General features: G+C 49.1%; 2 protein-coding genes and 1 pseudogene across 5 annotated transcripts; all 3 read left to right on the top strand.

Annotated features, from left to right (window-relative positions):
• Positions 1-2,931: 2,931 nt before the first annotated feature.
• Positions 2,932-19,065, top strand: ZNF212 (zinc finger protein 212). Of its 3 annotated transcripts, none has more exons than XM_032245112.1 (5): positions 2,932-3,088; positions 13,035-13,424; positions 13,558-13,684; positions 16,207-16,296; positions 17,046-19,065. In XM_032245112.1, the coding sequence occupies exons 1-5, from the start codon at positions 3,065-3,067 to the stop codon at positions 17,891-17,893; spliced, it is 1,479 nt and encodes a 492-aa protein (XP_032101003.1). In that variant the 5' UTR covers positions 2,932-3,064; the 3' UTR covers positions 17,894-19,065. The 3 variants fall into 3 exon arrangements, with proteins under 3 accessions (XP_032101003.1, XP_032101002.1, XP_032101001.1); XM_032245111.1 differs by lacking the exon at positions 2,932-3,088 and adding an exon at positions 3,147-3,624 and having other exon boundaries at positions 17,049-19,065; XM_032245110.1 differs by lacking the exon at positions 2,932-3,088 and adding an exon at positions 3,152-3,624.
• Positions 19,066-25,010: 5,945 nt separating this feature from the next.
• ZNF783 (zinc finger family member 783) lies at positions 25,011-44,460 on the top strand. 2 transcript variants are annotated; one of them, XM_032245109.1, is made up of 6 exons: positions 25,011-25,238; positions 29,113-29,511; positions 29,645-29,726; positions 29,876-30,001; positions 41,370-41,498; positions 43,030-44,460. In XM_032245109.1, the coding sequence occupies exons 1-6, from the start codon at positions 25,077-25,079 to the stop codon at positions 43,836-43,838; spliced, it is 1,707 nt and encodes a 568-aa protein (XP_032101000.1). In that variant the 5' UTR covers positions 25,011-25,076; the 3' UTR covers positions 43,839-44,460. The 2 variants fall into 2 exon arrangements, with proteins under 2 accessions (XP_032101000.1, XP_032100999.1); XM_032245108.1 differs by having other exon boundaries at positions 29,600-29,726.
• A 2,030-nt stretch (positions 44,461-46,490) lies between these two features.
• Positions 46,491-55,317, top strand: LOC116528022 (annotated as a pseudogene).
• Positions 55,318-63,591: the final 8,274 nt, after the last annotated feature.

Raw genomic sequence — 63,591 nt, 5'->3', positions numbered from 1 at the left:
GAATCATGTTCATTTTCAAGAGACTGAGGTATAAGCCAGAGTATGGACCTATGCATCAGCCTCACCTGCCTATTGCCTCCCAGAAGCTACCTGGGAACATGCAGCGTCAGAAGGTTGCCTCGTGAGTACAGAAGCAGAATAGAGGGAATGAGTCCTGTGACTGAACTGTTCAATGACCTCAGCATCCTGTGTTCTGACATTGTGCCTGTGAAAAATAATTTTTATTATTATTATTTTTTGAGATGGAATCTTGCTCTGTCACCAGGCTAGAGTATAGTGGCACGATCTTGGCTCACTGAAACCTCTACCTCCCGGGTTCAAGCGATTCTCCTGCCTCAGTCTCCCGATTAACTGGGACTACAGGCACGCGCCACCATGCTTAGCTAACTTTTGTATTTTAAGTAGAGACGGAGTTTCACCATGTTGGCTAGGATGGTCTCCATCTCTTGACCTTGTGATCCGCTCACCTCAGCCTCCCAAAGTGCTGGGATTACAGGCATGAGCCACCACGCTGCCCACATTTTTATTTTATTTTATTTTTGAGATGGAGTTTGGCTCTTGTTGCCCAGGCTGGAGTGCAATGGTGTGATCTCGGCTCACTGCAACCTCCGCCTCCTGGGATCAAGCTATTGTCCTGCCTTAGCCTCCCGAGTAGCTAGGATTACAGGCATGTGCCACCATGCCTGACTAATTTTTTGTATTTTTAGTAGAGACAGGGTTTCTCCATGTTAGTCAGGCTGGTCTCAAACTCCTGACCTCATGATCCGCCCACCTCGGCCTCCCAAAGTGCTGGGATTACAGGCATGAGCCACCGCACCTGGCCTTTATTTTTTATTTTTTAGACTGAGTTTCACCATTGTTGCCCAGGCTGGAGCGCAATGGCATGATCTCGGCTGATCACAACCTCTGACTCCCAGGTTCAAGTGATTCTTCTGCCTCAGCCTCTGGAGTAGCTGGGATTACAGGCATGCGCCACCTCGCCTGGCTAATTTTGTATTTTTTTAAGTAGAGATGGGGTTTCTCCATGTTGGTCAGGCTGGGCTTGTACTCCCAACCTCAGGTGATCTGCCCACCTCGGCCTCCCGAAGTGCTGGGATTACAGGTGTGAACCACTGCACCCAGCACATTTTTATTTTATTTTTAAATACAGGGTCTTAGTCTATTGCCTAGGCCGGAGTGCAATGGTGCAATCATGTCTCACTGCAGCTTCGAATTACTGGGTTCAAATGATCCTTCCACCTCAACCTCTTGAGTAGCTGAGACTACAGGTGTGCACCACTACTCCTGGCTCATTTTATTTTTAATTTTAATTTTGTAGAGACAGGGTCTGGTTATGTTGCTCAGGTTAGTCTCAAACTCCAGTGATCCTCCTGCCTCGCCCTCCCAAAGTGCTAGGATTACAGGCATGAGCCACCTCACCCACGACACATTTTTTTTTTCTGTATCTGACACCAAGTGTTTGTTGTTCTACAGAGTAGGTCAGACCCTCTGGATAGGATCTCCCTGACTGAGTGGTTTCTTCAGGCTGGCCCATTCTGTCTCTAGATTTATTAATGATTCAGTGAAGTGTCTGTTGATCTAGTTGCCCTGGAAATCATGCCTTGTGTTTGAGACGACATTTCATATCCCTACTGTCTGATTCACCATTCAGTCATTTACAAATATGAACACTTCTGTGTCCAATAAATGGAGGATACAGTAGAGAGACGTTTCAGTGGAAGAGATACAGATATTAACATGTAAACGAGTGAAAAAATGAGATTACTTCAAATGGTGATAAATGCTATGAAGTTTCCGGCAGGGTAACGAGACTGAGTATGAGATGGAGGATGGTGTGGGGCTGTTGGAAGGGTGGGCTGGGGATGTCCCTCTGAGGATGGAGAATCTGAACCGATCCCTACATGTGAGGAACGAGCCAGTGATGGTCTTAGGAGGTTTTTTTTTTTGAGACGGAGTTTCGCTCTTGTTACCCAGGCTGGAGTGCAATGGCGCGATCTCGGCTCACCGCAACCTCCGCCTCCTGGGTTCAGGCAATTCTCCTGCCTCAGCCTCCTGAGCAGCTGGGATTACAGGCACGCGCCACCATGCCCAGCTAATTTTTTGTAGTTTTAGTAGAGACGGGGTTTCACCATGTTGACCAGGATGGTCTCGATCTCTTGACCTCGTGATCCACCCGCCTCGGCCTCCCAAAGTGCTGGGATTACAGGCTTGAGCCACCGCGCCCGGCGGTCTTAAGAGTTTGTTCTCAGAGGAAGGAACTCTTCCACTCACACACCTTGTGAAGTGGAAGTTCATTGCTTGTCTCCAGACAGACAATGGTATCAATTAGGCAGGAATGGTTGCTGTGGCGTTGCGGGTATTGGGGCTTAAGTACATGACGATTAAATGGTAATGCGGCTGTGTTTCCAACAAAAATTCCCAACACATCGTCTTACAGGTAGCGTGAGGACTGGAAATATTTGAAATCAGGGTTATCTTGCACTTTCCAAGGCACGTGATTACCATAATTAACAGGCTACAGAGGGCTGGCTTGACCCCACATTGTTGGTGTGGAAACTGCTCCCAGTTTCTAAAAAGCCAAGTAACAGGTGAATTTCTGGAATAAAATCACTTGCCTTTTGGAACCATATTTATTTTCCCCAACAACATTACATGTTCTTTCCTCAGCAAAAAGTCTGGGTTTTACACATTTTTGAATTCCTCAAAGCATTTAGCAGAATCTTGAGCATACAGAAGACAGCAGGGTCCCGTGGCTCTGCCTGAAACGCGGAGCCCGGTCTTGACTTTGGAGTGACTGAGCCCTCTTGGGGTCGCACTCTGGCCGGGCGTGCCAAGCGGCGGTTCTCCTCCCTCCCGCCGCACGGGGGCGCAATGGGAAGCCCGCGCAGTGAGGAAGAGAGGCTGGAGCCGGTCTTGCGCCGGGGGGAGCGCTGCTCCCAGAATGCACCTGGCATCAACACGGCGGCGGCGGTGGCTTCCAGCAGGCTCCGGGGGCACCGAGCGGACTGGCACGCAGCCCGGGGACTCTGAGGCGGGGTGCAGGTGTTGAGGGGCGACTGGAGCCATGGCGGAGTCGGCGCCTGCTCGGGTAAGAGGCTCCGACGCGCGGGCTCGAGGGCGCGTTGGGGAAGGCGGAGTCCCCTGCCCGGGGCGGAGCTTCGCGGTTTGGACGCAGCCGGGGTTTTGGTTTCCCCGGGCTGCCGCTGGTGCGGGTGAACTGGGACCCTTCTCCCCGCGACCCCAGTGTTCTGCCCTTTTTTTTCTCCTCCGCTTCCTTCCTCGGGGGTGTCGGAGCCTCAGCCCCTTGCGCCTTTGCCCAGAAACTTCTTCGAAGCTTGTTCTATGTTGTCGGATTTGTTACCCTGTCCACACATTTTCTCTTTCGTGCTGAAAGAGAGCCCTTTCCCGGGTTGGAGCGGTGACGCAGGTTGGAAACGGTCTCCGTCGCCACGAGTGAGCTCTCCAGCTGCTCCAGAGACCGCTGGACTTGCCTGTCCGCGACCACTCCTCGTTGGTCCGATGTATTGCCCGTTTCTTCCGTGCCGCGGATTGCTCTCCTGGAGTTGCAGCCACAGGTTGAAGTCAGCCTGGGCTTCCTCTCTTTGGGGACGCGCGTTACCTACAGTGTAGTTGCTGCATTTTGTTTATAGACCTGTCCAAACTCTCTCCTTCACTCCCCCTTCTCCCGACCTTCCCCATTCTGGAAATGTCAAGATACGGAGCTTGTCGTGGGGAGAATCCTAGCTGTTAAGTCACGAAGCGAGTTCAGCCGTAATTCAGCTCTCAGCTATCCACTTGGGTGATTTTAGGCAACTGTGTTTGCCTCTCTGGGTCTCTGTTTTGTTTTCCTAACTGTGAATCGGGAGTGTTGCAGTAGTTGCTAGATCTCTAAGGTTCCTTCCAGCTCCGATATTCTCATACTATTCCAAAGTAGTGGTTAATTTAATCACACCAGAGGGTTTGCAACGGAAAGGGCAGCTGGAACTGAATTGATTTTTAGTGAAGTGTTCCTTGGTCCAGAAACACTTTGAGAATCATGTTAGATCTTTGTGTGAATGGAGGGCTAAGGAGAGTCTGTGGTGAAAACTTCACCATGACCAGGATGCACTGTATTTGATTTTTGTAGCAAGTGGGTGAAGAACTAAAAAGGGAGGGATTGGAAGACTTAGAGAACACAGTGTTTGCTTTCAAGGAAGTTAACAGTTGAATTGGGAAGACAAGACACAAATGTTTACAATATTTACTTCATCTGCCTCCTGTAAGCTAGGCCGAGTGAGTCAAAGACCTGGCTTTTCCACAAGGCCTAGTTCGTGTTAGAGTCGGGCAAGAGGACTCTGCCACAGTTCTTCCTGCCAGGTCACTCCACAGTTACCTACAGGTCATCAGTAGACCTTGTTAGGAAGAAGCCTTAAAGGTCCATCACAATCCCCAACTATGCCTTAAATAATGTGAATTTGTCATTGTAGAACTTACTCAAATTGTTCTTGAGCCTGTTTCTATTCTCTGACGTCTCTTCAGGTGAGGATTCTGTGCCTCTTGTTTGGCAGGCCAAGTAGGTGCTCTGAAAAAACAAGTAAAAATGCTGGAAACCCCCCCACATAAATGCATTTGAAATGTATTTTAGTAAAGAATACTTGGAGCCCCAAAACTAAGTGAAAGAGGGAACTCGAAAGTGATAGAGTTCTCAAGCCAACTTTGAGGGCAAAGTTGCTGAACATTCATCTTTGGTGTTTATGACTCAAGGGACCTACAAAATAGAACACAACTCTTAGAGCCTAAGAATTAGAATTAGAAAATTAGAGCCTAAGACGGAAAGTCTAAGAAGCTCCCTAACCCAATCCCGTGAAGCAGAGACTTCAAAGGGCAACATTCTGTGTAAGTGAACTGAAAGTTAAGGTCTGACCTTCAGATGATTGCAAAGAAAACTGTTAAACCTTGGCAGTGAGAGATGGACATGAGGTGCCCCTTGAGAATTCACAGTTACCCTTATGTGTGTTTGTTACTGAATTCATACTGCTTGGATGTTCAAGGAACCTGAAGCCAAGAATTTAGTTTAAAGTAAAGCCCTCAGCTCTCTATCCAAAATAAACACGAGTCTTTTCTGGAGGAATCTACATGTAACTCAGGCTTCTCATAGATAATGTGAGTTCCTGATAAAAAATTACTGGCCGGGCACAGTGGCTCATGCCTGTAATTCCAGCACATAGGGAGGCCTAGGCAGGTGGATCACTTGAGGTCAGGAGACGAGCCTGGTCAGTATGGTGAAACCCCATCTCTACTAAAAATAGAAAAATTAGCTGGATGTGGTAGCGCAAACCTGTAATCCCAGCTCCTCAGGAGGCTGAGGCAGGAGAATCTCATGAACCCAGGAAGCAAATGTTGCAGTGAGCCAAGATTGTGCCACTGTGCTCCAGCCTGGGCGACAGAGCAAGACTCTTGTCTCAGTAAAAATAAAATAAATAATGGACAACTCAACTTTTCAGATATTAGAGTTATTGAACACAATATAAAATAACCATGTTTAGTATATTTAAAGATTAAAAAAAGGAGGGAAAATATGAATAAAGGCCAAGAGACTATAAAGATGACCAAACAGATTTGAAAAAGAATCAAATAGAATATCCAAGAATGGAAAACATAATTAACATTGAGAAGTCAGTAGTAAGCTTTACTTAGCATGTTAGACATGCAAAGAGAGAAATAGGCAACTGGGTGGTGGAGGTAAATAAATTATCCAGAAAGCAGCACAGAGTTTAAAAAATGGAAAAGAAGGTAAGAGATAGGGAAGATGGAATGAGAAAGTCTAATAGTCATCTAATTAAAATTCCAGAGGGAAAACACACAGTCTGGAGTCTGTATTTCTTGAGTAGCTGATGGTTGATGATATTGTAGGGCTGATACAAATACCAATACATAGAAACTCAGTGGACTCCAATCAGGACAAACAAAAAGAAATCTTTACCTAGACACATAGTGGCAAAAATACGGAGTACAAGGCAGAGGGATTTTTTTTTTTTTTTTTTTTTTTTTTGAGGCGGAGTCCTGCCATGTTGCCCAGGCTGGAGTGCAATGGCGCAATCTCGGCTCACTGCAACCCCCGCCCCCCGGGTTGAGGTGATTCTCCTGTTTCAGTCTCTCGAGTAGCTGGGATTACAGATGCGCACCACCACGCCTGGCTAATTTTTTGTATTTTAGTGGAGACGGGGTTTCGCCATGTTGCCCAGTCTGGTCTCAAACTCCTGAGCTCAGGTAATACACCAGCCTCGGCTTCCCAAAGTGCTGAGATTACGGGCATGAGCCACTGTGCACGGACTTTTTTTCTTTTCTTTTCTTTTTGAGACAGAGCCTTGCTCTGTTGCCCTGGCTTGAGTGCAGTGGAGCAATCTTGGCTCACTGAAACCTCTGCCTCCTGGATTCTAAGCGATTCCCCTGCCTCAGCCTCCAGAGGAGCTGGGATTACAGGCACGTGTCACCTTGCCCAGCTAATGTTGTATTTTTAGTAGAGATAGGGTTTTACCATGTTGACTGGGCTGGTCTCAAACTTCTGATCACAGGTGATTCACCCGCCTCAACCTCCCAAAGTGCTGGAATTACAGGCATGAGCCACCGCACCTGGCCTAAGGCAGAGGGCATTCTTAAAAGCAACCAGAGAAAAAAGACTACCTTGAAATGAAGTACAGTAAAACTAATGGGCACCAGCTTCTCAACAGCAACCAGGGGAGCCAGACAACAGGAGAATCATATTGTCAGTAGGCTGAAAGAAAGTAACTATAATCCCAGAGTTTTATATGCAGCAAAAATATGTTTCAGAAACAAAGATACAATGAAGACATTTTCAGACAAATTAAAAATGACAGTCTGCTACCAGTACAGTCTTAGTAAAGGAAATTCTAAAAGATGTACCTCAGGTAAAATGAAAATTATCCCAAATAGAAAGTAAAGTCTGAGAAGATGTGTTGATGCATGAAAATGATTAAATGTGACTGAGCATGGTGGCTCACATCTATAATCCCAGCACTTTGGGAGGCTGAGGCGGGTGAATTACAAGGTCAGGAGTTCAAGACCAGCCTGGCCAAGATGGTGAAACCCCGTCTCTACTAAAAAAAAAAAAAAAAAAAAAAGCACAAAAATGAGCCGGGCGTGGTGGCAGGTGCCTGTAATCCCAGCTACTCGGGAGGCTGAGGCAGGAGAATTGCTTGAACCTGGGGGGTGGAGGTTGCAGTGAGCTGAGATTGCGCCACTGCACTCCAGCCTGGATAACAGTGAGACTCTATCACAAAAAAAAAAAAAAAAAAAAAAAGAAAATGGTTAAATATAGAGAAATGACTTAATGAAACAATAACAATTTTTTTTATGTTGAAAACAATTAAAATACATTATGGCATTGATGTAAATGTTAGGAATAGATGGTCAGAATTAAAGTGTTTAAAAGTCTTTGTTAAAGGGCCTTCTGTGTATGTTTTCCATAATTTCTAGGATACTTGCTAAAAGACTAGAAATTGTCTGTATAACTTACAAATTAGAAACGAGGATAATAGAACAAGAAAAAAATTAATGTGAAAGAAGGCAAGAAAGTAGAGAAGCAAGATGAAGTAAATAGCACAAAAAAGGTAAAAATAAATCAAAATGAATGAACAATTACAATAAATGTAAATGAATGAAATGTTCAAGTTAAAAGGCAGAGATTATCAGGATGGGGGGAAAATCCAGCTAGTTGGTTTAAAAGAGGTACAACTAAAAGATAAATATACAAAAACAGTTGAATATAAAAGGACATGAAAAAAATATACCAAGCAAATACTAATCAAAAGAAAGTTGGCTTAAATATATATAATATCTCTAGAGATAGAAGGCTACTACTACTTTTGTAATGCTAAAAGACTCAATTTACCAGCTAGATACAAAGTTTCTAAACCTATATGCACCTAATTACACAGCCTCAAAATATATAAAACAAAATTGACGGACCTACAATACAGATTCACTATTATAATAGGAGATTTGAACATAACCTTAGTATTTTATCAAAGAGAAAAGAATTATAAGGGTGTAGTACATCCAGTAGAACTTTCCAAGATATTAGAAATGTTCCACTCTGCACTGTTTAATACAATAGCAACTTGTCACATGTGGCTTTTGAGTACTTGAAATGCTAGTTAGTGTGATGGAGGAACTGAGTTTTTAATTTAATTTTTTTTTTGAGACAGAGTCTCACTGTCACTCAGGCTGGAGTGCAGTGGCATGATCTTGGCTCACTGCAACCTCTGCTTCCAGGTTAGAGTGATTCTCCTACCTCAGCCTCCCAACTAGCTGGGATTACAGTTGTGTGCCACCACATCTGGCTAATTTTTGTATTTTTAGTAGAGACAGGGTTTCATCATGTTGGCCAGGCTGGTCTTGAACTTCTGACCTCAAGTGATCCACCTACCTTGGCCTCCCAAAGGGCTTGGGGTTACAGGCATGAGCCACTGCACCCAGCCAATTTTATTTAATTTTAACCAGCCCTATGTTACTAGTGGCTATTACATTAGAAGCACAGGTATAGAAATGATTATTTTTTATCCATAGATCTATCAGTATGTAATATCAATGTGTGGAGACAAAATGAAAACAAAGAGAAGAGGCAAAAAAAACCCAACCTATTAGGAATGAAAATGTGTACCTTCACATGTCTATTGGTTGATGGTGGCATGTAGACTGAGACCATAGGTAAGGCTGTTGAACAGAACACCTCCTGCACCCTCTTCATGTGGCTTGGGATTTCTCAAGGGATTCCAGCACCTGGCTGCCTGTGATTTGCTTCACTTGACAGAGTGTGGAGCAGCGATACACTCCATGCCCTACCCTCCTTTAATTGCAGATTGATGTGGAAAGTAGATGATGATGTTTTCAGCCACTAAATTTGGGGATTATTTGTTATAGGAGTGGGTGATTGGAATAGATACCTAGGGAATATGTTAAAACATTGAAAGATGTTAAGAATGGAGTCTCAAAGTCTGGGCATGGTGGCCGGTGCCTGTAATCCTAGAACTTTGGGAGGCTGAGGTGGGCGGATCATTTGAGGTCAAGTTTGAGATCAGCCTGGCCAACATAGTGAAATCCTGTCTCTACTAAAAATGCAAAAAATTAACCAGGCATGGTAGCATACACCTGTAATCCCAGCTACTTGGGAGACTGAGGCAGGAGAATCGCTTGGACCTGGGAGACAGAGGTTGCAGTAAGCTCTGCACTCCAGCCTGCAGTCTGGGCGACAGAACAAGAGACTCCATCTAAAAAAAAAAAAAAAAAAAAAAAAAAAGATTCACATACTATGTTTATGAATTGAAACATTTCATCCTAAAGATGTCAGTTCTCTGTTAGGTGGGGTGACTCATGCCTGTAATACCAGCACTTTTGGTGGTTTAGGCAGGAGGCTTGCTAGAGCCCAGGAGTTCGAGTTTGCAGTCACGTATAATTGTGTCACTGCCCTCCAGCCTGGGCCACAGAGTGAGACCCACCGTGTCTTTATTTATTTATTTGAGACTTGAGACAGAATCTCTCTTTGTCACTGGAGGCAAGTGGTATGATCATGGCTCACTACAGCCTCAGTCTCCTGGGCTCAAGCAATCCTCCCACTTTAGTTTCCTGAGTGGCCGGAACTATAGGCACATATCATCATGCCTGGCTAATTTTCTTGTCTTTTTGTAGAGATGAGATTTCACATCACTACAAAAGAGATCTTTCATCTTGCCCAGGCCGGTCTTGAACTCCTGGACCCAAGCTGTCCTCCCTGCTCAGCCTCCCAAAATGCTGGGATTACAGAACGTTAGCCACTGTGCCCAGCCATAGATTCTGCAAGTGGGATTGCTAGATAAAAGGGTTTTTAATGACTTGAAATTTTTCTTCCCCTATGAGTGTGTAGTATTTTTCATTCCTTCTAGGAGTATTATGAGTGTCAGTTTACTATATTATAGTCAGCTCTGAATGTTATTCTTTGTCTCTGTTTCATGGGAGTGAAAGTGGTTTCACTTAGTTATATTTGGAGTCCTGATTGTCAGGTGGTTGTGTTTTCATTTGTTTATTGACTGCCTGTATTTCCACTTTCATGAATGATTTATAGTCTGCAGGTTTATTTTGGGGTTATTTATCTTTTTCCACTTTATATTCTGTTTACAAATATTCTCTCCTTGTTTTTAGACTTTGTTTATGGTATCTTTTATTACAGCTAGCATTTTCTCCTTGCTTTGACATTCTAAGACCTGTTTATTAAGATACTATTTACAGTAAAATTTACTCTTTAAGCACATAGTTCAGCAAATTTTGACAAATGTGTAGCCAGCATATTACCAAGATAGAGAATATTTCCATCATCCAAAAAAGTTATCTCATATCCCTTTATAATCAGTCTTTTTCTGTTAACCCTAGGTTTTGGCAGCCACTGATCTGCTTTCTGTTCCTATAGTTTACCTTTTTCCAAACATGTAATTAAAACACAAAGGTAGCCTTTTGTGTCAGAATTCTTTTTTTATTTTTTTGAGATGAAGTTTCCCTCTTGTTGCCCAGGCTGGAGTGCAGTGGTGTGATCCTGGCTCACTGCATCCTCTGCCTCCTGGGTTCAATAGAGTCCCCTGCCTTAGCCTCCCGAGTAGCTGGGATCACAGGCGTGCGCCACCACGCCCAGCTACTTTTGTATATTTAGTAGGGACAGGGATTTTCCATGTTGGTCGGGCTGGTCTCCAACTCCTGACCTCAGGTGATCTGCCTGCCTCGGCCTAAGAAAGTGCTGGGATTACAGGCGTGAGCGACTGTACCTGGCCCCCCCTTTTTTTTATAAAGTGGTCTCACTCTGTCACTCAGGGTGGAGTGCAGTGGTGCGATCATGGCTCACTGCAACCTTGAACTCCAGGGCTCAAGTAATCCTCCTATCCTCAGCCTCCCAAGTAGCTGGGACTACAGGCATATGCTCTCACGCCTGGCTCATTTAAAAAAGTTTGTGGAGGTGGGGGGGGGTCTCACTTTATTACCCAGGCTGGTCTTGAACTCCTGGGCTCAAGTGATCTTTCCACTTCGGCCTCCCAAAGTGTTGGGATTATAGGTATGAGCTACTGTGCCTGACCTGTGTCTGATTCCCATCACTTAGCATGTTGTAATACATATCATTGATTTTGGTTCCTTTTTATTGCATAACAGTAGACTTGGTAGTCGAAATAGTAGTCTACTCCTAAGTAGTAGGCTTAGTAGTCTGCTAAGCTGTATATATAAAATAAGCTAAACATATAATATGCTATATAATAAAGTCTGTTACAGTGTATCAGTTTCCTAGGGCTGGTGTAACAAACTGAGAAGCTTAAATAACAGAAATTTATTATCTCACAGTTGTGGAGGTTAGGAGTCTGAAATCAGGATGTTTGCAGGGTTGGTTCCTTATGAGGTTTGTTCTTCTCTCCTGGCTTCTGGTGGTGCCATGTGTTTTCTTGGTTTGTGGCAGCATGACTCCAGTCTCTGCGTTAATCTTGACATGGCCATTGTCTTAGTCTATTATGTATTGGTGTAACAGAATACCTGAGGCTAGGTAATTCATGAAGAAAAGAAGTTTGCTCATGCCTGTAATCCCAGCACTCTGGGAGGTCTCCTCTTTCCTTTCTGTGGCTCAGCATTCTGTGCTTACTAGCACTTTTTCCTGACAGGAACATAGGTCAGAATCTGTTCAAAGGATTGATCCCCCTCCTCCTCCATAGTAAAAGGTTGAAAACAATGGTTAAACTAAGTTTCTTAGTTCAGTGTTGGACCAGTCAGTTTCCTTTTGTCCCATGTTTCTCTTGCCCACGACCCCTGGCCCCAGCAGCTCTTTCGGAGATACTTCCTCTCAGTGTCTTGGTCTTGCTCTTGCTGGCCTCACTGTGGTTAGAGAAGCAGCCTTGAATAAAGTGTGCACCATGGAAGACTATGAGTTTTGTAGAGGGGCTAGGACTGACGTGAACGTGCAGGGAGACAGCGGGGGCAGCTTGGGGAAGTCTTCCCCAGTGTTGGTTTCAGTAATTGTAGCTTCAATGACAGTGATTTTCCTACTGTCAGAGACAGCTCATTAAAGTGAAAATTATAAGGAAAATGTCAGTAGACTTAGTCACATCATTTCAGTAAATATTTTTTAAGGATTTATTCACTATCCCAGCTGCTAGAGTGCAAAGATGAATGAATTAGGTCTTGTAGGTCCTGCTAAGGAATTTTGTCTTTATTGTGGGAAGCCATTGAAAGGTTTTCAATGGGTGACATGATCAACTATGAAGTCTGGCAGGGATGTGCAGGCAAGATAAGATGTAAATGATATCTTTTATCATATTGTCCAAAACATTAAATCAAAATAGGTTTAAAAATGAACACTGATACAGGAGTCTCATAGAATATGCTAAGCATAAAACATAGATAACAAAACATACACACTATAATTTCACTTTTGTTCAAAAAAATAAACTAAAACATGAGAAAAGCTTATAGGTAGGAAATACACCAAAATTCAAGCAGCTTTTTTTTTTTTTTTGGAGATGGGGTCTTACTCTGTTACCCAGGCCGGAGTGCAATCTTGGCTCACTGCAGCCTCAACTTCCTCCTGGGCTCAAGCCATCCTCCCACCTTAGCCCCCAAGGACCTGGGACCACAGGCATGTACCACCATGCCTGGCTAATTTTTTTGTATTTTTTTGGAGAGACAGGGTTTGCCTTGTTGGCCAGGCTGGTGTCAAACTCTTGAGCTAAAGTGATTCAGCTGCCTTGGCCTCCCAAAGTGCTGGGATTACAGATGTAAACAACTGCGCCTAGCCCTAACAGCTTATTTCTGTGTGAGAATACTTTGTGTGATATTTTGTTTCTATTCTTTGGCATTTTCCCGACATTATTATTAATACAATGTCTACATGTAATTTTTAGTATAAATAAAAGACATGCTTTTTTTGTTAAAGAAGAAACTAGATAGCTTTGAGCGCTGATACATTGAATGTTGCTTTCTTTACTTGATGTTTGGAAGTGACACTGTCTGACTCTGTGTCTTTGATCCTTCAGCACAGGAGAAAACGACGCTCCACACCTTTAACTTCTTCCACACTTCCTTCACAAGCAACAGAGAAAAGCTCCTATTTTCAGACCACCGAGATCTCACTGTGGACGGTAGTGGCTGCTATTCAGGCCGTGGAGAAGAAGATGGAGTCCCAGGCTGCCCGGCTACAGAGCCTGGAGGGACGCACGGGGACAGCTGAGAAGAAGCTGGCTGACTGCGAGAAGATGGCCGTGGAGTTCGGGAACCAGCTGGAGGGCAAGTGGGCTGTGCTGGGGACCCTGCTGCAGGAGTACGGGCTGCTGCAGAGGCGGCTGGAGAACGTGGAGAACCTGCTGCGTAACAGGAACTTCTGGATCCTGCGGCTGCCCCCGGGCAGCAAGGGGGAGGCCCCCAAGGTAGTCTCATTGAGAATTAAAAGTTAGGAGAGAAGGGGGAGCCCAGCCCTTTAATATCTAAGGACCTCAGTTGCTGACTCTTCTGTCATAGCTGTGAGTAGAGTCACTCACGGTGTGCCATTGGTGATTCCAGGTGTCCAGGTCACTGGAGAATGATGGCGTCTGTTTCACTGAGCAGGAATGGGAGAATCTGGAGGATTGGCAGAAGGAGCTCTACAGAAACGTGATGGAGAGTAACTATGAGACGCTGGTCTCTCTGAGTGAGTAGCAGTTTTCTCCTTAGAATTCTGTCTCTGCCATATTACGATTCCTGGCCAGTAGCTTGTGAGTCAGACTACACCTGTGGCACTTGTGGCTGTGGTTCCACAAGAGCCGTGGGTTGTTGGCTTGCACAGGTGGAGAAATGGAAGTCTCTAGGTCTTCCCATTTACAGAGACTTTCGGAAAGCTGTCAGCATTGTGCCTTTTGTGTTTCTTTTCTGTGGTCACATAGTCTGTTCTTGACAATATTTTCTTTTTCTTTCTCTTTTCTTTTTCTTCTTTCTTTCAAGGTGGAGTCTTGCTCTGTCGCTCAGGCTGGAGTGCAATGGCATGATCTTGGCTTACTGCAACAATCTCCACCTCCCAGGCTCAAGTGATTCTCCTACCTCAGCCTCTTGAATAGCTGGGATTACAGGCATGCCACACCACACCTGGCTAATTTTTTGTGATTTTTGGTAGAGATGGGGTGTCACCATGTTGGCCAGGCTGGTCTTAAACTGCTGGCTTCAAGTGATCTGCCCGCCTCAGCCTCCCAAAGTGTTGGGATTACAGGCATGAGCCACTGTGGCTGGCAATAGTATTTTCTAATAAATGAGGTGTTACATACACTACAGTGTGATATGGCTAGGGTTCCTCATGCCGCTTTTAAATTTATTTTGTTTTGTCATTTTTTTTTTTGAGTCTGTCACCTAGGCTGGAGTGCAGTGGCACGATCTTGACAGTCTGGGCTCAAATGATCCCCCATCTCAGCTTCCCAAGTAGCTGGGATTACAGGCACATACCACTGTGCCTGGCGAATTTTTTAATTTTTTTTGTAGAGACGTAGGTCTCACTATGTTGCTCAGACTGGTCTTGAACTCCTGGGCTCAAGTGATCCACCCCCTTGGCCTCCCAAAGTATGGGAATTAAAGGCGTGAGCCACCGTACCTGACCCCTCATGCTGTTTTTAATATTTAAGACTACTTGAGATAGGTGTGGTAGCTCACATCTGTAATCCCAACACTTTGGGAGGCCAAGGTGGGAGGATAGCTGAGGCTAGGAGTTCGAAACCAGCCTGGACAACATAGTAAGATCTCTGTTGCTTAAAAAAAAAAGATGATCTGACAAGAAAACCTATGTTACCTTGGATGAGGCAGGCAGTACAGGCTGATCAAAAGCTTTTTCTTGATTTTCTTGGCATTTGGCCAGAATTAAAGCTGGTCATTGTCGTCTCAATGACTATTTCTTATTGATTAGAAGTGCTGCTTAATAGGTATACATCTTTTTTTTTTTTTTTTTGAGATGGAGCTTTGCTTTTGTTGCCCCGACTGGAGTGCAGTGGTGCGATTTCAGCTCACTGCAACCTCCGCCTCCTGGGTTCAAGGGATCCTCCTGCCTCAGCTTCCCGAGATTACAGGTGCCCACCACCATGCCCAGCTAATTTTTTTTTTTGTTTGTATTTTTAGTAGAGACGGACTTTTACCATATTGGCCGGGCTAGTCTTGAACTCCTGACCTCAGGTGATCTGCCCCCGCCTCGGCCTTCCAAAGTGCTGGGATCACTGGCATAAGCCACCATATCTGGCCAGATATAAATCTTTATATGCAAAATGTTACCTATTACATAATAAATGCATTTTGTTTGGTAGACAAAAGTCTTTTAAAACCTAGCTACATGGAGAAGTGTCAAGAAGGCCATGTGGCTGGGCACAGTGGCTCATGCCTGTAATCCCAGCACTTTGGGAGGCCAATGTGGGTGGATAGCCTGAGGTCAGGAGTTTGAGAACAGCCTGGCCCGGTCAACATGGTGAAACCCCGTCTCTACTAAAAATACAAAAATTAGCTGATTGTGGTGGTATGCATCTGTAATCCCAGCTACTCGGGAGGCTGAGGCAGGAGAATTGCTTGAACCTGGGAGGCGGAGGTTGCAGTGAGATGAGATCACACCACAGCCCCCCATCCTGGTGACAGAGCAAGACTCTTATCTGAAAAAACAAACAAACAAAAAAATTAAACAAAAAACAAAGGCTGTTGTGCCTAGAGCAGAGTAAGAGGTAAAGGAAGTAGAAAATGGGCCAGAAAGTGACCTCGTAAGCTTGGTTGGGTCTCATGCTCTAATTGTGACTATTTCCTTGTCTGTCCCAGTGCCTATCTTACCTTGTAGTGCTTTAGCAAGGATGAAATTAGATTCCCTGAAAGGAGGAAGCATTGGCAAGACTTAAGCTGCATGCATATGGAGAGGCAGTGGTGGGTGGTGGTGCTGTCGAGGGCAGCAGTGGCTCTGTAGCCTGCCTGCTTGAGCCACAGGCCCTCTAAATGAGGAGCACTGGAGGCAGCAGCCAGCCAAATGAGTCATTAGGATTGGCCAGAATTTTATAATTGTCCCAAACTGCTAGGGGAAACTGACAAGAACAGTAGCATTTGAATCTGTTGAAGTTTCAGCATTTCCTCCCTGCCATTGATCACCTTGGTCATTGGCAGCTGATGAGTGTGCAGTGAGCTTTTGCTCTCTCCTGGGCTCACACTGTGCTGTTTCCCACCCAGAGGTCCTTGGCCAGCCAGAGGGAGAAGCAGAGTTGGGTACAGAGATGCTGGGTGACTTGGAGGAGGAAGGTCCTGGTGGTGCCCACCCAGGTGAGTGGCATATTCTGGAATATTCTGTTCCCCTCCCATAGCCCTCTGCAGCCTAGAGTGAGCTTTCCCACTGCTGAACTGTCAGATGCTGACTTGGCAACTTCATCTGGCATTTGTTCGTTCTGGACTTCTTTATGATTGTCGTTAGTTCAGCTGTTATATGTTCCTCAACTCCTACCACCCTCTGGGGTCTTTAAGACTAATGCCACATCACTCTTCTTCATGCCCTACACAATAGACCACCGTACTAGGCTGTAGTCAAAACCTGCTGGAGATTGAGCTTGGGCACGTCAGAGCTTCAGGAGGGAAGGCAGTGCAGGAAAAGCGCTTGTCAGTGGGTCATTTGGGAGATTATGGAGGAAGAACAGAGCTGGATACATGAATTTTTAAGCTGCCGGTTTAGTTTGTCTTTAGTCATTCAAATTTGTTATTTTAACACTCTTATTATAGTTGTTACAGTGTATTCTGTCATTTTTCACCGGGATTAAATAAAAATTTGTAGACAAGGCTGGAGAACTATCATTTACAGTATTGTTTTATAAGAGTAATACATTCATATTTCTAGTCAACATTGGAAAAACTATACATGAATATAGTTTTATGTGAGTCTGGGAACCTAGCCAGTGTCGTCATCCTTGTTGTCCTAATTCACTTATTCCTGGGGTGCTTCTGAAATTCACGGATGTTTGTTCCTGAAGAAACCAAGGGTACTAGAATGTGATCTTTTTTGTTGGTCTTCCTGTTTGCAGCAGGTGGGGTCATGATCAAACAGGAGCTACAGTATACACAGGAAGGCCCTGCGGATCTTCCTGGAGAGTTCTCGTGCATTGCTGAAGAGCAGGCTTTCCTGAGCCCGGAGCAGACTGAGCTCTGGGGTGGTCAGGGCGGTTCTGTCCTCTTGGAAACAAGTCCTGGGGACTCTACTCTAGAGAAGCCTGTTTGTAGTAGAGATCCTAGCAGCGGCAGAACTGTGGGCTGCCCGAAGCAGAAATCTCATAGGCAGGTACAGCTGGGCCAGGAATGTGGGCAGGGCCTGAAGCTGAAAAAGGACACTTCCCGCCCCTATGAATGTTCTGAGTGTGAGATCACCTTCCGCTATAAGCAACAGCTGGCCACACATCTGCGCAGCCACTCGGGGTGGGAGTCTTGTACACCTGAGGAGCCAGTGGAGAGCCTTAGGTCCAGGCCACGGCTGAAACCGCAGACCCAAAAGGCTAAGCTGCATCAGTGTGATGTGTGCCTGAGGAGCTTCAGCTGCAGGGTGAGCCTGGTGACCCATCAGCGTTGCCACCTGCAGGAGGGGCCCAGTGCCAGCCAACATGTCCAGGAGAGGTTCTCACCCAACAGCCTGGTTGCCCTGCCTGGCCACATCCCTTGGAGGAAAAGCCGGAGTTCCCTCATCTGTGGGTACTGTGGCAAGAGCTTCAGTCACCCGTCTGATCTGGTGCGGCACCAGCGCATCCACACGGGCGAGCGGCCCTATAGCTGCACCGAGTGTGAGAAGAGCTTTGTCCAGAAGCAGCACCTCCTGCAGCACCAGAAGATCCACCAGCGGGAGCGGGGCGGGGAGCCCGGAAGGCCCAATGGACTGCTTTAAGGGTGCAGCCCCTCGCCCGTCCGGGGGGCGGAGGGGGGTGGCATTGGTCCCCCCGAAGAGACTGCAGAGTCAGGAACTGACTTCTTCCTGAGGGCAGTTGTTTCTGATTTGTCTTCCCTTGTCCCAGTACCAAGTCAAGCCCAGAGGCTGTCCTGAAAACCCTGTGGAAGAAGAGTCCAGGCCAGGTCTTTACCTTGCTGCTGAGTTTGCTGTTTCTTGGCACCTTCAGGTCTCTGGTTTTCTCATTCATGCTGATGCTTGTGGGCTGGGGTTGCCGTTCCGACCCCACAGGGACTGGTGGCTGGTTCCAGGGCTTGTCCCGGCATTTCATGTCTTCCCACAGGGTTGAGTCGGGTCATAGGGGTGAGCAGCTGCCTGGAAGAGTTTTGGAAAGTATAACCCTCCGTTTTTTCTTGTTTTGTAATCTCTGTTAATAACAAGTAGAAGTAATAATTTAAATGAGCTGCTTACCCTGCTCTGAAGAACCTTTTTTGGAATTAGATTTTAGTTGATTTTTTAGAGAACACAGCCCAATACTTGTTTTTTACATTTTAAGAGTTGTAGAAGTTGTTCCTAACATGGGGACTGGGCCTACCCTCTAGGAGGGAATTGTTAATGGGGCTCTTTTAGCCCACCGATGCTTACTTAGGCCAGAGGCAGGGGACACAGTGCTAGGTTCCCTTATGGGGTGCTTGTCTCAAAAGGACCAAGAGGAAAAGAGTCGGAGGGATAGACCCCGCAGCCCCTGCTGAGAAGAAAGATGCTAGTGAAGAGGCCGATGGTGTGGCTGTGGTCTGGGACTTGCAGTGTCTCAGCATGCGCCTCTCCTCTTCCCACCTCCTCCTTGCTGTGTTCTGCAGCCTCCCAGAGTAGAAGACTACTTTGTTACTTAAGGTTGTTCACCTTGTACCAGTGGTTGAGTTTGTTCCTATTACACCAATCCTTACTTGAGGTGGTTCAGATTATAGTTTCCAAATTCATTCTGGGATTGACTATTCCAGAGAAGGTAGAGAAAAAGCACACAGATGTTTGTCTCAGGAGTGTTGAATGTGTGCCCCGCTGCTGTGTGGGGGGATGGGAGTGGGCTCTGGGGTCATTTGTGAAAATCCCCTTGGATGATTTGCCGTTGCCTAGAATAAAACTTGTACTAGAAAAAAAAAAAAAAAAAAGTTCATACTAGATGTTTTTCTTCGTTTGTCGAAACATTCTCCTGGGGCCAAGTTAGAGAAGAGGCACCTGACCTGCAGTCATGACAGGGAAGGACTAATGGCACAGCCTAACTTGCAGTTTTATTAAACCTAGGACAGAAGACAAGAATACTCAGTGGTCAGAATATTCAGGGGACCGTACTTAACGATGGCGGAGAGCTGGAGACAGTCTGGGTAATGGCTATTGGGAAGTAGAAAGGGTAGGTGGAATGTGGGTACCCCAAGGAGTGCCAGGCAGCTGTTATGAACATTGGCTTAGATATGTGTGTAGCCATCTGGATCCATTGAAATACAATGCTGAGGGGAAAAGGTAAGAAACTGAGATCTATAATATAACATCATTTATATAAATTAAAAATGCATGCACACAAAACATTTTGTAAGAACACTTAAGACCGAAGGTGATGTGTCAAAGACATTACAGTTTTCCATGGGGAGGGTGAACAAATAAATAGAAGGAAATTGTTCACTATAAGGCAGAGGTCCCTAACCTTTTTTGGCACCAGGACTGGTTTCGTAGAAGACAATTTTTCCATGGACAGGAGGTGATGGGATGGTTTTGGAATAAAACCGATCATCAGGCATTAGATTCTCATAAGGAATGCACAGCCTAGATCCCTTGCATGCATAGTTCACAGTAGGATTCATTCTCCTATGGGAATCTAATGCTGCTGCTGATCTGACAGGAGGCAGAGCTCACCTGCTGTGTGGCTTGGTTCCTAACAGTCCACAGACCAGTACTGATCCATAGCCCAGGGGTTGGGGCCCCCTGCTATAAGGTATGGGATTGTCTTGTTATAGAAACTGAATGTGGAAGGAGTCATCGTAGGGCTGGCGCTGTGCAAGGTGGTAGCTTCATCAGGAAAACCTTCAGAGTTTCTTTCCTAAGTTTCTTCTGCAGTCTTTCCTTTTCCTTAAGCCATTGCCTTACAGATAACCCCTCTGTCCATCCTGTCCTTAGTTATTCTTACTTCCTGGTTGTTGAGCGTTTTAATGTGACCAGCCTTGGGCCTTGCATAGTGGGAAAAAGCCAAGCACAGAATATGGTCCTGCTTCTCCAATAAAGTTAGGTTTTCCTTGAGGCTTGGAAATAATTGTATCAAGCAATTGGACTCCTGCTTGTTGAATACTTGTGTGCTAGACACTATTTATTTCCATGAAAACAAATCCTCATGCAGTTTTGCTTGGTGAGTATGATTTTACCTCGTTTTCCATATGTGATGTGGGAGGAGACCTGAGAAGTGAAGTAAGATGGCAGAGGTGATGTAAACCCCGGCTATCTTGCTTCAGAGCCACTCACTCGGCTGTGGGGTGCTATTGCTTCTGCAGTTAAGAACTCGGTGTCAAAGCTGGATTCTACGTCCCGAAGTGTGGGCTCTGCTGGTGGCAGCAGCATCCCCTAGGAGTGTGATGGTGCAGACTCCGGCTCCCCCGAATCATAATCAGTGTCTCGAGCTCTCCAGGTTATTCTGTGCATGCAGAGGCACTGTCCTAAGGAATACGAAAGACTCGCCTCTTCTTGCCTGCTTCTGCCATCCTTCATTGAAAGCCTGTTCTGCTGGGTGCTGAGGAGAAAACAGGAAATGGACGGTCAGAAGGACAGGGATGATCAAGTTAGACAAATTGAAGTCAACACAGGGAAGAGTTAAATATCAAATGTAAGTGACTCTCACCTATCCTGCCTTTTCTATCCTTCCTGTTCCCACAGTTAGGTGCTAGTCGTCATTCACCCGAGCTTTTCAGTAACCAGTAGGTCTTCTGCTCTTAATCACATCCTTTTTGATTCCAGAGTTAATGTCCTTGCACACTACTGGATGTAGACTTTCCTCAAAACCTTGCAGTGGCTTTCAGCAGCTGCCGATAATGAGCAGTCTTTAGTATAGAACTCAAGACCCTGACAACCTGCCCCACTCTGCATTTTTTATCCTTTCACTCTATGCTGCTACAACCTTGGACTTCCTGTCATTCATTATTTTTATTTTTATTTTTATTTTTTTAATTTTGAGACAGGGTCTCACTGTGTTGCCCAGGCTGAGTGTGCCATCATGGCTCACTGCAGCCTTGACCTCTTGGGCTCAATGGATCCTCCCATCACAGCCTCCCGAGTAGCTTGCACTACAGGTGGCACCAACCATACCCAGGTGATTTTTTTGTAACTTTTGTAGACACAGGGTCCCACTCTGTTGCCCAGGCTGGTCTCGAACTCCTAGGCTCAAGCAATCCTCCTCCCTCAGCCTCCCAAAGTGCTGGGATTACAGCTGTGAACCACCACGTCCAGCCTTCTGTCTTACTGAATAAACCATGGTCCCTCTCTCTTTCTGTAATTTTTCACTGTTTAGGTTGATAAGCCCCTTCTGTGAAAGCTTCCCTTATCCGTTTCTTTCATTGAACAAATACATACTGAGCCCCTATTATCTAGGCACTCTTAAATACACATCAATGAACAAAATGAAGATCTTTGCCCTCAATGAATTTATGTTCTTTCAAAATCAGTTTTCTTCCTTTACTGCACCTTTGCGAGCCCTTTCCTAGACGAGCACAGTATTCCATTTTGCCTTACAGTTTGTTCACTCACAGATGTCTGAATATCCTCCCTGTGCAGAATTCTACAGAGGTGGGTACACGGATAAATCTTGCTCTTGGACTTACTGGCTGCTAAAGGGATAGAATAGTAATGTCTTCAGATTAAGTGAGGGGAAAAGGCTATAAGAATTCATAGAACAATGATTTTAGATCTGAGACATTGGGGAAGGCTTTGTGATAGGTGGTATTTTAACCACCTTTTAAGGATGGGAGGAAGGACATTCTAAATGGACACAACATGACCAAGTCAGGAGACATGATGGGGCAGGTACAGAAGAAGAGTTCATCCAATTTGGGGAGGGTGGGGTGTGAGAAGAGAGCAATGAGTGTTAGGATTGGGTCAGGCTTCAAGGAGTCTGGATTTTATTGAGTTGGTAATGGGGAGCTGAAGAATTTTGAGCAAAAGAGTAATCTGATTCTAGGTGTGATTTGGGAATACTAAGAATTATACTGTGACTTTTTTGGGGGGTTGGGGTGTGGGGTATGTTAAAAGGTTCCGAGTGAGACCAAGGAAGAGCCAGTGAGGACCTACCTGACTGACTGGGTGCAGCTGCAGTGGGAAGGAAGCAACAGACAAGACCAAGAAACAGTCACAAGATGTGATGTTGTGCAAAGGAGGGACCACGTGTGAATCCTGTCAGCCTCCACAGCTCTCAGCACAGATGCTTGGCACACAGGTGCTCAGCAAAAGTTTGTTGAATGAGCAAGTACAATAGGAAGCTCAGAGTGGTCTGAAATAGGGAAGGCTTCTATGGAGGAAGGGGAAGGGGAACTTGGTTGTACTCTTGGTCTCCCTATACTAATGCTTCCATTCCTAACATCTTTTTTTTTTTTTGAGACAGGGTCTGACTCTGTCTCCCAAGCTGGAATATAGTGGCATGATCTCTGCTCACTGCAACCTCTGCCTCCCAGGTTCAAGTGATTTTCCTGCCTCAGCCTCCGCAGTAGCTGGGATTACAGGCACATGCCATCACACCTGGCTAATTTTTTGTATTTTTAGTAGAGACAAGGTTTCACCATGTTCACCAGGCTGGTCTAGAACTCCTGATCTCAAGTGATCTACCTGCCTCGGCCTCCCATAGTGCTTGGATTACAGGTGTGAGCTACTGTTCCTGGCCCCTAACATCTTTATAATTCTGTGTGGGTCCACTTCCTAATCTAAATTACATTCCTGGATTGCAGGATGAGGAAGCCACAGGAATTCTGTCTCTGCTGCCCGTCTCTTGGCTGAGGATGTTCTGGTGGCGACAGTGGCACTTGTGTGCTGACCTCCTGTTGAGTGATGCTAGGTGTTACTTTGGTGGCCCCCAAACTGTGAGAACCCCACCTGCAGCGGAGGCTGATGACTGGCTGTTTCAGAGTGACTTGCACCTTGGTGGAGTCCCACTTGTTATTCCACGGGCTGGGGCTCCACTGGATGTTGTCAATTCACCCAGAGATACTCAGGTCCTGGAAATCTGGTCCCCCAAAAAGCAAACTCATGGAGACAGATTAATAATTAAAGATGAATGTAGGCCGGGTGCAGTGGCTCATGCTTGTAATCCCAGCACTTTGGGAGGCCAATGTGGGTGGATAGCCTGAGGTCAGGAGTTTGAGAACAGCCTGGCACGTTCTGCAATGGCATGATCTCAGATCACTGCAACCTCTGCTTCCCAGGTTCAAGTGATTCTCCTGCCTCAGACTCCTGAGTAGTTGGGATTACAGACTCCTGCCACCATGCCCAGCTAATTTTTTGTATTTTTAGTAGAGACGGGGTTTCACCATGTTGGCCAGCCTGATCTCGAACTCCTGACCTCAGGTGATCCATCTGCCTCAGCCTCCCGAAGTGCTGGGAGTACAGGCCTGAGCCACTGCACCCGGCTTGTTTTCCTGACCCTTTCTGTTTGCATTGGACCTTAACTGTTATTTTATAATCCTTAATAGATTGGGCTGATCCCTGATGAGATCTTAGATGCTCTTAATGTCTTTAGTGCATATTTGCAGTTTGTGGCTTAGGTTGGGATGTCTCTTCTTTTTTCTTTTTTTAATGAGACCCACTCTCACTCTGTCACCCAGGCTGGAGTGCAGTGGTACGATCTGGGCTCACTGCAACCTCCACCTCCCAGGTTCAAGCGATTTTCTTGCCTCATCTCCGGAGCAGCTGAGACGCGCGCCACCACACCCAGCTAATTTTTGTGTTTTTAGTAGAGACGGGGTTTCACCGTGTTGACCAGGATAGTCTTGATCTGCTGACCTCATGATCCACCCGTCTCCACCTTCCAAAGTACTGGGATTACAGGTGTGAGTCACCGTGCCCGGCCAGGTTGGGATATTTCAACAAGAATTTCCAAAATGAATAATGACAAATATTGATTTGATTTGTTACCTTAAAGTAACATGTCCTAACCTTTCCCCAAATTCTAGGGGTGCCCCTCACTTAGGGTCTCAGTTTGTCTTTTTTCTATGATAGCCGACTACACTTTTGCTTGGCCCAAATATTTGTGAAAATAATTTCTCATCCCCCTAAAAAAGAAAAAGCTAAAACAAAAACAAAAACAAAAAAACCCTGAACAAACCCAAACGCAGAAAGAACAAAATTACAGATTTCTAGCGGGAAGAGTTTGCCAGCTTGTTGGACAAAGACTGTGAGATGAATGGGAAATGCAGAAAAGAGAAAACAAAGCTTCAGCTGCATACAGCACATTTAGTTGAATATGCCTCAGCACAAGCGGAGGAAAATGGGCCCTGCGGTTTATTCAAGACGCCTCAGGGCCTAAACGAGGGAAAGACTGATTCACACTTGCCGTGTCCTGGACCAAGGCTAAGGTAGGATCCTCGTGGGTGGCTGAGGGCTTTCATCGGCGGGCCCCGGGGGAAGAAGGGACCCTAGAGACCCCAGGAGGGGAGGCCGGGCTTAGGAAAAAAAAATCCTACAATCTTCAAGTTTGTTCTGTAAAACTTTTAAAAGAGAGTTAAAAACGTTCATTTAAGTTTCCCTGGCTTCTCCCTGAGTACCCATGTACCCTTTTTTCTTTCCCCGACTCATAGTTCTGTGGTGCGTGGGAGGCGCTGCAACAGGAGGCCCCGGCCAGGGCCAGCCCCCTTCCCCACGCAGCTTTCCCTCGCCAGGTTTCGCGCTTTCCCGCGCCGCTCCTTCCCGCATCCCTCCCGGCTCCCGTGTGGGACGCGGAAAGGGGTTGGGCGCCGCGCCTGCCCCGGAGTGGCTTCCGCCTGATGGAGCCCTGCTGGAGGCCGCGGCACTCTGGGCGGGTGAAGGTGGGCGGCCCAACCTGGGTCCCGGACGCCGCGGGCGCTATAGGCCGCGGGCTGCGGTCCTCGGGCTGCAGGGGGCGCTGCGCGCGTCCTCGGGCACGGCCGCCGAGCGCAGCTCTTTTTTAAAGGGCCAGCGGGGCATGTGGTTTGTCACGGCCGCCAGGCAGGAGCTCCCACCCTCGGCGGCTCCCGCTCCGCTTCTGCCGTCGCCGCCGCGCCGTCCCTGGCCCGACAGGCCGGGTCCAGGCACTGCAGCCCCGCGAGGGACGCGGGCAGCCATGGCCGAAGCGGCGCCCGCCCTGGTAAGCGCCCTGGTAAGGCCGGGCGGACTCCAGGACGGCCCAGGCCGCCGCCGCGTGAGCCCGCGCGAGGGACTCTGGCCGCGCGCGGCCGCCTGGCGAAAGGGCCCTGCCCGCAGTCTCCACGCTCGCCGCCCCCGGCCCATCGCCCGACCCGCGTCAGGGCTCGAGGTCTGCCTGCCGCCTGCCCGCCGGCCTCCAATGGCATTGACCGGGCGGCCCAAACGCCAGGCCCGGCGGGCGAGGCCCCGACGTCAGCGACGGAGGACCCGGTCGGTCCCTCTGCGGCCTCTGCCAGGCCCGGCGCCAGAGTCACGCTCGGCGACAAGGAGGCCGCGCCTCGGATGCATTGTCGCATTTGCGGCTCCGTGGCTCCCCCACGGCAGGCAGGGCAGGCAGGGGCCGTCGGCCGCACCGGACATTCGGACATTCGCGGAGGCTGAGATGGGATGGGACTGGCCCAGGGTCACTCACCTAGCAGAGGCGGGAGCCTCACGCCGGGGCAGGGACTTTGCAATTAGACCGCTTTAAAAACGCCTTATATTCTGCTTTTATCTAAGAGAAACATATTAATTGTTGTTTACAAGAGAGATTACAGAGTAAAAAAAAAAGATTACTGGAGCAGATTTTATTTTAAAATTTCATTTTATTTTACTTTTTGAGAGTCTTGCTCTGTCGCCCAGGCTGGAGTGCAGTGGCATGATCTCGGCTCACTGCACCCCCTGCCTCCCGGGTTCAAGCGATTCTCCTGCCTCAGCCTCCCAAGTAGCTGGGACTACAGGTGCCCACTACCACACCTGGCTAATTTTTGTATTTTTAGTAGAGACGGGGTTTCATTATGTTAGCCGGGCTGGTCTCGAACTCCTGACCTTGTGATCTGCCTAACTTGGCCTCCCAAAGTGCTGAGATTACAGGTGTGAGCCGCCGTGTTTGGCCATTTTAAAATTAAAAAATTATATATATATGTATATTATATATATATTTTTTCAGACAGGGTCTCACTCTGTCACCCAGGCTGGAGTGCAGTGACATGATCTCGGGTTACTGCAACCTCTGCCTCCCAGGTTCAAGTGATTCTCTTGCCTCAGACTCCCAAGTAGCCGGGGTTATGGGTGTGGGTGCCTGGCTACTTTACATATCAATATATACATACACACACACACACATATATATTTATATATATATACACACATGTATACATACACACACACACACACACACACACACACACATATATATATATATTTTTTTTTTTTTGGTATAGATGGGGTTTCAGCATGTTGGCCAGGCTGGTCTTGAACTCCTGACCTCAAGTGATCCACCTGCCTTGGCCTCCCAAAGTGCTGGGATTACAGGCGTGAGTCACCAAGAATGGCTTGTTTTGTTTTTTATTTGTGCCATGTTGTTCAGGCAGGTCTTGAACTCCTGGGCTCAAGTGAACTTTCTGCTTCCGCCTCCCAAAGTGCTGGAATTACAAGGGTGAGCCACCAAGCTAGGTCAGTTTAGCAGATTTTAGAATGTTGGCTTGATATTGTGCAGCATGTCCAATTGGGAGAATATAGTCCTTTGGGTATTTTTGACGTATTGGAAAAACACATGTAAAGAGCTCAATAGATGATACCTACAATTATTAATACACCTCACTGAAGGTTTTGAAACCTTGATTTTTCTGGATGCTTTTATTAAAGTAGAACTTCCTCTCCCTCCTCTTTAGTTAGTGAGTGTGGTGAACATCTTTTTGGGTTCCCTGAGTGTAAGGGAGAGAAAAAGCGTTGGGGATTCTGGAGGTTTATAGCCCTGTTCCCTGGGAAGAGGGGGCCCTGGAAGGTGACATCAGCTGCTCCGCCTAGCCTGGGTCTCGCTGCTTCACTACCTTTCTGATCATTTCTGTCCACCTGCTCCTTTCCCGAGCCTTGCAGCATTTGAGATCCAAGAAACTCCCCAAAAGGGACAGATTTGTTCTGGACTTGTTAGCCCATCCTATCACACTGTTATTTGTAAGTATTCCTATGCAGAATTTTTCTCCTGGAGAAGGAAGAACCACACCAGTTTTTTCTGCATCTTCATTGTACATTTACTGTGATAGGTGTTCAGTAATTGTTATTGAATGACTGAAGAGATTATAGATTATTAGTGCTAAGAAGGAAGAGCAGTGAAAGCCTCTAGGATGCGGTGTCTAAGCTAGAATTTTAAAGACGAGTTAAAGACGAGAGGGACTCAGACATGCAGAGGATGCATAGTGAGAGCTGATGTGAAGGTGGAGGAGGGCTGGGTGGGCCCTCAGAATCCACAGGAGGCTGGCATGGCTGTAGCCTGGCATGAACTGGATCACTCTAAAGTCAAGAGAGGTCAGCTGGGCCATGAAGAAGTCTAGATCTTATGCTAGGTACACGGGGAAGCTATTGAGTTTTAAGCAGGGGACTGAAATGATCTGTGTGTGTGTGTGTGTGTGTGTGTGACAGAGTCTCGCTCCATGGCCCAGACTGAAGTGCAGTGGTGCGATCTCGGCTCACTGCAGCCTTCACCTCCTGTGTTCAAGTGATTCTCCTGCCTCAGCCTCCTGAATAGCTGAGATTACAGGCATGTATCACCACGCCTGACTAATTTTTTGTATTTTTAGTAGAGAGGGGTGTCACCATGCTGGCTAGGCTGTTCTCGAACTCTGAACTTCATGATCTGCCTGCCTCAGCCTTGCAAAGTGCTGGGATTACAAGGGTAAACCACTGTGCCTGGCCAGTGTTCTTAAAAGATTACCACTCATTCTGTGGAAAGTGTATTGTTCGGGAGAAGGCTGGAGGTGGGGAAATCAGGTGGGTGGGACCTCAGTGACTCAGGCCACGCAAGGTAATGGGGACTTGGACTAGACACTGGCAGTGAAGAAGGAGAAACGTGGATGGATTTGAGGTAATTTTGAGGTTAGGACCCAGTGGTGATTTAACTATGATGGATGAATGAAATGGAGGGATGAGATGTTGATTTGCATCTCCAGCAAGGCTTTTAGGAGCACCAGCCAGGACTGGGCCGTTGCAGGTGCACAGTGAGGGCTTGTGAATCAGTCACCAGGGTCAGCTGAGGCACCTGAGAAGCTTTTTCCAAGGCACTAAAGGACAATGGAATCAAAGAGGTGGTGGTAAAAAAGGCCATTTGAACTATATACCATATCCCTGAGCCAGAACTGTCACCGTCATCAACATCATTGTCTGAGTCTGCTCAGGCTGCCTTCCTTAGTTCCTGGAAAGGGCTCTTGTCCTGATTTGCAGATGGCTGCCTTCTCATCGTATCCCCACATGGCAGACAACAAGATCATCTCCCCTGTGTCTCTTCTTACAAGGGCACTAATCCTATTTATGAGGGCTCTACCTTCATGGCCTAATTGCCTCCTAGGTGCTCCACCCCCAAATACCAGCACAGTGGGGATTAATGCTTCAGCAGATGGATATTGAGGAAGACACAAACATTCATTCCATAACCATCATCATCATCATCTTAGCCCTTCAACATGGGGCTCACGTTTATTATTCATAGTGTGGTACACATTGTACTAAGTGTGTTGTACCCTAGAAGGGGAGTCACTTGTTTGAGACTTGCTCAAGACTGTGGGGCATGCCCCATCCCCAGAGCTAGTATATAGGACAGGGGCGGGGCTGTGTTTCCTCCAGTTTCCCGCTTGCTGACACATTGGTCCAGCCACGATCACTCATATCACTTAGGCTGGATTCCTAACTGATACCCTAGCCTCTCCATCTACCCTGGTCTTCTGCTAACTCAGGATCCCAGATGGAGCTTTACCATGGCAGGTGCCGTTTCTGAAGGTTCTTTTTGAGATGGAAGTTTTGATTGTGTGATTCTCATAATATCTCTTTTTTCTTATGAGCAGGCCCCTGCGAAAGGCAAACACACAGAGGACCAGAGGCCTTCGGCACCTCCCTTACCCCAGCCAGCTGCTGAGAAGAATTCGTACCTCTACTCCACAGAGATCACACTGTGGACAGTGGTGGCTGCCATTCAGGCCTTGGAGAAGAAGGTGGATTCCTGCCTGGCCCGCTTGCTGACTCTGGAGGGGCGCACGGGGACAGCCGAGAAGAAGCTGGCTGACTGTGAGAAGACAGCCATGGAGTTCGGGAACCAGCTGGAGGGCAAGTGGGCCGTGCTGGGGACCCTGCTGCAGGAGTACGGGCTGCTGCAGAGGCGGCTGGAGAACGTGGAGAACCTGCTGCGCAACAGGAACTTCTGGATTCTGCGGCTGCCCCCGGGCAGCAAGGGGGAGGCCCCCAAGGTAGCCCTGGGGCGCCCTGGGGTGTGGGAGCCTGGGGGTCTGAGCCTGTGAGCGTGTGGGTGAATGAGTGCGACACTTGTGGTTCCAGGTGCCCGTGACCTTTGATGATGTGGCCGTGTATTTCTCCGAGCAGGAGTGGGGCAAGCTGGAGGACTGGCAGAAGGAGCTCTACAAGCATGTGATGAGGGGCAACTACGAGACGCTGGTCTCCCTGGGTAAGGCCGCAGAGGGAGGCTCTGGGCCTCTGTGCACAGGTTGTGTGTGGACAGTCTGTCTTCACTTTGGTTTTTGGCACTTGGGCCATCTCTGCATCTCTGTGGGCATCTGGGATCCAGCTCTTCTGCATTTCCTTTTCTGTGCACAGATTATGCCATCTCCAAACCGGACATCCTCACCCAGATAGAGAGGGGAGAGGAGCCTTGTCCTGACCAGTGGAGCCAGAAGAAGGGGAGTGAAGTAGAGGTGGCACATTCAAGGATGTTGGGCACTGGTGAGTATAGGAGCAAGATGTGGTGGGGCGCCAGGGGCCAGCTGCACCACGGCCCATCCTCTGGGGCTTCCCAGACAATCAGGGAGGCCAAGAAGGGAGCATAGGCCGTTAACCCAAAGTGGGGCCACTCTGTACCAGGCCACCCTGGGCAGGAGTGGCTGGCAGGCTGAAAGCCATAGTGTTTCTACATATATCTGAGGTGGACCGTCACATTCACCTTACACGGTTGTGTTGACTGAGTGACAAATGCTAAGCATGTAACACTGATCACTTTGTCATAGTGGGGTCTTAGTAATAATAATACCTCCACCAGCAGCACTACTGCCTCCTGGCGTCTTCAGGTGTGTCTATGTCCCTGATATTGCTTCTGCCCCCCATTGCAGTCCCACAGCCCCAGCCTGCAGCAGGAAGGCCTGTCATGTGCTTCTTCCATTTGCCTACATGGGCCCTCAGTAGGAGCGCCAGGCATGCCCTGTCCTTGTAGCTGCTGTATAAGACAGTGGTTCCAAAGGACTGCACATCACAATTCTCTGGGGGCTTTTTTTTTTTTTCAATTAAATTTAAAAAAATAAAGTAGAATAGTACAGTGAATCTCCAAGTGATTGTCACCATACCCAACACTGTTCTGGGTTTGCCACATTCACTTCATCCATCTGTTTTTTTCCCTTTTTCTAAACATGACCACAATACCATGGTCATACCGGAGGAATATCAGAATGTCATTTAATACCTAGTCTTCGTTTTGTTTTCCCCAGTTGTCTCAAAAATGTTTTCGATAGGGCTTTGGATCCTAACTGTTATATACCCAAGTCCACATTTTACTTTTGGTTTATGTCTCTGAAGTCTTTAAAAAAACATGAAAAATCCCCTCACTCTTTTTCAACAACTTTATTGAGATATAATTCATATACCATATAATTCACCTATTAAAGTATACAATTAAATACTTTTTTAAAAGTTTCAACTTTTATTTTGGATCCAGGCATACACATGCGGGTTTGTCACATGGGTATATTGCACTAGGTAGTGAGCACAGTACCCAAGTGAGTCCTTCAGTCCATGCTCCCCTCTCTCCCTTACCCTGTAGTAGTCCACAGTGTCTATTTTTCCCAGGTTGATGTCAATGTGTGCTCATTGTTTAGGCCCTAGTTATAAGTGAGGACATGCAATATTTGGTTTTCTGTTCTTGCATTAGTTCACTTAGGATGATGGCCTCCAGCTTCATGTTGCTGCAAAAGAACATGATTTCATTCTTTTTTATGGCTATGTAGTATTCCATGGTATATATGTACCACATTTTCTTTATCCAGGTTGAGCCCACGTCTTTACCATTATGAATAGCATTGTGATGAACATATGTGTGCATGTATAGTTTGGTATAACGATCTATTTTCCTTTGGGTATATACCCAGTAATAGGATTGCTGGGTCAAATGGTAGCTCTGTTGTAAGTCCTTTGAGAAATCGTCAAATTGCTTTCCACAATGGCTGAACTCATTTTACATTCCCATCAACAGTGTACAGGCATTCCCTTTCTTCTGCAGCCTCGCCAGCATGTGATGGTTTTTAGTAATAGCTATTCTGACTGGTGTGAGATGGTATCTCATGGTTTTGATTTACATTTCTCTGATGATTAGTGAGGGTGAGCATTTTTTCATGTTTCTTGGCCGCTTGCATGTCTTTTTTTGAGAAATGGCTGTTCATGTCCTTGGCCCATTTTTTGCTTGTTGGTTTAAGTTCCTCATAGATGCTGGATGTTTGACCTTTGTCAGGTGCATAGTTTGCAAATATTTTCTCCCATTCTGTAGGTTGTCAGTTTACTCTGTTAATAGTTTCTTTTGCTGTGTAGAAGCTCTTTAGTTTAATTAGGTCCCACTTGTCAATGTTTGTTTTTGTTGCAGTTGCTTTTGAGGGCTTAGCCAGACATTCTTTGGCAAGGGTAATGTCAAGGAGAGTATTTCCTAGGTTTTATTCTAGAATTTTTAAAAAAATAATTTATTTATTTTACTTTAGGTGCGTACTATATCTGGCATTTCTCCCCATGTTATCCCTCCCCACCCCCCCACCCCCCATTGTCTCTCCTCTACCCCCCCCAACTGTCCCGTGTGTGATGCTCCTCTCCCTGAGTTCATGTGTTCTCGTTGTTCAACACCCACCTATGAGTGAGAACATGCGGTGTTTGGTTTTCTGTTCTTGGGTCAGTTTGCTGAGAATGATGGTTTCCAGATTCATCCAAGTCCCAACAAAGGACAGGAACTCATCGTTTCTTTATGGCTGTGTAGTATTCCATGGTGTATATGTATCACATTTTCTTTGTCCAGTCTATCATCAATGGGCATTTGGGTTGGTTCCAGGTCTTTGCTATTGTACACAGGGCTGCAGTGAATATACATGTGCACGTATCTTTATTTTATTTATTTATTTATTGTTTTTGAGACGGAGTTTCACTCTTGTTACCCAGGCTGGAGTGCAATGGCGTGATCTCGGCTCACCGCAACCTCCGCCTCCTGGGTTCAGGCAATTCTCCTGCCTCAGCCTCCCGAGTAGCTGGGATTACAGGCACGCGCCACCATGCCCAGCTAATGTTTTTTTTTGTATTTTTAGTAGAGACGGGGTTTCACCATGTTGACCCGGATGGTCTCGATCTCTTGACCTCATGATCCACCCGCCTTGGCCTCCCAAAGTGCTGGGATTACAGGCTTGAGCCACCGCGCCCAGCTGCACGTATCTTTATAGTAGAATGATTTATAGTTCTTTGGGTATATACCCAACAGTGGGATTGCTGGGTCAAATGGAATTTGAGATCTTACATTTAAATCTTCAATCATTCTTGAGTTACTTTTCGTATATGGTGAAAGGTAAGGGTCTAGCTTCATTCTTCTGCACGTGTCTAGCCAGTTATCCCAACACCATTTATTGAATACGGAGTCTTTTCCCCATTGCTTTTTTTTTGGTCAGTCTTGTCTAAGATCAGATGGTTGTAAGTGTGTGACTTTATTTCTGACTTTTCTATTAGTCTGTGCATCTGTTTTTGTACCAGCACCATGCTGTTGTGGTTACTACAGCCTTATAGTATAGTTTGAAGTTGGGTAGTGTGATAATTTTGGCTTTGTTCTTTTTGCTTAGGATTGCTTTGGCTTTTCTGGCTCTTTTGGTTTCTTATGAATTTTAGAATTGTTTATTCTTATTCTGTGAAGAATGATATGAATAGTTTGATAAGAATCACATTGAGTCTATAAATTGCTTTGGGCAGTATGGCCATTTTAACAATATTGTTTCTTCCCATCCATGAGCATGGGATGTTTTAAAATTTATCTGTGTCATCTCTGATTTCTTTCAACAGTGTTTTATAGTTCTCCTTGTAGAGGTCTTTCACCTTTGTGGTTAGCTGTATTCCTGGGTATTTAATTTTTTTGTAGCTATTGTAAATGAGACTGTGTTCTTGATTAGACTCTCAGCCTGGTATTATTCTTGTATGGAAATGCTACTTATTTTTGTACACTAATTTTGTATCCTGAAACCTCACTAAAATTGTTCATCAGTTCCAGTAGCCTTTTGACAGAGTTTTTAGGGTTTTCTAGGTATAAAATCATTGTTAACAAGGAGAGATAATTTAACTTCTTTTCCTATTTGGATGCCTTTTATTTCTTTCTCTTATTTTATTGCTCTGGCTAGGACTTCCTATAATTGAATGGTGTTTAGTATATTCACAAAGTTATGCAGCCATCACTACAATGTAATTTTAGACCTTTCCTGTTCCATCAGAAAGAAACCCTATACCTATTAGTAGTCACTGTCTGTTCCTCATTCCTCTGCCCACCTGTTGCCCTGCCCCAGGCAGCCACTGATCAGCTTTCTGTGTCTATGCATTTACCCATCTGGAAACTCCATAAAAATGGAATCATGCAATATGTGGCATTTGTGCCTGCCTTCTTTCACTGAGCATAATGCTTTCAAGGTTCATCCACATGTAGTATGTATGAGTACTTCATTCCTGTTTGTGGCTGAGTGATATTCCATCATAAAGATACATCACATAGAGGCCGGGTGCGGTGGCTCAAGCCTGTAATCCCAGCACTTTGGGAGGCCGAGGCGGGTGGATCACGAGGTCAAGAGATCAAGACCATCCGGGTCAACATGGTGGAACCCCGTCTCTACTAAAAATACAAAAAATTAGCTGGGCATGGTGGCGCGTGCCTGTAATCCCAGCTACTCAGGAGGCTGAGGCAGGAGAATTGCCTGAACCCAGGAGGCGGAGGTTGCGGTGAGCCGAGATCACGCCATTGCACTCCAGCCTGGGTAACAAGAGTGAGACTCCGCCTCAAAAAAAAAAAAAAAAAAAGATACATCACATATTGTTTATTCCTTTATCAGTTGATAAATTCCCCCCACCCCCCAATTTATTTATTTATTTATTTGTTTTTGAGACAGGGTCTTACTCTGTCACCCAGGCTGGAATGCAGTGGCATGATCTCAGCTCACTGCAGCTTTGACCTCGTGGGCTCAAGTGATCCTCCCATCTCAGCCTCCCGAGTAGCTGGAACGACAGGCATGTGCCACCACCTTGGGCTAATTTTTTGTAGCAGTGGGGTTTTGCCATGTTGCCCAGGTTGGTCTTGAACTCCTCAGCTCAAGTGATCCTCCTGCCTTGGCCTGGATGACTCCCCCTTTAATACTATCTACTTATTGACATTTCATTGTTATTTTTAATGCCCACAGTTTAGATTTGGTGTTATTTAACGTGTTCTTTTATATTCTGCACTTCCTAACTGGTAGGTAAATCTAGAGGCTTATTTAACTTTAGGTTCAATTTCTTTGGCAAGACTATGTCAGAGGTAGTGCTGTGTGCGCCTTCCTGTGTCACATCAGAAGGCACAGAGGTCTGGTTGTCTCTCTTTTTGTGATCATCAGTCTTTTTTTCTTTCTTTTTTTTGAGTTGGCATTTCACTCTTGTTGCCTAGCCTGGAGTCCACTGGTGCCATCTTGGCTCCCTGCAACCTCCACCTCCCAGGTTCAAGTGATTCTTCTGCCTCAGCTTCCCAAGTAGCTGGGATTACAGTCAAGCGCCACCACACCCACTTATTTTGTATTTTTAGTAGAAACGGGGTTTTGCCATATTGGCTAGATTGGTCTTGAACTCCTGACCTCGGGTGATCCACCCACCTCAGCCTCTCAAAGTGCTGGGATTACAGGCATGAGCCACCGTGCCCAGCTGATTGTCAGTCTCTTACCCTTTTATTATTAAGCTCCACATCAACTTTTCACCTGATGATTTTAATAGCCACTGAAGGTTGTCACCTGGATTCCTTCTTGCATTGGGGTTGCAAAGTGGTGAGATTCTGTCATTAGTTCTGCACTTAATAGCTGAAATTCTTTTATATAGAATAGTTTCTCTAACTTTTGTATCTTTTTAAATTTTTGAGATACAGTTTGTTCTTTTTGCTCAGGCTGGAGTGCAATGGAGTGATCTTGGCTCAGTGCAACCTCCACCTCCCAGGTTCAAGCGATTCTCCTGTCTCAGCCTTCCTAGTAGCTGGGACTACAGGTGTGTGTCACTATGCCCGGCTAATTTTTTGTATTTTTGGTAGAGATGGGGTTTCACCATGTTGGCTCTTCAGTCAGCTGGTGGTGAATGCAGCCAGGCAGGCTTCCCTCTGGCCCAGATATGCCATCCAAGAGCTACGGCCTGGAATTGGGGACCTCAGGAACCTACTTGATTCTCTGCCTCGCTGTGGCTTAGCTGGTACCCAAGCTACAAAAGAGTCGCCTTTCCTCTTCCTTCTGCTTTCCTCAAATAGAGGAGTCTCTCTCCATAGCTGCCACAAGTGGTAATGTACTGAGTCACACCCGAAACCAGCATGTCCCTCAGTCTCACCCAAGGCCTAGGGTGATTACCCCTTGGGTACTGCTGCTGTCTACTCAGGGTCCAATGGCTCTTAATCAGTAGGTGATGGATCCAGACAGGACTGGGTCCTTCCCTTCAGGGTAGGAAGTTCCCTTCTGGCCCAGGATGTGTCTGACAGCTAGGGTCTGGAATGGGGACCTGAGGATTCTGCCCGGTATCATATCCTACTGGGGCTGAGCTGGTATCCAAATTGCAAGACAGAGTCCTCTTAACTCTTCCCTTTCCTTACTTCAAGCAGAAGGAAATAGTCTCCCCTGGAGCTGTCAGCTGCGCTGCCTGGGGTTGAGGGAGGGGTGGTGCAAGTACTCCCTTAGCTGTCTCAGCTGATGTATCACTGGGTCACCTGCCCTCCCAAGTACCCTGGCTCTGAGTCCAGCACAGTACCAGGACTTGCCCAGGAATTGCAGTCCTTGTGGCCTGGACTACCTTATTAGGACCCTGGAGCACTTTAGCCAACTCTGCCTTGCAGGCTCAAGCAAGTCTCGTGCCTCAGCCTCCTGAGTTGCTTGGACTACAGGCATGCACCACCATGCCTGACTAATGTGTTGTATTTTTAGTAGAGACAGGGTTTCGCCATGTTGGCCAGGCCAGTCTCGAACTCCTGGCCTCAAGTTGATCCACCTACTAAAGTGCTGGGATTGTAAGCGTGAGCCACCATGCCTGTCTGTGGCTAGGGCTGTTCTAAATGCTCCCTCTGTGGGTGGGTGCCAGCTAGGTTATGCCTGGTGTTGCTTTCTGCTGTGACAGGGCAGCACTGAGTTCCGATGCAAAGTCCCACAGTCACTGCACTTTTCCTCCCTGAAGAGCACACATTCTCTGGTGCCACACGGCTGTTGCCGGGGGATGGAGGAGGGTTGGTATCCGCAATTCAAGACTCTTTTCTACCCTCTTCAGTGCTGCTTTCCTTCATATGATGTTACGACCAAGTACTGTGACTGCTCATCTGCTTTTTGGTTTTTTTGAACGTGGCTTCTTGTGTGAATAGTATTGAATTTCCTATTCAATAATCACTGGGGGATTATTCCAGTTGGGGGGATAATCACTGAGGGTTCTGTTCGACCATTTTGTTCCCTCTCCCCTTTCTTTTGAGGCAAGATGTCACTCTGTCACCCAGGCTGGAGTGCAGTTGCACAATCATGGCTCACTGCAGCCTTGAACTCCTAGGCTCTAGTGTCTTCCCATCTCAACCTCCTGAGTAGCTGGGACCACAGGCATGTGCCACTATGCTTGGTAATTTTTAAAATTTTTGTAGAGACAGGGTCTTGCTGTGTTGCCCAGGCTGGTCTCAAACTCCTGACCTCAAACAATCCTCTGCTTTGGCCTCCCAAAGTGGCGGCATTACAGGCATCAGCCATTGTACCTGGCCCTATTTTTAAAAAATATGTTTAAAGGCCATTTAAATTTCTTATTTTGTGAATTATTATTATTTTTGCTCTGGGAATCTTTTAAAAAATGCATATTTACTAGGCTCACCCTGAACCTATTGATGAGATTCCCAGAGGTGCTCCCCAGGAGATGCTGCTATACTAGCCTAGTACAGGATTTGGGCTTGGGAATCCGCATTGTAGTGTTCTGAGCCAGGAGTTCCTAAAGAGCCAGAATGTGTGTGTGTGTGTGTGTGTGTGTGTGTGTGTGTGTGTGTGTGTCAGTCAGAGTCTCGGTCTGTTGCCCAGGCTGCAGTGCAGTGGCACAATCTTGGCTTGCTGCAACCTCCACCTCCTGGGTTCAAGCAATTCTCTGTCTCAGCCTCCTGAGTAGCTGGGATTACAGGCATGCACCACCACACCTGGCTAATTTTTGTATTTTTAGTAGAGATGGGGTTTCACCACGTTGGCCATGCTGGTCTTGAACTCCTGACCTCAGGTGATCTGCTTGCCTTGGCCTGCCAAAGTGCTGGGATTATAAGCATGAGTCACTGCAACTGCCCACCCCCCCCCACATTTTTTTTTTTAACCACTCTTTATTCAAAATATATCAGCCCTTTTACTTACAGAGAAAATATGAAAGTAAACATTTGTCCTCCTGACCCCCATAATGAAACCTGTATTCAGAATATGTCCACTTTAAAAAGAAAATAAGGCCAGGCAGAGTGGCTTATGCCTGTAATCCCAGCACTTTGGGAGGCCAGGGTGGGGAGATCATGAGGTCAGGAGTTCAAGACCAGCCTGACCAACATGGTGAAACCCTGTCTCTACTAAAAATACAAAAATTAGCCAGGTGTGGCACTTTGGGAGGCCGAGGTGGATGGATCACAAGGTCAGGAGTTTGAGACCAGCCTGGCCAACATGATGAAACCCTGTCTTTACTAAAAATACAAAAATTAGCCGGGTGTGGTAGTGGGCACCTGTAATCCCAGCTACTTGGGAGGGAGAAGCAGGAGAATTGCTTGAACCCAGGAGGCAGAGTTTGCAGTGAACTGAGATCACGCCACTGCATTCCAGCCTGGGTGACAGAGCAAGACTCCGTCTCTGAAAAAAAAAAAAAAAAAAAAAAAAAAGATTTGTAGATTATCAAGCTGAAACCCGGGAACTTTAGCAGTCCAGTTTTTGTTTGTTTGTTTTTGAGACAGAGTTTCTCTCTTGTTGCCCAGGCTGGAGTACAATGGCACAATCTTGGCTCACTGCAACCTCCACCTCCTGGGTTCAAGCGATTCTCCTGCCTCAGTCTCCCAAATAGCTGGGATTACAGGTGTGAGCCACTGAGTCTGGCCTGTTTTTGGGAGTCCAGTTCTGTCATCCCCCTGTAGCTGACGCCTGCCTTCTTGGGGCACTGGTTGTCACTACCATTGGACTACTCTTTTTTTTTTTTTTTTTTTAATTCCCATCATTTCACAGGTGAACTTTTAAATTTATTTTAAAATTTATTTTTTCTTTATTTTGTCTTCTGAGTGGTATACTCTTGTGTGTAGTCACTTGTAACAGCTGGGAGACATTGCTGCCATCTCTCCTGCCATTCTTTCAAAGTAATCTTCAATGAACTTCCTTTCTTGGCCTGTGCTTCCCTTTATTCATCTGGGGGCATAGAGGGCCAGCGGGCTGTGTGAGGTCTTCACCTGTTGGAACCAATGGAAGTGGCATTTTTGGAGAGGCCTAGGACTTTCCCAACTAGGAGCACCGCTGGCTTGCAGGCTGCTTGATCCTGGGTGTGCTGCCGCTTTGCCAGTGCCGCCCCCAAATCCAGCTGCACAGAATCTAGTTCTTCTTCCCAGTATTTTAAAAATTATTCCTAACTTTTTTTTAACTTTTAGGCAGGGTCTTGCTCTGTTGGTCAGGCTGGAGTGGTGTAATCATAGCTCATTGCAGCCTCCACTTCCAAGGCCCACCTGAGCCCCCTGAATAGCTGGAACTTCAGGCATGCACCACCATGCCAGGCTAATTTTAATTTTTTTTTTTTTTTTTTTTTTTTTTTTTTTTTTTTTTTTGTAGAGACAGGGTTTCACCATGTTGCCTATACTGGTCTCAAACTCCTGAGCTCAAGCAATTCTCCTGCCTCGGCCCCCCAAAGTGTTGGGATTACGGGCGTGAACCACCACACCTGACCTCATTTTCAATTCTTAGTGGGTCACAAACAGTTAGGATTCATATTTTCACTTAGACCATTCTGTTTCTCATTCTTTTTTGAGCTTCATCTTGCTTAGTCACCACCTTGTGATGCTTGGGGCTGTTTAGGAGGATGGATGATGTGTTTCTCTTTGTTGTAGGAAGGATCCAAAGATTAAACTTCAGAGGATGATCCACTGAAATTTTTTGGATCTGCTGATGAAGCAACCATCTTTAGGTTTGTCATGAAAGTACCATTTTTAGGGGCAGTGTAACTTGTTGGTGTATAACTCCCCCATATGGAAAGGGAGATTGGTAGCACTGTTAGCAGGCATAGACTCAATTGGATTATTACTTTTCACCACTATTTCACCTTTTGATAACTTCTAGCTGGTTTTACCTCTTCTCTTAGAAGAGAACCTCAGTTGAGGTAGAGAGGACCCCACTTGGGTTATTTATTTATTTATTTATTTGAGACAGGGTCTGGCCCTGTTGCCCAGGTTGGAATGTAAGTGGCACGATCATGGCTCACTGCAGCCTCAGACTCCTGGGCTCAAGCCATCCTCCTGCCAGAGCCTCCCAAGTAGCGGGGAGTAAGGCACGTGCTACCACACCCGGCTTTTTTTTTTTTTTTAATCTCTGACAAAGTATTGTTCTCTGGAGGCTTAAGTTCAGGAAGATCCAACGTGGTAAATTCAAACCTGGTTTTGGAGGTAGAGTCACTCTTTCCATGATTCTGGGTTTCTTGTCTGTTCCCTTCTGATCTGATGCCCATCTGATGTCAAATCCCTCTTAGCATCAAGTGGACAAACGATGTGAGCCGTTTGCTGATTTCATCTCTGATGGCAGCATTCCATCAACTCTCTTACTGTTAGCCTTTTGGTCATCAGTTTTTTCTCATCATCTTTTTTTGCTTAAAAAAATCAGAGCTTCAGCTGGTCGTGGTGACTCATGCCTGTAATCTTAGCAGTTTGGGAGGCCGAGGCAGGTGAATCATGAGGTCAGGAGTTCAAGACCAGCCTGATCAAGATGGTTAAACCCTGTCTCTACTAAAAATACAAAAATTAGCTGGGCGTGGTGGCAGGCGCCTGTAATCCCAGCTGGGCGTGGTGGCAGGCGCCTGTAATCCCAGCTACTGGGGAGGCTGAGGCAGAGAATTGTCTGAACCCAGGAGGTGGAGTTTTCAGTGAGCCGAGATCGCACCACTGCACCCCAATCTGGGTGACAGAGTAAGACTCTGTCTCAAAAAAAAAAGAGCTTCATTTCTTGTGTGAGAGGACACGTGCTCATTTTTTTGGGGCTTTACCGTTTGAAAGTCTTGCTAACAGCTGGATTGGTTACGATCACTCTGGGGAGGTGGGCGCTGAGTAAACGTGTGTGTGGACTTGGGCCCTAAGGAGTAGACTAGAGATGGAGTTAGCTCGAAAGACAAATACTGAGGGAGAAGCTTCAATGTTCCTAAAGCCATATCTTCAGTTGTGTTTCTGCCCCGCCTTGGGTCTCCCTTATGCCCTTAGAAGGGGAGGGGAAGGGGGAGAGGAAGGGAGGGAGGGGGAGGAGGAAGGGGAAAGGGGGAAGGGAGGGGAGGGGGAGGGTATGGGAAGGGGAGGGGGAGGAACAGGCATGGGGTTTCTCTTTCCTGCCTTAAAATGCCAGATTCTGTCATGACCTGCCTGGCGATCATTACCGTGAATTCCTGTCTGCTGAATTCCTGTGCTGCAGTTTCCTTCTCTGGGACATGAGGCTTTAGACTGGACTCTAGCTGCCAGGTGTTCAGTGGGGTCCACCTTATTATCATGCCCTGTGCTGGAACTGAGACCCCAGGATCCCAGTGACTCTGCCATTAGCCTTCCCTAGAGGGTCCCCGGTCACCTGGGCAGGAGACCTCCGCGTTGTGTTCAGTGTCACTGATTTGCTTTCTCCAGGCCTCCCTCCATATCCAGAGTACCTCACCAGCCCACTTAGCCCTGCCCAGGAGGAGCTGAAAGAAGGGCAGACCCCCAAGCAGCAGCGGGACTCTGAGGCGAGAGCGGCCCCAGCCGGGCTGGGAGCAGGTGAGTGAGGACCGCGAGACGGCAGGATGAACAGAGTCCCAAGGCAGCGCGTGGTTACGGGAGAGATGGCTGGGAACGTGTTTGGGCTGGGCTGGACAGGCTTTTTGGGTAATGGGCCCTTGAGACAGGCCTAAAAGAAGGTAGGTTTTGGCATTTTCAGCATGAGAAAACAGTCTCAATAGAGGGGTGGGTTCCTCCATGTTTTGGCGGCCTGGAAACACCAGTCCAGCAGAGTGAGGGGAGGGGGTAGAGGGGTGTGTTGGGCCTTCCCAGGGTTCTTATGAGGGTCACTGGACAATGTGTGTCCTGTGCCTGGCGTGGTGCCAGCGTGGTGCTGTTTCTCAATAAACGCTCTCTTTCTGAAAACCTCCCAGGGCCAGGGAAGAAGGGCAGAGGCACCTGTGGCCACAGCAGAGTCCCACAGGAGCATGGGAGCCTTTTGGGAGTGGGGTGGGGTTGGGTGGTGGTACCTGGTAAGGGGCTTCCTCCTGAGGGTTCCCTCCCTCCCTCTCCAGCTGCTGTCTCCCTGGGGACTGTGGGGACCCAGATCAGTCTGCGGTCCTTCCTGGTCTTTCCCCATTGTGGTCTGGTCTGGCTTGGCTGGAAAGGCACTGCATGAAAACCCAGGCATCAGACCTTACACACATGGTCTGATAATGATGGAAAAGCTGTTCACATGGTCTTGGTGTGGCCAGGATCCCAGCCCCTCAGGCCCGCAGTCTGTGTGTGTTCCCCTGCATAGCGTCTGTGCTTCCCTGAGAGGGCGCTGTGCCAGGACCCTTTCTCCCTCACATTAGGGACCCCTGAGAGTTAGGTGCTGAGACCTGGGGTCCGAGGTCTCCAGCAGATTGCTGTGATCACCTGCCACTGCCTCAGTTGTCCTGTCACTGCTGTCTTGGCAGCTCCTTGGCTCCATCCAACCTGGAAGTTGAGTGAGACCCACACAGACCCAGGCAGGAGCCTCAGGTCCTAATGCCTCCTCTCTGTCACCAGTGAGTGTGGTGCAGGCAGATCACGGACACTCTGCAGATTTGTTGTGTGGATGAGCAGCTGAGCACAGGCGCGGCAGTCACCACCCCAGTCCACAGAGGCCTCTTAGGGTGGTCTGGGGGCAGCCAGGGCCCCTAGGGCTCATTGTCTTTCACAGATGGTAACTAGTGTCATCAGAACACTTGGGGGTGGGGTCCTGCCAGCCTCTCTGTTGTGTCCAGGATCTCTGCTTCTGTGTCTCACTCCAGGTGATCCTGACCTCCCGGCTCCCTGGCTCCTGGCCTTGCAGCATGATCTCCCCTCCCCTCATGTCCTTAGCTTGGCCTCCAGGAATGAGGCAGATGACAACAATCAGGACTGAGTGACAGTGTGAGGCAGTGCCTGTGTGGCGGGGCTCAGTGAGCAGGACCCCTGCAATGTGCTGTGAGCACTGTGGGGAGACAGTGCCTGGGCTGAGGCTGGAAGCCAGGACTGGGTGGAGTGACCTGGGGAACAGGGTGGTGAGGTCCTCTTGGAAACCAACGTAGACTCCTTTTGCCAGGTGGTGGTATGGCCATCAAGACAGAGGCACAGTCCGAAGACGAGATGACACCTGAGCGGCTCTTTCTGGGGGTATCGCCGAGCCAGACCAAGTGCAGAACCCCCCGAGGGCCCAGGAACAGGCGTGAGGGCCCCAGCCGTCATCAGGCCCTTGGCGTGTCCACGCGGGCGGGTGAGCCACGGCCACCGGGGCCCTGCGGGGAGACGTCCCGAATCCTCCCCCGCCGGCGGGAGCGGGCGTTCCCCTGCCCCGACTGTGGGCAGAGCTTCCGCCTGAAGATCAACCTGACAATTCATCAGCGGACCCACGTGGAGGAGGGGCGGCGGGAGGCCCCAGGCCACTTGCTCACCGGCTGCAGGGAAAGCCAGGACACGCTGGAGCCGGGGGAGGTGGTGGTGCCCGGCCCTGTCATTCGCTGGCTCCCAGAGGACCCTAAGGACTGCCGCTCGGTGGCTGGGGGCCACACATTGGCGGTGCGGCGGCCTGTGGCCAGCAAGATGTACCACTGCAGTGAGTGCCTGCGCTTCTTCCAGCAGCGCAAGAGCCTGCTGCTGCACCAGCGCCTGCACACCGGCAGCGGCCAGGGCTGGCCTGCCTGCCCCTACTGCGGCAAGACCTTCCGCCGGCCCTCGGACCTCTTCCGCCACCAGCGTATCCACACTGGCGAGCGGCCCTACCAGTGCCCCCAGTGTGGCCGGACCTTCAACCGGAACCACCACCTGGCTGTGCACATGCAGACCCATGCCCGAGGCCAGGCGCGCCCACACTTGCCCACCGTGCCCAGGCCTAGCCGCACAGAGGAGGGCTGACCAGGCAGAAGCCCACAGGGGACCCCTGGCAGGGCCTGCCCGCTGTGCCTGACGCAGGTTCCTCCTTGTCCTGGGATGGTTTGGAGAGAGGTTTGTTGTTTTTACCCATTCAAATGGGAAGCAGCCACCCTTTCGGTGACAGTGTGTGTGACCAGGTGCCTTGTTTCCTCTTTCGTGTTTACACTCTTTGCTGCCTTTTCTGCATTCCTGACTTGTAAAAGATTCCTTAAGGCTTAAGGGATGCCTTATTTTTGATGGGGCCTCTGGTAGGTACCACAGTCAAGAGGACCAGAGATCATGGCCCTTCCAATATGAGGGTGATAGAGACATCGGGGACCAGGGATTTTTGTTTTGTGCAGAGATCCCTTGCCTGCTGTCACCATGAGAAACAGTGGAGGGGATGGATGGCCTGAAGAAAGGAAATTCTTCTACTTTGCTACTTTGAAACACACAGACTTTCAAGTGCTTTTGTAAATGTGTTTAGTTGCTAATGGAACTTTGCCTTTTGTGAAGTTGGCAGGGCTGGAAGAGGAGCTGCTTCCACCAGCCTGTGGTTCTATTTTTTTTTTCTGAAATGGAGTTCCCCTTTTGTTGCCCAGGCTGGAGTGCAATGGTGCAATCTCAGCTCACTGCAACCTCTGCCTCCTGGGTTCAAGTGATTCTCCTGCCTCAGCCTCCTGAGTAGCGGGGATTACAGGCAGTCCCCACCACGCCCAGCTAATTTTTGTGTTTTTGGTAGAGATGGGGTTTCATCATGTTGTCCAGGCTGGTCTTGATTGCTGGACCTCAGGTGATCCACCTGCCTCGGCCTCCTGAAATGCTGGGATTACAGGGGTGAGCCCCTGCACGCAGCGCAGCCTGTGGGTTTTGATGGGGATGTTTTGGCTGCTGTCTTGGAAGCACAGTGTCTCCCTAGGTGTGTGTTTCTCTGCCCAGAGTGACTCCCAGTATTCCTAGTCCTTACCCCATGGGATAGTCATATCTGTGATTTACTTTTGTTGTCAGCTGGGAGGGGAAACTGAAGCCTGGAGTGGGCGACACTTGCCCCCCCCACCAAGGGCTCAGTGTTCACTGGTGTGTAAGATGTATTGACTGGACCCTAGAAGGCACCCTGAGGGGCAATGCAGGGAGAGCCCAGGAAGCGCTTCCCCTAGAGGAGGCCCCTGGTCTGGCTGAGGCCCACCTTTACCCTGGATCTCCAGGCCTGCTTTTCACATTAAAGGAGGGGCTGTCTCCTCTCAAAGGAGTTCTCCTTTGAGCACTTTGGGCTCTGGGGCAGAGTTGGGCTAGGAGATCTGGGTGAATCCTTCAGTCACCACTAGTTTCATGATCCTCTGTGTCAAAGGGAGTCACGGCTCCAGTGTTATACCTGAGTTGTCAGGGTCAAATTAAGAGTCACTGGGACAAATAGGAAACCTAGCTTTGTGCTTCCTTTCGAATTCAGGACCTCCTTTCTACTCCATTCCAGCCTTTTCCCACCAGTCAGAATCCCTCAGGAAGGACCTTTATCTTCTGGAGTGAGTGGCAATTCCACTGGGTTCAGTGAAAGACTCTCCCACGGGGCTCTGTTCCCCAGGAGTCCTTTGTATTTCAGTGAACAAATTCTTACCAAAGCATGAGACTCGGGCTGTAGAAGTTCAGGCAATAATATCAGGTCTTATGGAGACATCTTGAGGTCAGCTGTTCTGGTGCCTCTCATCACCCCACTGTGGGTGCTGCCTGCAGAGCAGCCCGGGTGCGGGTGACTCTGAAGCTGGAGTGATGGGACCCCGACTATCCTTGTAATTTACTGTCTTGTCTGGCACTGAGAAGTGGCCAGCCTTTAGGGCTGCTTCTGGGGGCCTTGGTCCCTGGTTGTACCACTTCCTTGCCTGCCCTTCTGACCCTCACTCTTCTCCCAAAGTCTTGAGCAGAGCTGGGGGCTGATGGTAGCATTGCTGTCATCTCTGGGAGGAGGGTAAGTATACAAGTCAGTGATAGTTCAGCCAGGTTTTCTTGGGTCTGGGAAGAGGCGCTGCCCTTCTGCGCTTTGGATCCTGCTTGTCTGCTCTGGAGTCCCCCAGCCCTTGCTGGGAGCCTCACGAGTCAGAGGTGGGCTGTCAGCAGGAGCTCAGACAGGATGTGGTGAAAGTGCAGCTGCAGGAGCTAGTCTCAGGTGTTCTGGGGAGATCTCAGGCTAAGAATTTTGCTGAGTTTCTAGGCTTGTTCTTTTTTAAAAATTTTTACGCCCCAAATTTTTGCTGAACTAGGCTTGTTTTTCTAATGCCAGGTGCCACTCCTTAAATATCGCAAGGTGCTGATTCTCCTTTTTTCTTTTTTTCATATCAGTGTGCCCAACTTTGAGCTGGGCCTTGTGAGTTTGCTGAGCACTCAGAGGTGTTTAAATAACGTTCTTTACATTGAAATGAGTCAACCGAAGCTTTGTGGTGCAGGAGCTGAGGGTGCCCCCGACTCGGTGGGAGACTTGCTTGGGCCCCAAACTCCCTCTGCGGGGTCCTCGGCTTCATTTGTGAAATAAATGGGTGGGCCACGACGTTAAACGCCCAAGAGAACTGTGAAGGTGTAAGTCCCTTGCCCTAACTGGTGATCAATAAACTTATTGGCATAAACGACTGCGTGCGCATGATCTGGTTTCTGCCCTCTGGGTGGTGAATGGCCGTGCGGGGCGGTGGCAGCTGGCGACACCTGCAGGCTGTTGGGCACCAGCCCGGGCCGGGCGCTCACACCTGCTGGGCGCGCACAAACCCCGGCACACGCTGTGAGGGCGGGGTCTCCAAGGCTGGCCGAGGAAAGTCCGCACTGGGTTGCTGGCCCCAGCCAAGCGGGGGCGGAGCCTCCAGCCCCGTCGACCGGGATCTGACCCAGTCGTAACCCTCTCGGCCTCGAGCACAGCCGCTGCCCGGGCTCGTTCTGTCAGTGTCCCGAGTCCCGGCGGTCCCGGAAGGTCGGTCCGTGCAGGAAAAGCAGGGCTGAAGCTGTCAGCGGAGAGGACTGCGCCGCTGGGCTCGTGTGGGGCCGCGCGCGCTCAACGGCAGCGGCGACTCCCTGCCCAGGCCGGCCAGTACAGGGCCATGGCTGAGGCAGCTGCGCCTCCAGTAAGGGCGACCCTCATGGAAGCGTGGGGACGTAAAGTCGAGTCCTGAATTCGCCAGGACATCCCACCCCCCACCAGCCCAGTCACCTCCTGGAACTGAAGAGGGCTCAGTCCGGGTGGCAGGAGGAGGACTCCTAGGGCCAAATGATAAACTCCCTTCTCTTTCCCCGTTTCCCTAACCTGTGGAATAAGGCGATTGGCCCTAAACACAAGATTTGGAGGTTCCCTCCAGCCCTGATATCCGCTGGACCCGGTTCTGTGGGGGCAGTGGACCTAGGACATCTTCATTCCAGACTCCAAGGTTCTGCTTTCTGGACCCCCCCTTTGGCAATCACCCCCACCCCCACCCCACCCCCCGCCGCCCCACCACACACACACCCAGTCGACCATCTGAGAAAGATCCATCCCGCTCCCATCCTCTCTCCAAGCTGAGATCAGTGCCATGGCCTGGGGAGGGATGTCCGCTGCAGTCTGCTGGAGCCAGAGTCTGGCTCCTGGCTGTGAGGTGGGCTCTGGACCTGAGCTCTGGTTCCACTCAGGAGGCTTCTGATGCCAGAATTCCCTGCCAAGTCTTTCTGGCTGCTGCTGAGGGGATCTGCATTGTGAGGACTTTTGGTTAGGGGCTTCAGGCTCAGGCTTGACCCAGGCCATCGCTGGCCTGCATAAGAGCTGTTGAGATTTTCATAGGTCTTTAGAAGTAGAGGGGTCATCTCCTAGTAGAAATAGCTTTGCAGTGGTTTTGGACTCATTTCCGCATGGCACATTTGTGGCAGGGCATTGCAGGGAGGTGAGGATGTTTGCCCCTAATCTGTGAAGGCCACATTACTTCTCTAAGGTTCTATTTTCTCACTGATGGGGGCATCCTAACTTCCTTCACTCCTAAGGTGGCTGTGTGGATGAAATGCACTGAAGAGATGGAAGAGCACTCAGGGTGTGTGACATTAGCACATGTTGTATTCTTAAAAACAAATGTAAAGGCTGTGGACCAGTGATCTGACTGTGTTTTATGAACCAGACTGTGATTAATCCAATTCTGTGCAACTGAGTTTTTTAGAGACCTCTCCAATAAACCTACTCAGCAAAGTGTAGCACACATACCAGGTACTAGACACCAGACACCTGGCCCTTTCCTTCCCCTACAGCATGGCTCACCATCCTCAAGTCTGGCCTCTTCCTGGTACAGTGAAGTGGAGCCCAGAGGAGGCAACACGGCCTTCACGGATCAAGTTCTAGGTGAGTTCCGTCTCCAGGAGTGCTCCCTTTCTACCTCAGCTGTTGCACACTAAGGGATTCCCGGATTTTAAATTTGATTCCCAGCAATACACAATACCTTTCCACCTCTGGTGAACAGCCTATTCCTTGTAATGGTTCCTTCTTTCCTTTTCTGCTTTTAACTTTTTCTGGCCCCTGTTGCCTGGCAGCTAGGAGGGTGGAGACCACCCTGGGGCTGGTCAACAAGGCACCTGGATCGTGTGGACATGGTGTCAGGCAGGGCAGGAAGTCACACCAGTAGATGTCAGGGTGGACGGGCCTTAGAGATCACCAAGGCAGAACAACAGGCCTTTCTCCCCTCTGAGCCCACTAAGGGGTGTGGGCTTGTTCTAGAAGAAGGCGAGGACTCAGGTTGCTGCCTGGATGTGCATTGGACCCCAGGGCCCCTGGCAGGCATTCTGGACTTGGGCTTCTCACCACTTCTTGGATCCTGCTGCTGGCTGTGTTCCCTGGTTGGTTGAGAAACTGGCTGAGCTAATAGAGCCAGTGAGTGGTAAAGCTGGGATCCACTCTCTGTCTGTTTATGAAGGTGGTGTTTGTTATGTCATTTTCCATTCGCCCTGGGTCTTGGCTCAGGACTCTTCTCATGGGGGTTCTGTGGGGGTCCAGTGTCTGCTGTCTTTGACTATTACGTGGGGTCAGTTTGGGGGTCTGGCCAGTGAGGCTCTCTGGCACTCAGAATATGTCTCCCCGATTCCAGAGAATCCTGACCTTCCTGTAGCTGGGAATGGCTCTGGGCCACTCTACTTCTGGTGGCCCACTCACGGACTTGTGTCTGGTTCCAGGACTGGCATCTGTGGATTGACCTCCAGGAGAGGCCCAGAACGTTCTGCAAAGATCTCCCTCCTGGCCATCGTGGCTGCTATTCAGGCCATGGAGAAGAAGACGGAGTCCCAGGCTGCCCAGCTACAGAGCCTGGAGGGACGCACGGGAACAGCCGAGAAGAAGCTGGGCGACTGAGAGAAGATGGCCGTGGAGTTCGGGAACCAGCTGGAGGGCAAGTGGGCCGTGCTGGAGACCCTGCTGCAGGAGTACGGGCTACTGCAGAGGCGGCTGGAGAACGTGGAGAACCTGCTGCGCAACAGGAGCCTCTGGGTCCTGAAGGCATGGTCAGGTACTTCTCAGTGCAGCGAGGTGGTGGCCTGGAGGACTTGCAGAAGGAGCTCTGCAAACGCGTTGTAAAGGGGAGCTGTGAGACCCTGGGCTCTGGGTAAGAGGCTGGCCTCAGGGGGCCTCCGCACCTTGGCTTCACTCCTTTATTCAGTCACATAGACTCCTGGATCTGAGAGCAGGAAGCATGGGGAAATCATTTGTTCAGCCCTCTGTCTTCAGGCAGGTAGAAAGTATCTGTCATTCTCATTTGGAGGTTTTACGTAATGAAATGCAAAGGTTATGTGACTTGTCCCAGGTTTTGTGGAGTAAATGAACCAGAATCTGCTCCTCGCTGTCCTGCCCTTTGCGTGGTGCCAGAGGCGGCTTCTATGTGCACACTGTGGCTTGCCGGCCTGTCTGCCCCTGGGGAGCGGGGGCCTTCCCTGGCTTACATCTGCCTCCCTAGGACCCCCAAGCTGCACTCCGCACACTGAGTTCTCAGGAGATTCCTGCTGAGCAAAGAAGGATGAATTTTAAGGGTGCTCCAGGTCCAGAAAGTGAGGGCCAGCCCTAGGAAGTTCGGTCCTTCAGGCAGGTGTGTTTGTTCGTGTGACTTGATCAGACCTGGGTTTTGTAGCTACCCCACTCCCAAGCTCTCCTGCGCACACTGGAGTTCTCACTGCTTTGGGAAGGTGAATAGTTGGCTTTTTGTCCACTTTCTCTCCCTGTCGGGAGGCTGAGGCCCAGAACACAGTGCCTTCCCTCTCTTTGCCTGGCCGCAAAGGTTCCACTTTCAGAAGAGGGTCCCGGTGTGCTGTGGGAGGCAGGGTGAGGAGGCTGCCCAGCCTCAGGCAGGAAGGGGAAGCACATGGAAGGAAGGGCAGCAGGAAGCCTGAGCTCTGACTGCTGTGAATGGCCAGCCCCTCTCTTGGGCCTCAGTTTCCTGATCTGTCTGGACTAGGTGACTTGTCTGTATGGGCAGTGGATGGAACCCTTTCTCTTGGCCTCATGGCACTCACTTCTGGCCCAAGAGGACTGAGAGGTCTCGCCCTCGCTACTCTCCATGCCCCTCAACACAGGCCTTGAAGAGGGAGTGAGTCCTGCTCCAAGCCTGGCAGAGCACCCTCCCTTTCCAGGCCTGCAAGGGCAGCCCTGCCACTGCCCATTTCCTTTCCATAGGCCGGGCCACCACCAAGCCAGAGCTCCTGGTCCCAGGGGAGAGAGGAGACCAGCAGGCAGCTGCAGCCTGCCCAGCGCGGAGAGGGGCCGGAGCCTGGGCACTGGTGAGTCTGTCAGTGTGCGGGCGGGCCTGGGCCTCCCAACCTGCATCTGGGCAGGGCATCTGGTGTCAGGAGGCCTTCCCTGAAGAAACAGAGGCCGAGATGGGGGAAATGAGCTGCTGGCCCTCACAGCTGGCGATCAGGGCCAGGCCTGGGTGTTCTGACACCCAGAGAGGGTCTGGGCCACTTCCCACACTCCATGTCCCTTTGGAGCCATTGTTTGGCCTGAGACCACTCTGGGGGCCTGAGGGGAAGGGCAGAGGGCAGAGCAAATACCAGGGACCCGAGACTGAGACAGGCTGCGATGGTGCATGCAGGGTTCTGGGAGGAGGGGCGGGCTGGCGGCCTCCAGGAGACCTTCTGGCGCCATGTCTGCTCCAGAACCCTGGGTGCCTGCGTGCGGGTCCTCGCTCTGCAGCCCGATCCCTGCTTCTCTCCAGGCTTCATTCTCCTTGGGTGAAGGACTGAGTCTTGCTGTGATATCCCCCCCTCCGTACCTTACCCAGTGCCTGGCATGTACTGGGATTATAAACAATAAATAATTATTAAATGAACAGTGAACCAGAATAGGGGCTCAGTTTTCTCTATTTTTCAGATAATAGCATTGGATCAGAATGCAGTTATTTTTTTTTGTTTGGTTTTTTTTAAGGTGAGAACCCTTTATTCCAATGACAACAAGAAACATATAACATGGGGAACAGTGGAGCCATTCTAGCTGAAGGACGGGAGCCCTGGAGCTGTTGCTCTGAACACAGTGAGTCATGCCAAGAAACTGCTCCTTGCTTTCTAGATTCTTAGATTTGGGGAGAAAGGCTCCCTGGTGAAGCAGGCTCTTTGAGTAGGTAAACTGAGTCACGGTGAGCCCAGAGTGGGAAGAAGGTGGGGGTTGACAAGGGCACTGGGCAGCTGGTATGTAGGTCCAAAGCTAAAAGTGGCATTTCCAGGCACCTGCAGGGGGTGGGGGCACCATAGAAAGAGCAGGGTGGAGTAAAGGGCGGGGGAGTGGCGGGATGCAGGTCACAAGCCCGCGCTGGGTAGCCCTGAGCAAGACGAGAGGCCAGCGGGGTGGGGCATGGCTCTTGTGTCACCGAGCACTATTGCTACAGCAGCCTGGCCAGCACCTCCTCCCCCGTGGTGGAGGGAGGGGAGCTGGGCCCAGGCACCGCAGCCACCCCGGCTCCTGGGCTGCCCCCCACCCCCACAGCAGGTGTGAGCAGGACCGGGGCACGTTCAGTGGCTGTGGCCGGTGCCACAGTCCTCAGGGCTGAGCAGCTCCTAGGGGGATGCAGAGCAGGAGGCAGGGCCTGGGAAAGAGGCTGGGCTGACACCTGAAGGCAGCTGGAGGCAGCGTGGGAGTGGAGGAATGAGGCCTGCTCAGGGGGTAGTCCTTGCTGTTCTAGCAGTTACTTCTTGTATTCCACTCTGTCAGCTTTTCCAGATTTCTCCAGGAGAGAACCTTGTTTACCCCCAGGACTGGGTCTCACTCCTAGAAGCTGCTTCTAAACTCTTGCTGAAAACCTGCAGGCCCCAGTCAGTGTGAGTGCAGGACTGCTTTATCTATTGGATGTTTCCACAGGTGCGCTCTTCCTGCCAGAATTCTAGAAGCAGTGTAAACGGGGTGCTCATTCATGAGGTACGGGCAGGGTCTGGACACTGCACTTTCAACACTTCCCCCCAGGATTCTGGTGCCGTTAGTTTGAGAATCGAGGCTCAGAGAGCACTCTGAACAGAAACTGACCAGCCTCTAACCATTGAAAGTGTGTATGTTTTGATTATGCAAATGGATTATTACACAAATAAGTTCTCATTAAACCATGTGGGAGTCACGGGCAAAGCTAAAGGGCTCTCTGCTGGCCACCCGCCCAACCCTAGGCTCCCCCCAGGGTTGCCACTGTTATGATTTTGCTGCGTAACCTTTCAGGCTATTTTTGTCATGCATTTACATACTTGTGTGCACTGCAGAAAAACACAGGGGTTAAGAACACATGGATGTACTCTACGTATCTTCTGCAGCTTGCTGTTTTCACTCGACAATGTCTTAAGGATCTTTTTGTGTTGGTACAATTTGATCAACTTTCTCTCTGAAGCTGTTTCCAGGGAGGTCCTGATTAATCATGGAGCCAGCCTGGTGTGTGGCAGCCAGGTTGGGCTGGTGTCTTCAGAGTGACTGTGTCAGAAGTGCCTCGTGTAGGACAGAAAGAAGTGAGCGGTGCCCCAGCCGTAAAAGCTGGCACCACTGAGTGACTGGACAGGAGAGACATGGGACGCTTGGAATGTTCTCCATTCATTCCTTCACTGACCAAAATGGTGCCTACCCATGTCAAGCCTGGAGCAGGCAGAGGAGCAGCAATTATACCCTGATCTTAAGATAGGCCTTAGAGGTGGGCACAGATGGGTGAGGTGGACCAGCTGTTGAAGGTTACCTACCTGAGGGCACTGTAGGTCTGTGCTGGGCTGCTGTAACAGAGACTGAAGAAAACAGCGAAACCGGAACCCCGCAGCTCTCACACGGCAAGGGTTGGCCTCTCTCCTGACAGGGCATTTTTGGCAGCTCACAGGCCCAGGCTCCTTCCAGCCTGTCGCTCCACCTTTCCTGGGGCCAGGTCTTGTTACCATGGTTAGAGATGGCCCATGACCAAGCCCGCAGCCGTGCAGAAGAAAGCAAGGGGATGGGCTGGGGGAGGGGTGCGCTTTCCCCTTTTCTTTGAGGTGATGCCTTTCCCTTTAACCAGACACATTGGTTCCTCGTCTAGTAAACACACAGTTAGTACTTCCTGTGCACTTTATAAACATTGACCCATTTAAGCTTATTCCAACTCTCAGTTTCCTCATATCATAGATGAAGAAACTGAGGCACAGAGAGGCCGAATCCACCGTCGAAGGTCCCGTAGCTAGAGGAGGTGCCCCTCACATCCATTAGTCAGACCAGCCATGGGGCACATCTGCTTCCAGGGAGGCCCAGAAACATGGTCTGGAGGCTGGACGGCCATGTGCCCAGCAGGACACCAAGTGCCCTGTTAGTGTTGAAGGGGGGTGGATGGCACTGGAAGGTGGCTGGCCGTCCCCGTCACAACTCACAGCCCGTCTTCACTTGCCAAGCTCCCCTGCTTGACTCGCTGCCATGTCACACGTCCCCAGGATGTGCTGTGCCTTTGCTGGGACCTACAGTTCTGTTGGGAGTCCCTTTGGCATCCGGTCCCAACTGAGACTGTGAGAGGAAAGATGGCTCGTGACACCTGGTGTCCTCAGAGCCTCTTCTTTCCCTTAGACGCAGGCCAGCTGGAAACACCCCCAGGATTTCTGTCCTGGATCAGGCGAGAGGAAGTGGGAGGAGCCAGCAGGGTACACAGGAGACCACTGAGACACACCTCTGCTCAGGTAGGGCACGCTGGGCGTGTCTCCCCAGGCCTGCATCCCTGAGCCTTAGGAGACGCGGCACCCCCTGGGGGGCCTCACATCGCCTCTAACAGGGCTTTCTCCTGCAAGAGGCTCCTGAAGGAAGGCAGTGTGCAGCCTCCCTGCCTTGGCTGTGTCTGCAGAATCTTGTGTGCTTGCTGCGCGGTGTCCTCCCATGCAGTGGCATGAAAGCATGCATTCTTTTATTCCTGAAGCTGTTTCCTGTTTATTTCATGAACTCGTCTGTAGGCAGCACGGTGCTGGACGCTGCAGGGGCTCATTAATGCGTGAGACACAGCTTCCCCTCGGGAGGGGGGAGACGAACACAGACACAGTAAACAGTGGGGCGGAGCACCGCTGTGTCTGCAGCCAGGGAGCCCTTTGAGAATCTGACCCAAAAGATGGCCAGTATCCTAAGAAAAAGCACATTTGCTTACGATGGGCGCACAGCTGCAGGTGTTCTTTCACCTGTGGTAGAAGGGGTGTCTCGGTGGCCACAGGAGGCCCAGATGAAGGTGCTGCTGGGGGAAAATGTCACCACGCTGGTCTTGGGGGGCTCTGTGAGAGAGAGGGGGGACTTGAGAGGGGCTTAGAGTCTGGGTGAGAGGCATTAAGGAGGCCAGAGGCATTCTGGGTAGAGAGGACCCTTGGGCTGAGGCTCAGAGGTGGATGAAGCGGAGAGGGGTGTTGGGTGGCCTTAGGTGGAACAGCCACTGGGTGGAACCCGGCAGAAGATGATGGGAGCTGAAGGATGCTAGGCGGGAATAGGGCCTTTAGTGATGCCTGAGCCCAGCTTCAGACTCCAGGAGGTCAAAGGGTAGGTGGCCCAGCTGCAGAGCCTGTGACAGGAACGCCTCACTTGCTGTACCCCTCTGTGTCCCTTCCCTGCAGAGACCTGGCTGAACAGCAAAGAGGAGTCTGGAGGGAGGGTCCAAGGACAGCGAACCAGCCTGGGCTGCTAGAGGGGGTCTGGTAAGGAGGGCTTCCGGGGGGAGCACCTGTGGGAGTCTGCTTCCTGACCCCAGGGAACGAGAGGTGGCCTCCCTCCATCCAGGTCCCCCCAACCAGGCTAAGCCAGCTGCTAGTGGCACGGAGCAGTGCCCACCCTGCGCCCCGTGTGGAAGGAGCTCAGTGTACAGCAGCCGCACCCGCATCATGGCCTGCAGCCCTTCCCCGGTGATCCGTGTCCCAAGAGCTTCACGCAGCCAGCCACCTTCGCCAGCCACCACCAGGCACACACAGCCGAGTGCACCTATACCTGCCCCCAAAGTGGCAAGACCTTCGTCCACCAGGTCACGCTCACCCACTACCGCAGGCACACCGGGGAGAAGCCCTGTGAGTGTGCTGTGCCAAGCGCTTTGGCCGCCTGTCCACGCCGTTGGAGCACCCGTACATGCACACCGGCGAGAAGCCATTCCCGTGAGCGCAGTGTGACAAGCACTTAAGGCGTCTGGCCAAGCTGACTGTGCACCAGGGCGTGTATTCAGGCGAGCGCGCCTTTCAGTGCGCCCAGCGATTCATGCAGAAGCCCAGCTTCCTGCCCCACCTGTGCGGCCGCTCGCAGGAGAAGTGCTGTCCTTGCGGCCAGTGTGGCGACAGCATCACCTGTCCCTCCTGACTTGTGCGTCACCAGGGCAGCCATGCTGATCAGGCCTTTCCATCTTGCCAGGTTTGTGAGAGGGAATCCCGGACCCACGAACTCCCTACAGGCCTGCTCAGGGGTGCAGTGTGGGGGAACGCCCCTAGTGATCCTTCTGTCACACTCAGATTTGAGGGCACCGGGACGGAGCTGGGCCTCAAGGGGACAGGCAGCAAAGTGGTGGTGATCAGGAACGTCTGGGGGGTCCCTTGCACAGTCCTTTTTCTCATGTGGAGATGGAGAATGTGGGTAGCACCCAGGGAGCTCCCTAAAAGGGCTCTGAGGGCACAGGGGCAGCTGGTGTCCCTTCAATTCAAGGAGCCTCTCCTGAAGGGCACTTCTTGGCCAGGTCACAGTATTCTGCACATGGTCTTGGCCTCCCAGGGGAGGGCCATTCTCCCAGGCTCTGTGGTTGCCCACGGGAGGCATGCAGGGAGGCAGAGATGTGGCTAGGGTAGAGGCCAGTCCCAAACACCTGAGCCTCACTGAGCGGAAGGCCTGTGCTGGGACTGGGGATGGGCAGGAGTGGCCGGCTTTGCCTTGTTCTATTAGGGGAGTGATTTTCAGAGACGAAGGTCCCACTTAGGAGATGTCATTACTCAGTGCTTTGAAGGGACATCCAAGGTGCTCAGCCTTAGCCATAGCCCTTGGTTTCCTGAATGCTGATTGTGCAGATCCTAAAGTGCTTCCTAGGGTGGGCAGTGGTGGCGGAAGGCCCTGAACAGAGTCCCGGCCAGACCCAGCCTCCTGTTTAATAGGCTGAGCCCAAGCGTCCCTCAGATTCAAATCTTGAGCTTGGTGAGTTGTAAGATTTCATGGAAACTTTCCCTAACTTCTGCCTTTCCCTTGCCCCTTGTTACCTGGGAAGGCAGGTCTGTGGGCCATGTGTCTCAGAAGTGCCTGGGCTGGCTGTGGCCCAGTGCTCAGGACCAGCCACCTTGGCCCCCACAGGGCACTCTCCAGTGGTGTAAGATTTGCCTTCAAGCCGTTGCTGGAGCAGGCAGGCAAAGTGGCTTTCTGAGGATCCAGCCTGTGCCAGCCACTGGGATACAAAGGAGACTGAGGCCTGGACCCTAGCTGTGGGGCTGGGAGGGGTATCTGGCATCAATGGTGGCACCTGGCAGGGAACACATCGACACTAGCAGGCAGCATGGGCTGCAGTAAATGTGCAGAAGCACCTAATGGTTGAGCAGAAGGGAGGAAGGAAACCTGGACGTGGCCTGCCAGCAGCTCACAAGTCCCACTGAGATCCTGGCAGCCTGCCAGGATCTAATCTGGATCTGATCTGGATCTAATCTGATCTGAAGGTTAGGCCAATCACTTGGGCTTTTCAGGCAGGCCCTTATGGTGGCCCTTCCATTTTGATATGTTGAGTTCCCCCTCAGCTACTGGAGATCTCAGCCACAACTGGGCTCCAGCTGCGACCCGGACTCCCCCAGGATCCCCTAGATCCTCGGCCGTCAGATAACACCCTGTCCCCGCCTCCTCCCCACTCAACCCCCAGTACTTGATATGAATGCATGTGTGCTTCCAAGGACTAGAGGCCAGTGCTGTCTCTACCATTGCCCTCGCTCTGGGGGGCACACGAGCAGATGGTAGCAAGCTCTGGAGAGCGGCACTTTGGCAAGCGAGGTGCTCTGGCGCTGCCCCCGGACTTTCGCGTTTGTTGTTCGAGTTGGTTTTTATTGGAAGCTCTGCAATTTACTATAATCACTTACAACCTTTGTAAATAAGGAACTATTTATGAGGAATTGTAAATTTCCACTCTCCACCTTCTTACCTGGTCCGTGATTGTTCTTGTTTGTGATACAGTAATGGTATTCAACTCCAGGTTCCCACGATCAGTGGTGAAATATAGTGATTCTCACGTGTGCTTCCGTTCTGAAATTCTGAAAAGAAGTACTGGATGAACTGAAGTCGAGGACAACATCCCAAAGAAAGGGAGAGTCCAGGTGGGCTTGGAGGGCCAGCCTGCCAATGCCTGGAGGGCAGAGGCCTCAGCGTCTAGCATTGTGCCCTGCGCATGGAAAGCCTCTATGTTTGTGGAATGAATGAATAACAATGTTTTCTTAAGCGGTGCCATTCTCAATTTTAATTTCATTGATCTGATAATGCAAATTTTGACAACACATCTTTACCACTTCCTGCCTTAAATAATAGTTGTTAATACATTTCCTGTATTTCATTGACTCTAAAATCCATTGATTATAAGACACATCCTTATTTTCTATTTTACTAAGCAAGGAAAAAATGTGTCAGTTTCACTATGACTCTTCTCAAATCAGGATGAAAACTAGCTAGGTGGTGACATGTGAGCCACTGTTACTATTCTTGACAATGTCAGATCAAATGATTCATTTCTTTCTTGAGACAAGGGGTGCAGTGGCACAGTTATGGCTCACTGCACCCTTGACTTCCCAGGGCTCGGGTGATCCTCGCACTTCAGCCACTGTAGCTGAGACTACAGGTGCATGCCACCATGCCTGGCCAATTTATTTTTTTGGTAGAAACTAGGTTTCACCATGTTACACAGACTGGTCTTGAACTCCTGGGCTCAGATCTGCCTACCTCATCCTCCCAAAGTGCTGGGATTACAGGAGTAAGCCACTGTGCCCAGCCAAATGATTTTTCTTTTTTTTTTTTTTTTGAGACAAAGTCTGGCTCTGTCATCAGGCTGGAGTACAGTGGCACAATCTCAGCTTACTGCAACCTCTACCTCCTGGATTCAAGCAATTCTCCTGCCTCAACGTCCTGTGTACCTGGGCCTACAGGTGCGTGCCACTACACCCAGCTAATTTTTTGTGTTTTAGTAGAGATGAGATTTCAGTGTGTTGGCCAGTATGGTCTTCATCCCCTGACCTCGTGATACACCCGCCTTGGCCTCCAAAGTGCTGGGATTATAGGCATGAGACACTGTGCCCAGTGATTCATTTTTAACAAAGGTCTTGGAAGTGTAAAAGTGAACCCAGAACAGCATTGGGTCCTATCAAGATGGGCTACCAATACATCAGATCCTAGACAGTTCTTGAATTTGGAATCCCATCATTTCTCTTGGCACCACGGAGCTCAGTTTTGTGACAGCAGCTCCCATCGTCAACCCCAGCTACAGACAAATCACCTGGAGACAGCTGTGCCTCCTTCACCTTAATATGACCCTCTTGCAGGGAGGGTCCTCTGCTCCTTTAGGTCCTCTGCTCTCATGTAGCAAATTTATTCTAGGATTCTGCTATGTGCCAAATTGTGCTCCCCTACAAATTCATATATTGAAGCCCTGACGTCCAGTATGATGGCATTTGGTGATGCAGCCAATAGGAAAGGTAGGCTTAGGTGATGAGATCATTAGGGTGGGGCCTTCACGATGGAATTGGGGCCCTCACGATGGAATTGGCGCCCTTACAGGAAGACAAAGAGACCCCAGAACTCCCTGTCATGCAAGGACCAAAGAGCATCCTCACCAGGACCTGGGCATGCTGGCACCCTCGTGTCAGCCTCCAGTGCTGCCATGAATTTCTGGTGTTTAAGCTGCCCAGTGTATGGATATTTTGGTAAGGCAGCCTGAGCCGACCGAGACAAGTTCCTTCCCCCAAGAGCTTCCTGATCCTTTACTCATTACGACGCCTTCTAGAATTTCCACTTCATTTACTGTAGGCCATTATCATGCCCCAGCTCCAAGGAGTCATGTCAGTAGATGATTAGGACCGGTTCCATGTCTCCTTGCCAGATCACAATCCAGAGTCCTCAGGCATCCATGCCAGTGCCCTCTCCAGCTCACATCCATCCTGTTCCCAATGATCCAGGGCCCCGTGTTGCTCTGATGGCGGCTGACTCGGGGTTGTGGTTTGAATCGTATCCTCCCAAAGGTATACTCAAGTCCTAATCTTCAGTACCTGTGAGCATGACCTAAGTTGGAAATAGGGGTTTTGCAGATATAATTAAAATATAAGTTCAGATGAGGTCACACTGGAGTAGGATGGGCCCTTAGTGTCCATCCTACTAAGGCTGGTGTCCTTATAAGAGGAGAATGCCACATGAAGGGCACAGATGTGGAAGGACATCGTGTGACAGTGGAGTGAGATTGGAGGGACACGTCTGCATGTCAAGGAAGAGTGGTTGCTGGGGATGCCAGAAGCAAGGAGAGGGATGTGGAACAGATTCTCCCTTGGAGGCTTCCTCCAGGTGTGAGGCAGCTGTTCCGTTTTCTCCTGGCAGGAGTAAGGAGAAAACAGAATAGCTTTTCTGCCCTCAGCCCTGCTTTACCATCTGGAAAATGTAGGGTGGGGCAGGGTGGAGTTTTCGTTTCTCAGGCTTGTCTGTCCAAATCTCCCCATCTTGGACCCCAAGTCCCACTGTCCCACGTGGGCTCTGATTCTGACCTGGGCCGCCCGTTGCTGTCCCTTGTCTCCTTCCAACCTTCTGCACAGACTGCCCCGTGGCTCCAGGATGTGAGACCTCTTTCAAAGCTGCCCTAAACCTTCTGGTGTTCAGTTGGTCTCAGCTGGCAGTTGACTGTCCTCAGCCTGCTGTTTCACTTATGCAAAGCATTGATGCTGTGAATGGAAGCTAGACCCCTCACCATCCTCAACTTTATCATTGCCCCACACCAGGCGTTGGCAACTGCAGCTTCCAGCTGAATCTGTGTAATTTGCAGAGCCCAGTGCAAAATCAAACTGTGGGCCCCTCATTCAAAGGCAAGAAGAAAGTACCACGAAGGGTACTAAAATACCAAAGAAAGTACCAGGGAGGGTACTAAAATACCAAAGAAAGTACCACGGAGGGTACTAAAATACCAAAGAAAGTACCACGGAGGGTACTAAAATACCAAAGAAAGTACCACAGAGGGTACTAAAATACCAAAGAAAGTACCACGGAGGGTACTAAAAGCTCCTTCCTTTCTTCCACAGTCTCTCTTTTGATCCGTCATGGTGTTTTTTGTTTGCTCTTTAATGTCATTCTGAGTAAGGAAAAATTAGAATATTAATTGTTAATGTAAAACAAGAATTAAAACATTTAATTATGAACATGTGTACCATTTATCTTTGTATTATGAAATGGTTGTTTTAAATACAAATAGAAGGGCATTTACTGGGATACAGAATCACTGGAATCACATGATTCTACACAAGTAAACAATATTTGTAGTTCACACATGCATATGCACCTCATGCTTGCCAGAACCGTGGAAACTGCCCAAAACTAACTTCATTGTTTTCATTTCGCTTCCTGCCCTGTGCCTGTTCTACCAACACTCTCTATCTTCAGTGTAACCAGGAGCGAAGGACTGAGGGAAAAGGAGCCATGGGCGGCCCTCTCCTTCTTCTTCCATCCCATCATTTTCAGAGTAAGTGGTTGGCTAGCACATGTATGATAATACGAGTGGCATGTGTTTCTCAGACACCATGTGATATGATTTGGCTGTGTCCCCACCCAAATCTCATCTTGAATTTCCATTTGCTCTGGGAGGAACTTGGTGGGAGGTAATTGAATCATGGGGGCGGTCTTTCCCATGCCGTTGTAGTGATAGTGATTAAGTCTCATGAGATCTGGATCTGATGGTTTTAAAAACAGGAGTTTCCCTGTACAAGCTCTCTCTTTGCCTGTCGTAATCCATGTTAAGATGTGACTTGCTCCTCCTTGCCTTCCACCATGATTGTGAGGCCTCCCCAGCCATGTGGAACCGTAAGTCCATTAAACCTCTTTCTTTTGTAAATTGCCCAGTCTTGGGTATGTCTTTTGCAGCAGCGTGAAAATGGACTAATACACCATGGTATTCTTTATGTATTTGAACCAAGTTCTGGTTCCAAAGGAAAGTAGGACCTTCCAGGCTGTCGGTCCCCTACTTTCTCAGACATAGATGGAATTTGCTTACTTTGTATTCCCATTGGGTCTTGCTGTACTCCATGGATTGTGGGTCTCTGGAATTCTATGCTCACACATCTCCCTCTATGCAATGGGGCACCACAAACACTCTTTATTCAAATCGGGCTATAAGGAACATGCTGTGCTCATCTCTGCTCCTGATATGCTCATTGTCCTATTGGATTTCACCTGCAAAACACAAGTTCAAAGGTAAGATGATGAGTTTCCAGATGGCAACAGCAGAGCATGATAGCAAACTTGGGTCCTTCTATGCACGGGACTCTGTGTCCCTGCACAGGTTCATGCCCAGGAAATGCTCCTTATCTAAGTGGTACTTGAGAGGTGTGAGTATCCCCTGTTCCTGGCACTGCTGAACAGAGCAGGAGTTCCAGACAGAGTCCTGCTCTTTTACTATCAAATCACAGTGAGGTTGGGGGATGTGAGTTTATGAATTCAATAACTCACGCATTCAGTAGCATTTTCCATGCCAAGTACTACATATTAGAAATATCGGCCAGGCGATAATCCCAGCACTTTGGGAGGCCAAGGCAGGTGGATCATGGCATCAGAAGTTTGAGACTGGCCTGGCCAAGATGGTGAAACCCTGTCTCTACTAAAAAATACAAAAATTAGCCAGGCATGGTGGTTCATGCCTGTAATCCCAGCTACTTGGGAGACTGAGGCAGGAGAATCGCTTGAACCCGGGAGGCAGGGGTGGCAGTTGCCGTGAACTGAGATGGCGCCATTGCACTCTAACCTGGGTGACAGAGCAAGACTCCGTCTCAAAAAAAAAAAAAAAATCATAAAAAAAAGAAAAAGACAAAAGAAAAAAGAAATATCAAAAATGTGGGCTCTGCAGTGAGAGTTCATGCCAGGTCTCAAAGAATGAGGAAGTGTCTTCAGGGACTCCTGCAGGTGTGAATCCTGCCCAGAGTCCTCAGCCACCCACCTCCGGTACCTCCTCTGCCACCATCTTGCCTCAAACACCATGCTCCACAGCCGGGCCTTACCCTGGCTCCCCGCAGTCTGCACTACCCACTGGGGGCCTCCCTCATGGCCAGGGTGAAGGGCCCATCCTCTTTCTACCTGGCCACATCAGCCATGGTTCTGCTTCCAGGCCTCTGCTCCTGTTGGTCCTCTGCCTGTGAGCCCTTCCCTTCAGACATCCACATGGCTCGCTCCTCGCTCCTTCAGATCACTTGCAGATGTCGCCCCTGAATACTCTGTCTAAAATAGCACCCCCCACACTGCTGGGGCCCCTTCTCTTGCCCCCACTCTGCCTTATGTGTCTTCACAGCACGGATTTGCATCTCACATTTATTATTTGATTATCATTAAAAAAATTATTTTTTGACACTAGGTCTCCTTCTGCCACCAGCCTGGAGTGCAGTGGCGCAAACACAGCTCACTGCAGCCTCGACCTCCTGGGCTCAAGCAATTTTCCCACCCCAGCTCCCAAGTAGCTGTAACCACAGGCACATGCCACCACACCAGGCTAATTTTTAAAGTTTTTGTTGTGATGGGATCCCATCATTTTGCCCGGGCTAGTCTTGAACTCTTGGACTCACATGATCCTCCTGCCTCTGCCTCCCAAAGTGCTGGGATTATAGACGTGAGCCACTGTGACCTGCCTGTTTATTATCTACTCCACGAGAATGGGGATTTTGTTTTGTTCCTGCTGTATGCCCAATACCTAGAATAATGCCTGGTGCATAGTAGGTGCTTACTAAATATATGAATTATGGAATAGTGTTTTGTGTCTCTTTATACTAAAATGTACATTCTGTGAAAGCAAGCACAGTGTTCTTCCTCTCCCCATCTTTCCTGTTTAACACAGAGCCTGGCACAGAGCAGATGCTTAGTAAACGTTACATGATCTCTTCAAATGGTAACATAACATTCCACTAAGCGAACGCTGTTAACTATTCCCCTACTACTAGACACTTACAGGGTTTTTCTCTAATTTTAAATTAAAAATAATACAGTGATAATCTTCTTAGGTTTATTATTTTTCATGGGTGTTTATTTCTTTAAAATAGTTTCCCAGAAGTGGCATGACCGAGTCAATGTAATAAATACAATATTGCCAAAATTGCTTTCCAAAAGGGTTGGAGAGGATTGAAA

This window comes from Sapajus apella, unplaced genomic scaffold (genome assembly GCF_009761245.1).
Source record: "Sapajus apella isolate SASKATOON/1434 unplaced genomic scaffold, GSC_monkey_1.0 scaffold56, whole genome shotgun sequence".
Classification (NCBI taxonomy): Eukaryota; Metazoa; Chordata; class Mammalia; order Primates; family Cebidae; genus Sapajus; species Sapajus apella.
This window is presented reverse-complemented; position numbering and strand designations above follow the sequence as displayed.

Excerpts from the sequence above, each read along its gene's own strand:
- ZNF212 (XM_032245110.1), top strand. The coding sequence starts at position 3,343 with ATGTTGTCGGATTTGTTACCCTGTCCACACATTTTCTCTTTCGTGCTG. Across the intron at positions 13,425-13,557 it reads GCAAGGGGGAGGCCCCCAAG|GTGTCCAGGTCACTGGAGAA; the intron begins GTAGTCTCATTG and ends TGGTGATTCCAG. Across the intron at positions 16,297-17,045 it reads TCCTGGTGGTGCCCACCCAG|CAGGTGGGGTCATGATCAAA; the intron begins GTGAGTGGCATA and ends TCCTGTTTGCAG.
- ZNF783 (XM_032245108.1), top strand. The coding sequence starts at position 25,077 with ATGTGGTTTGTCACGGCCGCCAGGCAGGAGCTCCCACCCTCGGCGGCT. Across the intron at positions 25,239-29,112 it reads CCGAAGCGGCGCCCGCCCTG|GCCCCTGCGAAAGGCAAACA; the intron begins GTAAGCGCCCTG and ends TCTTATGAGCAG. Across the intron at positions 29,727-29,875 it reads CGAGACGCTGGTCTCCCTGG|ATTATGCCATCTCCAAACCG; the intron begins GTAAGGCCGCAG and ends TTCTGTGCACAG.